At 40.7% G+C, this 72,089-nt stretch overlaps 3 protein-coding genes and 1 long non-coding RNA gene across 8 annotated transcripts in view; all 4 read right to left on the bottom strand.

Annotated features, from left to right (window-relative positions):
• Positions 1-4,975, bottom strand: part of PLPBP (pyridoxal phosphate binding protein) — a 12,240-nt gene extending 7,265 nt beyond the window's left edge. The window contains exons 1-2 of one of the 2 annotated variants that reach the window (XM_075207479.1): positions 4,849-4,975; positions 855-962 (exon numbers count right to left, since the gene is read on the bottom strand). In XM_075207479.1, the coding sequence (XP_075063580.1) occupies positions 855-962; positions 4,849-4,938 (198 nt within the window). In that variant the 5' untranslated portion in view covers positions 4,939-4,975. Of the gene's footprint in view, positions 1-854; positions 963-4,843 lie in introns of both variants that reach the window. The other variant, XM_075207481.1, reaches the window with a different exon arrangement.
• Positions 4,976-8,403: 3,428 nt separating this feature from the next.
• On the bottom strand, positions 8,404-10,203 carry LOC142150716 (speriolin-like protein). The gene is made up of 4 exons (XM_075205912.1): positions 9,987-10,203; positions 9,622-9,657; positions 9,023-9,165; positions 8,404-8,858 (listed from the first exon to the last, which is right to left on the bottom strand). The coding sequence occupies exons 1-4, from the start codon at positions 10,201-10,203 to the stop codon at positions 8,517-8,519; spliced, it is 738 nt and encodes a 245-aa protein (XP_075062013.1). The 3' UTR covers positions 8,404-8,516.
• Positions 10,204-21,967: 11,764 nt separating this feature from the next.
• Positions 21,968-41,248, bottom strand: ERLIN2 (ER lipid raft associated 2). 4 transcript variants are annotated; one of them, XM_075207476.1, is made up of 12 exons: positions 41,154-41,248; positions 39,092-39,208; positions 37,625-37,706; positions 34,493-34,539; positions 32,686-32,747; positions 32,230-32,355; positions 31,498-31,571; positions 30,638-30,696; positions 27,579-27,670; positions 26,201-26,290; positions 25,857-25,936; positions 21,968-25,531 (listed from the first exon to the last, which is right to left on the bottom strand). In XM_075207476.1, the coding sequence occupies exons 2-12, from the start codon at positions 39,196-39,198 to the stop codon at positions 25,337-25,339; spliced, it is 1,014 nt and encodes a 337-aa protein (XP_075063577.1). In that variant the 5' UTR covers positions 39,199-39,208; positions 41,154-41,248; the 3' UTR covers positions 21,968-25,336. The 4 variants fall into 4 exon arrangements, with proteins under 4 accessions (XP_075063577.1, XP_075063579.1, XP_075063576.1 ...); XM_075207478.1 differs by having other exon boundaries at positions 41,186-41,223; XM_075207475.1 differs by having other exon boundaries at positions 41,074-41,179.
• A 1,789-nt stretch (positions 41,249-43,037) lies between these two features.
• Positions 43,038-57,174, bottom strand: LOC142149896 (uncharacterized). Its single transcript, XR_012690909.1, has 3 exons — positions 56,879-57,174; positions 43,693-43,770; positions 43,038-43,116 (listed from the first exon to the last, which is right to left on the bottom strand). It is a non-coding gene; the product is annotated as an uncharacterized LOC142149896 (long non-coding RNA).
• Between the last annotated feature and the right edge of the window lie 14,915 nt (positions 57,175-72,089).

Genomic DNA, 72,089 nt, shown 5'->3' with positions numbered 1-72,089 from the left:
TGAAGGAAAAGGACATTAGCCATATGCGTTTTATGTGCTTTTCTACAATGACTTCATATATTTTAAGCAGAGTTGGTATTTTCATTACTCTTGGATACAACACAAAACTACTCTGTGGATACAACTGAAGCCAAACAACAAACTGAGCTGTGCAATATCCAAGGGCTACACATACTCAATTTTACCTTGATGTCAGAAAAAATGTTGTTGAAAAACAAAATAAACTAGAAAAATAAGGGAATGCATAAAGTATAAACTGTAACTGATATATTAAAGCGATCTTAAGGAGACAAAATCCTTCAACATTAGCAGACTGTTAATGAAGGGGTTTAATAGGGAAATAGATACTCTACACAGGTCCATCATACTAATAAGGGCTCTTCACATGGGCTTAGTGTGTAACATGGAGCATCATAACACACTAAGGGTAGATTTATCAAAAAAAAGAAAAAAAAGAAAAGAAAAGAGATGTTAGCAACCAATCAGATTCTAGCTATTATTTATCTAGTACATTAGAGAAAATAATAGCTAGAATCTGATTGGTTGATATGGGCAACACATCTAATTTTCCTTTTTAGAAGATTTGATCAATCTACCACTAAATGTAATCTAAAGTAAGTTGTTGTTAAGAAATAGAATCACAAAACATGTAAATGCAATGAAATTATATTATAATGAGTTCTTGGAACCTTTGCCTTCTCTCACACTGCCCCAGATAGGAAAAAGATGTGTATCCCCCAGGAACGACCCCCAATTGAAGCCAAAATGAGGGGCAGTAGGAGGGGGATAACATATCTTACAGTACTGTTGCAAGATCTAACCAATAAGCAAAACTGCAGACTTGTAAAACTTACATAGTTCTCCCCAAAATACCGCTGACCATGGCTGTAGGCCTCAATCACCATATCTACTGGTTTTGTTTTACTAACAGCCACCAGTCTGGGCTGAACAGCAGGGAGATTCTGAAAAGACAATCATGATAACAGAGCATTATAATGTGTGCAAACAATCACAAATAGAAAAGATCTCTGGAATATGGTGGTAAATGACAAATGATAAAGAATCATCGCACCAAAAACAAGGTTGTTTTGAGGATCTACTGGACCCATTGAGCTTAGCTCACATTGTTGTTTCTCTGTTCAGCTGCTAGGCCCACTGAGCTCAAGTGTCAGTATGTCAGACCTCGAGTCCAAGAGGCAGAGGTTGCCTAAACCATTATCCCAGATAGGGAAAGGAGCCGTCACCGTTTCCACGGTCTTGGACTATCTGGCTCAATTGTTTCTCCCCCCAACTACTAATCAACAACCTTCACATTGCTACACCAAACACCTACTGAATTTACATTCTCTATTTCTCCACACTTATCTATAAACTCTTCCTCTTCCTCCTTCTTCACCATTATATTTCACCTCATTACTTTTCTCCTCACTTGTCTGCACCAATAAAATGTTCTGCTCCCTGCATCCAACGCTACTCACAACCTACCTAAGCAGATACAAACACAAATCATCCCCCATGCCCTGTTTCTCGCCCTGCTCCTTCACATGGCTACTGGTACAATTCCTCCAACCATATCCATATCGTTCCACCACCCTACTGCCCCTTTTCTGTATACTCTGTAAGATGCGGTGGATTCAAGTTTGTAACAAACTTGAATCCACCCTTGACCTACTCATTTCAAAATCCTTTTCCACTGCAGAAATCCAGTTTACCTCTTCTGACACTACTGGCTATATTTACTAAACTGAAAAAGTGGAGATGTTGCCTATAGCAACCAATCAGATTCTAGCTGTCATTTTGTAGAATGTACTAAATAAATGATAGCCAGAATCTGATTGGTTGCTATAGGCAACATCTCCACTTTTTCAAACCTGCAGTTTAGTAACTATACCCCTATGTCCCCAACAGCTCTCTCCTGATTCTCCCTCAGCCACACTGCCATACCCAGAGACAGACAATGTGGTGCTGTAGGTACTTCATGCACGCTGTCCCCCCCACACTGTCCCCTGGTGCCCTCTGGCTCCTTCTCTTTGAGTTACACACCATCCATTTTCCCTGCTTCACCTTCATGGTGCTGGCCCCAGTCCAATTTTCTTATTCCTTTACATTTTTACAGCATGGCTCATTTATTTACGATCATTTGACCTACTTATTCTCATACTAGGTCATTTCAACATTCCCACTGATAATCCCACTACTTCTGCAATCACAAAACATATTTTGCTGGCTACCTCCTTTCGGCTCTTCCAGTGGTCTTCATCTCCCACCCACTGTGATAGACATTACCTTGACCTCAACTTTGTCTGCTTCTGCTCCATCTCTAGTTTCTCCATCATGGCCTTCGTACTCTCTGAAAATAATCTCCTTTCCTTCAGCCTCACCTTACCTCATGAGTTCCCCCTACATCCAAATCTATGCGCACATAGTGACATTTAAAATTCTCTTGACACTCTATACACTTCTACTCCTCTCTCCTATAACTACTCTGTCCTGCCCTAATATGGCTGTGTCTTTCTATAACAGCAACTCATTTCAGCCCTAGAAAACGAAGCTCCAGCCACCACATACATCTCTTCCGGCATTCGAAACCTAAACCATGGCAAACCAAACAGACCAGCTACCTTCCGAAGTACTCCCGCACTGCTGAGCTCCACTGAAGGGAAATCTAGTCGCAATACCGCCTTGCTTCACAATATATTATTTTTTGCTTCTTACAAAACTGACCATGACTTTGCCGTTCAACAAGATACCCTCATATTAGACCCTGCATGCCCCCACTAACCTTCTCCTACATTCCACAATCCACCCTTAGCTCATTCTCCCTTGTACCTGAATACAAAGTCCCTGCACTCATCTCATTAAATCACTCTACAACCTGCCCTATTAAACCTATTCCCTCTAACACCTTTCCACTCACTCTCCTCCACTATATGCCTGTCTCTAGCTCAGCTATTTAATCTGTATCTCTTCACTGGTACATTCCTAACCTCCCTTAAATATGTGTTCATCTCAAGTACCTCCCTATTTCTTTCCTCCCCACTGCCTCCAAACTATTTGAGCAACTTGTGTACAACGGCCAACCTCGCCTTCTCGCCTCTTAATCCATTCTCCCCTCTCTGCAATCAGCTTTCTGCCCAAACATTCCACTGAGACTGTTCTCGCATAAGTGTTCAACAACTTACAGCAAAGTCTAAGGGCTAGATTTACTAAGCTGCAGTTTTTAAAAAGTGGAGATGTTGCCTATAGCAACCAATCAGATTCTTGCTGTCATTTATTTAGTACATTCTACAAAATGACAGCTAGAATCTGATAGGTTGCTATAGGCAACATCTCCACTTTTTCAAACCCACAGTTTAGTAAATACACCCCTAAGGGTCACTTCTCTACATTCATCCTCCTGGACCATTCTGTTGTTTGTACACAGTTGATCACCAACATTACCTAAAGTTCAACATATCCAAAACAGAGCTCTCCACTCAAATCCCATCGACAACAGCAAAACAATTTCCTGCTACCTTGGTGTCAACCTTTGACTCCACCCTCTGCGTTACTTATTACAACTACTCTCTCTCACAGTCCTGTCACCATCACTTTGCTAGAATACATCCTTTTCTTCCACAAGATGCAACCAAAGCGCTTATCGTTTCTCTAACTATATCCTGTCTTAACTACTGCAACCTCCTCCTATCTGGCATCCCTCTCGCCCATCTGGGTCCACTTCAATCCATCCTAAATGCTGTAGCAAGACTGACCTTCCTATCACACTGCTGCACAATCGCCGAACCACTCTGCACTGGCTCTCCATATCCTCCAGAGTCCAATTCAAATGAATCATCCTCAGCTACAGAATCCGCAACAAAACCACCACTTCATACATCTCAAAACGCTCTCCTTTATGCCATGTTAGACCTCTTATCTGCAAACCACCTCTAACTCATGCCAACAAGACTTCAACCACACCCTTGTCTCAGCTTTGTCCCTTTTCCCACTAGACTGTAACCTACTTTTTTTTTTCCGTCTTTTGAGGTGGCCCTGATCTGGCAGAAACCATTACTTTCAATAAGATGTCTTTTGCATCAACCAGGGAGATATGATAAAATAAAGTGCATTGTATCTTTGCATTTCCTTCTAGTTCATATATTATCTCCATAGATTCGAATAGGCAACCTGATACACTTAAGAGGCTGCATGGGTGGCCCTACCTTTCGGAAGGGCCACATATCAATTGTAATCTCAGTAATATATTTAAACAATAAATTGAATCAAAGAAAGAAAGAGACTGAACAAGCTATAACAACCATCTGACAACAAAGCAGGAAGAAGCTGGGGTCGGCAGTGTGGGCTCCAAGAGCCACCTGTTGCCCATCACTGCCATAGACCTGCTCAGAAATAAGAGATAAATAGAAGGAACTATTAACATTATCTAGTAAAACTATTTGTCCTCACAGCTTGTTATTCCCATAGTCGACTAGCAAGTCCTAAATGTATAATCTATATTTAATATAGACAATAAAGAGCTGAAGTAGGACTAGCACAGTGGGTCATATTTATCATCTGAAAATTAGTGTATTCGTTTGTAGTACGTTTGCAAGAAAGGCTCATGGAGATAGATAAGTGACCCACATTTTAGCTCAAGATCCTAAATTAACAACCCTAATGTATACAAAAGGAGATATCAGTCATAGACTAAATGATAAAACCATCATGCTACTATGGCACTGCAGCCCTATATGTAAGGGGCATGACACGAAGGAAGGGATAGGACGTCCATAACACTAAAATATATATATATATATATATATATATACTGTGCACATCTTGAGCTGCTATCACCCGGGCTCACCTCACCTTGGGTCTCCTGGCCGCAGCATGTTCCACTTTCTCCCGCACTGACAGAAGAGCTTTCCCTATCTCCTCTGACATGCCTGCCCTCCACATTACGCTCCCTGACTTCAGTTTTGCTATTGCCACAGCGCAGCACCCAGCGTGCAACCAATCAGGTAAGGAGCCTTCAATCTTCAGCCAATCAGAGCTTTCGAGTGGGGAGAGAGGAGGCGGGAATATAATGACAGCTGGAGGTGGCAAGCGGCCATGTTGAGAAGGTCAGAGAACACACAGCACTGTCATACATACATACACAAGGCGAATAATAACAAACAGTTGCATCGTGACTGTTTCTGCGTCTCTGCAGGAATTACTTTAGGATACAGAATAGAGTCTATATTGTCTGTACAATTCGTGTTAGATCTTTCAATTGCTAAATTCCCTCAAAACAGATATTAGAGATACATTTGCTGGCATTCTCTTAGAGATCTCTTGACACATAGAGCTGACTAAAGTTTTTGTTTTTTCAATATGCAAAAATAGCAACATTTCATTGGATATTCCCATCTGCCCTCTTTCCTTTCAAGCTGAATTGTTATTATATAAATTGCAGTGTTTCTGGTTGATGTCAAAGTTGTCTACTCATCTTCTTTCTCCTATATTGTATCTCAACGTGTTTAGGCAGTCCTGATTTAGAGTTGAACACAAAAATGTGCCTGCACTTTTGTTTCCATGTCTGTATTTTGAGTTACATTCATTTTAAGATAAATGCAACCTTCAAATGTAGCATTTAGATGCTTTAAGAGCAAATATAACACAATCATTAACTTGCAGCTGGTTTATGTAGGTGCAAATATTACATCTTCTTATTAACATATTTCCAGATCTATGCAAATCAAAATAATATACAACTTAAAGACGTGCTTAATTTGCATCTTTAAGTCGTGCTATACTGCACATATTTCTGAATGCCTTAAATAGCACAGAGGTCCGGATATGCATGATATGGGCAACTCTTAATGTGGATGCAAGCATACTTTTCTACTCTCCTAGAATGTCCAGGAGACTCCTGAAATTCGGGTAGTTCTCCCATTGCCTGGGAATACAGTCCTTTCTCATGGATTTCGTTCCCATCCTAGTTAAGTGGGTTTTATGGGAGTCTCGAAGATGCAATTTGTCACAAAACCCCAAATTTTTGCTCCGTTGTGTTATGGCACAAACGTGGCCTTTTGTTGTGGTGGTGGGGCCAAAATTATTGGATTTGAGGCACCACGACCTCCTGCACTCCACTTGACCTCCCCTCCAGGATCTCATGGAGGGGAGATTCTTAAAATTGGGAAGTAAGGGTGTAAGTTGTGCATCTGTGCAGTGCACCAATTTTGCGCCAACAGGCATTTTTGCTTTGCACAAATGCCTTTACATGCAACTCTAAATCAGCCTCTTAGAGAAAACTCTCCTTTCCTTAAATCAATCCTGTTATTAAAGGACCACTTAACTCTAAATAGGCTCCTGTAATTTACCTACCTTTGCCCTGCTGAAGTAACCTGACTACTTGATAGGAAGAGGGATTTGAGGCTGTTTTAGGCCTATGTGGCAGTGGGGAAGCGAAAGATTCCTGTCTCTGGTGCAAATCTGGAGCAGGGCCCACCAGACATGGGAATACACCAGTACAGCCTGGTACCTATACACTGGAGACATTCTCCCAAGTTAGAAAGACTTCTATAATTGCTAAAAAGGCTGTGCTGGTATTCCCTCAAGTGTAGAGAGAAAGAATGAACAATCCTGGAGTCCACATAGCATATTAAAATCACAACAGGGCTCCCAGAACCCTAGGTCTCATTATGGTTGCAACTCTTATTGCTATTGTGACAATTATGAGTTATAATAACACCTGCATGCAGTAGTGATATAACACAGTTATCTGAACTATGTATACTGTATATAATTTATGTTCTCAGTAACTGTGGCTCTAGTTGTTGCCTGAATGAAACAATGTCCAGCCATGCCAAGAGGGTGGCACATATTTTCCTTTTGGTCATCCTTGTCTGCTGGACACCATACTGTAGCTTTTTTATGGACTGCCAGAGTTAGAATTACTTCCTTGAACATTGATAATCTAGAGAAACTTAGTCTTGAACCCTATGGGCTAGATTTACTAAGCTGTGGGTTTGAAAAAGGTGAGATGTTGCCTATAGCAACCAATCAGATTCTAGCTTTCATTTATTTAGTACCTTCTACAAAATGATAGCTAGAATCTGATTGGTTGCTATAGGCAACATCCCCACTTTTTCAAACCCGCAGCTTAGTAAATATAGCCCATAATCTTGCTCCATAAACCAAACTTCTAATATAGGCTTTGCAATCCAATGTGCAGGTGGTGTATCAATGAGGAACAGAAGAAAATACTTTGTAAACTAGTTAATTCCTTGACACCCTTACAACAGTTTCTTGAAATTAAAGAGTATTATGCTTCTCAAGATGGCTTTAAAAACTTACATCTTGGGTTAAAGCTTGATGGGAAGGGGGGCCAGATTTAGGTCATTGGCTAATGTTTTTTTTCATTTGACATAAGATATCTTAGGGTCACTTTTTGAAATAGGGGCTTCATAAGTTTAAAATAAAGGTCTTTATCTTCTTAGGACACCAGGGAGTGATATAGACATCTGTTATACAAGATCTCTTACTAGGAATTTGAATGGGGGATCTCATTTTCTGGTTGGCCCAGAGAAGCCGTTTAGGACCTCTCCTACCCAAGCTCTCTAAGAATGCTGCTGGTAGACTCCATTTCTGGTGTGCGAAGGCCAAATAGCTTTGATGCCCCTTTTTAAACTGAAATAATGTCTGTTATAAAGGTAATATATGCTCAAGAAATATGCATGTTTTTAATTATTCAATTGTCATCCCATAAATAGGATTCTGTGTATCCAAGTAACAGTTTTCTGGCCTTGTATCTTTTTAAAATGCAGTCCTGATGGGTGGAAAACAGCATGTAGTGATGTCAGTGCTCTTGAGCAGGAGGTCCCTCATTAAGCTGACAGTTTCCATTTACAACCACTGCTTCAGATCTATCTCTCCTGCTCCGGAGAGGCCTGAGATGAGCGTCAACAGTTCTTGCCATATAGAACAGCTGGAATCCTGCACAATGGTTTTCATTGCTGCCTCACAGCACTGGGATCATGGGTACAATTCTGACCAGAGCCGTACCTGTGCAGAGTTTTTAAGTACTCACCGTGTGTGCATGTGTTTCCTCTGGGTGCTCCAGTTTCCTCCTACAATATTTAATGGGGCAGGGACTGATGTGAATGACTACTCTCTGTACAGCGATGCTGTTTGGCGCTATATAAATATACAATAAGACAACAAAGGGTAGAACCCCACCAAAGTACTGTTCTAGGTAATAATTTTATGTAAGTATTCATTTATGCTGCTAAATAAACATGCTGGTAGCAACACAACTCTTAGCAGATTTAAGGGGAAAACAAAATATATATAATGAACACTCCGTACTTAAGGAAAGTGGAACAACACAGGTACATATTGTATAATCAGAATGGTCTTTATTATTTCTGTAAATTACGTTGGAAACTTGACCAAGTACATAGAAATGATTGCAATTTGTGTATTATGGGGTAATTCATGTCATTCTTTGGAAGGGGGTGATATTTGGAGAGGTGGGGCAACAGAGCCCCCCTCTACCAGTTCAGTATAGGCTTTCCGTCCTCCTCGGCCATAGTAACAAGACAGGTCAGGAGGATGTAGACATCATTCAGTGCGTCATTAGGAATAGCCTCAGCCACCATCTTGCGCAACATCTTGGGATCACAGTAACAGGTACATTCACCGCTGTTACCGTTGCCAGATGCAGGGCGGTCTTTCATGATTCCATATGTGTTGACAAGGTATTCCGAGAAGATGGGATGCACACGTTGGTTATAATTCATTTTCTTGAGCTTACTCATGATTTCTGCATAGCGCCGGTTCATCTCATATCTTAATTTCTCATCAGCCTTGTTGGATAGTGGGCAAGTAGTCACCTATAGGGAAGGGAGGGGAGAGTGAGAATGGGCATACAAATACTGTCAGAGGTGTTTAGAGTGCTCATATATACATAGGGCATCTAACAATAGATTGTAAGTATATATATATATATATATATATATATATATATATATATATATATATGGAACCCTCGCTTTACCTGCAAAATCTTCTCCTCTACGTTGGACACTCTGAAACCATAAAGCCGACTCTGATCCTGGAAGATGTATGCGAGAATTCTGCGGTCCAGCTGGAATGCAATTTCACCAGCCAGGCGTCGGCAGTGTTGGAGATGTTTGGGATCTATGTAAAAAAAAAAAAATTGTTAGAACTGGGCAACAGTTGAGGATGTAAGTGCTCATTGTGTTATGTATTTGGTGTTCTGTCTCAGCTCACTATGAAAGGATCTCGATATGTGAAACTAAAGAGAGTGGAATAGGCCTTTAACTTTAATTAAGTGGTTGCATATATCAGTGATGAAGTTGATGACCTCATAGAGGTTACTTTTGCGAACGCATTTTGCTATCTTGAATCTAGTCTTGGCATCCGAATTTTCTTACATGAGATCTAAAGAGCTGTATTAAAAGTCTACTGTAACAAGTCCTACTTTTAGCTCTGTCATGTCTTGTTTATTCAACTTAGAAGCAATGATGTACTATGTGACCTTTACCTGTTAGGTCTAGTACATCACTGTTTGTTTTCAATAGATTACCAATATATGTGAACAATTACAAAGGGAGTTAGAAAGAGATCTCTTACCACGGCAAATGGGTGCTGGAACATCCTCTGTCTTATCTTCAATATTTAACATATGGAGAAGAAAAAGTAGTAAATTAGAACAATCACCATTCTGTACAGTATGTAACACTACCTAAAGCCATCCCACCTCCCAGGTTTAATTAATACAATGGGCAGTTTTTTGTGCCACCTCCCTGTTAGTGGAGGTCATCTTAATAGATACGGATATGGTAAAGAACTTTTGACTGGTTAGTAATATATCAGCCAATTATTTGCATCTGGTTTATACATAGACATCATGCCAAAATTTATGCCAAACATTATTTCCCCACCCTCAAATGCTACTTGCTCTACTTAATTATCCCAAGCATATATTTAATTCTTACATGTAACGTCCTTGCATGCTTTTCCTGGAGGCGAAAGACTGCGCACATGAGTCTCGTGGTCCCTGAGAGTGCATCTCAGCTCCAGGTTTTCCTGCATCAATCCGACCATCTTTCTCAGCTCAGCATTCTCAGTGAGTAGACGGACATTCTCTGTCTTCAGAGGCTCCACTTCATGACTCCGAAGTATATTCCTGGAGCGGTATCCAGGAAACTCCATTTACACCTTAATCACTTATTTTTCTACCTGTCAAATAACCTGCAGAGCTAAGGAAATCTTCTGCTACACCTTTGCTTTCTAACCTCCAACTGATCCTGGCTCTGGTAAGCCTCAGTGACCTATCTGCTAGCCTTCTATGATCTCATCTACTGATTGTGACATGTCGATGTATCAGAGAGCTAGAGGCTCATGGGAAAGGACACAGGAAGCAGTAAGGATGATGATGATGATGATGATGATGAAGGATATCTGAATGCCTCTGAACTAAATGTTTGTCATAGTGTCAAAATGATAATGGGAAAATGAGTACAAGTAGTTAACACTAAGCAAGAACCATAAGTGTTAATTAATATAGCCACAAATCCTTTCTAAACAAAATAAAATGTATTATTTCAAATCAACTATACTTAGGCTTCCTCATTTATAAACAGCAAACCTCTGTTTTAGGTTAATATGGTTACAGTTGACGGTTAGGGGAAGGTCAGTTTTCTTTCTTGTCCCGGACGCTAACCTTTCTAGTTATGGCCCTACTAGGATGTTATTGTGAGATGACACACTAAGTATCCAAACACTAACACTTATTTAGATTATAAACTCATTTTGGGCTGGGCCGTCTTTACTTTCTGTTTCATGGTACTAATAATGTAATTTATGTCATGATCCCATCAGTGTACAGTGATGCATACTATGCCAACGCTTTTAAATAAACTATAACAATAATGCTTGCTATGATGTGTGAAATTAACTATTATTTACCTTTGCAGCAGTTTTTATTATATTTAATTAATTAAAATTCAATGTTTCTATTTCATTTTAATCTTTTAAAAATACAATAATCAATACAAGGACAGGATAAACAGAGTCCCTATCAGTCTCAAGCGAGCACAAAGTAAGTCTGAGGAATAAAAGAAACAGGATTAAGAAATAGGGGTGTGAGTGTATTGGTCAGGTTATGACTAAACCAAAGCGCACATTCATGGAACCCTTAATTGCAAGAAGTAGATGAGGTAGTATGGATAGGTTGTTCAAATAAAAATATCTTTTTTAAAATGTTTTTTCTTCCTTCTCTACATTTAAGCACAATAGACAGATTTTTTTTTTCATGAGCCATTGTCCATTATGGAGACGGCAATGTTCCCTCCACCGTAACTGCCTGCACTAAAGTGGCCAACAATTTCCTAGTGGCTAAATCAAAAGGATAGTTCTCCCTTCTCATAAATTGTTACGTCTCTACTGCCTTTGACACCCTTGGCCTCTGCAGCACTGTTCTCTCCTGGATTATATCCTACCTCTCCTCCACTTCCTCTCTCTGTTAGGGTTCCTCGAGTCTCTATTCTTTTCTCTATACCAATTCTGTCGGCGAACTCATTCGCTTCTTCGGTCTCAACTAACTGCTCTACGCAGGTGATACTCAAATATACTTTACATCCCTTGATCTCTCTCCCTCTCTGCAATCACCTCCTGGATGTCCCACTGCTATCTCAAACTCAAAGGGGAGATTCAATTCATTACAGTTACTATGGTAATTGATGCACTTTATTGCTGTTAGTACGGTAATTGCAATGTTGATTTTTGCTCGCAGCTCCCTGAGGCGCGAGCAAAAATCTGCGTTAAAATTACCATACTAACGGTATTGACAACATGGAAAATTGAATCTACCCCAACATGTCTAAACCAGAACTCATCTTTCCGTTCCCAGCGTCTCCTCCACTCCTTCCATCTTTCACACGGCGGACAACTTGACTATCTTTCCTGTTTCCCAGACACCCTGCCTTGAAGTCATCTTCGACTCTCAGCTTCACTCCCCTTATTCGGCCCTTCATGCAATCCTGTCATCTCAACCTTCGTAACATTGCTTGCATACACTCCTTTCTCACTCAAGACATTACTAATCATTTCCCGTATTGACTACTGCAATCTCCTACTAACTGGCCAGCCCGTTTCATCCATTCTAAATGCTGTAGCTAAATTTCTCTTCCTTTCCCATTGCACCATTCACAAAGGCTGCCCATTTTTTCTAGAATCCACTCCAAAGCACTTCAGAATCTCATCGTCAAAGCCCTCATGGATGCTTCTCCTCCATACCTTTCTGACCTAGTAACGAGATACAATCCTGCCCTTGCCCTTCGTTCTGCCTCAGGCCTGCGCTATCCCCCAATCTCCAATCTTATAAGCACTCCCTGAAAACCCATGTATTCATCTAAGCATATGCCCCCCTCACCTGAGACCTACTTACGTACTCTCAGCTTCCGCCTCCCTCTAGACTCTAAGTTCTCACAAGCAGAGCCCTCGATTCTGTCTCATGTCACATCGACTTTTTCTACCTTTTATTGGGCTTATGTCATGCTCTTTTTATGCTTAAGCTAATTTTGTATCATCTCTCTGTAATATTTTCCTTTTTGCTTATGTTTTACCTTTACCGATATCATGTTTGCTTATTTTTATTTTACGCTTACGTTTTACGAGGTATCATCTCTGTGTATTTTTTTTTTATTCTCATGTTTTAATTTGTATGTTCTATAATGCTGTCTGTCCAAGGATGTTGAACTCAACCATTATGATGGTGGGGATGTCAGAGGATAAGAGGGAGCCATGCAGAGAAGTGTTCATGAAAGTGTTTGTGTGGTCCAGGGGGGCGATAGATTACAGCAACACGCATAGAGAACGGGTTAAAAATCCTAACAGCATGTACTTCAAAAGATGTCAATGTGAGTGGTGGGACATTTGGTAGAACTGTGAACGTGCACTGTGGGGAGAGAAGTAGTCCAACCCCACCTCCCTGTCTGCCCCCAGATCTGGGGGTGTGGGTGAAATGGAGACCACCATGTGAAAGGGCTGTAGGCAGGGCCAGATTAAGGGGGGGGGGCACAGGGGGCATGTGCCCCGGGCCTCCCTCTCTCTGAGGGCCACCCGCCATCGCCGGCCGCACGCTGATCGGATCACCTGTCAGTTGGTGATCCGATTCTTCTGCTTGTGCGCGCGGCTGTGGGGCCCCCCTGACGTAGGCGCACCCCCCCCTCTTCCCCCTCTTCCCCCTCACAAAATGTGTCAGCTGGCCTGATGTACAAGCAGCACTGCGGCTGCTGTACATTCTAAGAGGCCGAAATGGAGCTGCTGCGCATGTGCAGCAGCAGCAGCTCCTAATCCCGGGACAGCTTCACAGATCAGAGAGCCGGCGGTGCCCCAGGGGCTGATCAAGGCGGCATGAAGAGTGGCCAGCTTAACCTGCCAGCCAGAGGCCTGACCAAAGGTGACTGAACATGGGGGGTCTGTGGGTGACAGGAGAGGGTCTGTGTGTCTGTGGGTGACAGGAGAGGGTCTGAGTGTCTGGGTGACAGGAGAGGGTCTGAGTGTCTGTGGGTGACAGGAGAGGGTCTGTGTGTGACAGGAGAGGGTCTGAGTGTCTGGGTGACAGGAGAGGGTCTGAGTGTCTGTGGGTGACAGGAGAGGGTCTGAGTGTCTGGGTGACAGGAGAGGGTCTGAGTGTCTGTGGGTGACAGGAGAGGGTCTGTGTGTGACAGGAGAGGGTCTGTGTGTCTGTGGGTGACAGGAGAGGGTCTGAGTGTCTGGGTGACAGGAGAGGGTCTGTGTGTCTGTGGGTGACAGGAGAGGGTCTGAGTGTCTGGGTGACAGGAGAGGGTCTGAGTGTCTGTGGGTGACAGGAGAGGGTCTGAGTGTCTGTGGGTGACAGAAGAGGGTTTGAGTGTCTGTGGGTGACAGGAGAATGTCTGAGTGTCTGTGGGTGACAGGAGAGGGTCTGTGGGTGACAGGGGAGGGTCTGAGTGTCTGTGGGTGACAGGAGAGGGTCTGAGTGTCTGTGGGTGACAGGAGAGGGTTTGAGTGTCTGTGGGTGACAGGAGAATGTCTGAGTGTCTGGGTGACAGGAGAGGGTCTGTGGGTGACAGGGGAGGGTCTGAGTGTCTGTGGGTGACAGGGGAGGGTCTGAGTGTCTGTGGGTGACAGGGGAGGGTCTGAGTGTCTGTGGGTGACAGGAGAGGGTCTGAGTGTCTGTGGGTGACAGGAGAGGGTCTGTGGGTGACAGGAGAGGGTCTGAGTGTCTGGGTGACAGGAGAGGGTCTGAGTGTCTGTGGGTGACAGGAGAGGGTCTGAGTGTCTGTGGGTGACAGGAGAGGGTCTGAGTGTCTGTGGGTGACAGGAGAGGGTTTGAGTGTCTGTGGGTGACAGGAGAATGTCTGAGTGTCTGGGTGACAGGAGAGGGTCTGTGGGTGACAGGGGAGGGTCTGAGTGTCTGTGGGTGACAGGGGAGGGTCTGAGTGTCTGTGGGTGACAGGGGAGGGTCTGAGTGTCTGTGGGTGACAGGAGAGGGTCTGAGTGTCTGTGGGTGACAGGAGAGGGTCTGTGGGTGACAGGAGAGGGTCTGAGTGTCTGGGTGACAGGAGAGGGTCTGAGTGTCTGTGGGTGACAGGAGAGGGTCTGAGTGTCTGTGGGTGACAGGAGAGGGTCTGAGTGTCTGTGGGTGACAGGAGAGGGTTTGAGTGTCTGTGGGTGACAGGAGAATGTCTGAGTGTCTGTGGGTGACAGGAGAGGGTCTGTGGGTGACAGGGGAGGGTCTGAGTGTCTGTGGGTGACAGGAGTGGGTCTGACTTTTTGTAGGTAATAGGAGTGGGTCTGAGTGTGACTGGGTGTCTGTGGGTGACAGGAGTGGGTCTGGGTCATAATCATTAATCATCTAATCATTATTAGAGAATATATATATATATATACACACATACATACACACACACACACTCGCATATATAGCAATGATACCGCACATTAAAAAGAAAGAAACCTTGATAACATGACACCAATTTTGATATATATATATATATATATATATATATATATATATATATATATATATGTCAAAACTGATGTAATTTTATCAGTGCTTCTTTTTTTTAATGTGCAGTATCAATGCTAATTTCAGGGACGGGCTGGGACAGAGAGCTGGGGGGCATATGCCCGCTGGGCCGGACAGAAAAAAAGAGACTATTTTGGGCAGGTCCCTGCACTGGCCCAAGTCTCTATTAATTCTATCATTGGCCGCGGATCCTTACGATCCGTTCCCCCCCTTACCCTATGTGTGGCTGCTATTGGTGTCACATGGGACGTGCACCACATGACAGGTGCCGTCCCATGTGTGAAGAGAACAAGGCCATACAGTGCATGAATAGAACAAAGTTTGTGGGTGTAGTATGTAAATATAATGTGTGTGTGAGGGGGGGTAGTATGTAAATAAAATGTGTGAGGGAGAAGGGGTAGTATGTTAATAAAATGTGTGAGGGAGGGTAGTATGTTAATAAAATGTGTGAGGGAGAGGGGGTAGTATGTTAATAAAATGTATGAGGGAAGGGGGGGTTCTTAATATATTGTGGGAGGTAGGTTATTAATTTAATCTTGGATTGCAGGTGGATGCTAATTATTTAATGGGTGCTATTTTATTGTGGGGTGATGGTGGGGCAATTTAATTTAATAGTGGGGTCTATCAATTTAAGATGGGGTGATTGGACCTTAAAAGTTAATGCTAGGGTGGTTTGGAAGTTCAAAAGTGAATGTGGGTCTGTTTTGGGGAAAAGTAGGTCTTTTTATTAAATGTGGATATGAATAATTTAATGCCGTGGATGTGGGAAATGGTTATATTTTTTTTAAACGCCATTTAATTTATTGCTGAGGCTGTTTGGAGGGAGGGAAATTTGTTTATATATTAAATAGGAATACTATTGTGGTAATAATGCTGGGGCTGGTTGGAATTTTCTAAAATTTCATGTACCCATTTTTTTTTCCATAAAGGGCCTCCAACATTCCAGAATCCAGACAAGCAGCAACTGAGCTAAAGACACCAGCAGCCACAGGTGGGGTCAGTGATAAGAACAGGTAAGAGAGCAGGACAGTCTGCCAACTGTCCTGAATCTGGTTGGGCAGTCCTGAATTTGGGTGACTGTCTCGTGTAGTCAGGATTGGGTCCGACTACAAGGACAGTTAGGAGGTATGTCCCGCTTCACACTGTACTGCTGGTGAAGGCAGAGCTGTGTGCAATTAACAGTACTGCACACTGTATTGCCTGTGCATTTGTATAAAATGATAACCATGTTACATCATAGGGGCCCCCCTGTCTAAAGTGCCCTGGGCCCCCCAGAGCCTTAATCCAGCTCTGGCTGTAGGTGAGGCAGTGTCTGATTGCGTGAGTCATGTTTCTGTTATTGCTAGAAGGTTGAGGTTGTTGGAGAGGAAGCAATAGTGTACGGAGGTAAGTTTGTTACAAACAGTGTGCATTCCAAAGGGCACATTCAAAGGACTTTGGAAGATAAGGGAGACAGGTGATGCGTTTGTGGTTTGCCGGATTGCTGTAGCGTTCAGATATATGTGTGTGGGAGAAGTGTGGGGGACCTGGATTAGGTGATATATCACCAGCTAATAGAAGCAGGGAGGAAGAAAGGTAGGAAAGATGATAGTAAGATGCGTGTCCTTTTAGATGCCTTCTCATTAATATCATGCAAATCAACATGATTGTAATTAGTATCCTACCAGAACCTGCTTGAGAGAACCATTCCTTGTTGTCTTTTCTTGTGCTCCAGGTTCTTACTTAGTTTATAAATAAATCAGGGACAAATTGAAATGTATCTCCTAGGAACTCAGTGGCTAAAGAAATTCACAGTTCCACAGAGGGCAAGAAAGTCCAGCCAATCTCAGCCTAGTAGAACAGGAGCCAGTAAACAATGACAATTCCCCACCTTCAACTTAGCAGTCTTCACTTTAATGGTTAAAGAGACCAAAGTGGTTGGTAAACCCAAATGTTCCCATGGACACAACAAATATAGATAGAAAAAAGGAGAAACAAAGAACTGAACGGCCGATAAGAACCACTTGGCTCATCTAGTCTGGCCATTTTTTAACCTATGGCAACCTCAAACACTATTTAATCCTTAGTTCTTTTGTCAGGATATTCTTATGTCTAGCCGAAGCATGTTTAAATTGTTCTACTGTATTAGCCTCTACCACCTCTGATGGGAGGCTATTTCACTTTTCCACTCCCCTTTATGTGGAGTAATTTTTCCTCTAATTTCCTCTGAACCTACTTAATCCAGTTACAGTGCATGTCCTCATGTTCTAATATCTAATACTTCTTTCCTTGAAGAATGTTTCGCTCCTGTACCTTGTTAAAACCCTTGATATATTTGAAAGTTTCTATCATGCCCCCCTTTTCTGCTTCTATATATATACATATTAAGATATTTTAAACTTTCCAGATAAGTTGTGGGCTGTAGGCCATGCACCATTTTAGTCACCCATCTTTGTAGTTTCTAATGTATTTATATCCTTCTGGATATATGGCCTCTAGAACTGAACACAGTATTCTAGATAAAGTCATACCAATGACCTATACGGTGGCATTATTACTTCTTTCTTATACAGATTCCTTTCCCTATGCAACCAAGCACCTGCCTTTAAGCCACCTGAAATAGTGACTGCTAGATCCCTTTCCTTTCCTCCTCAGAAGTTTCCATTATAGTGCCATTAATACTATATTTATGTTGTGCAATTCTCTCTGGCGATAGTAAGTCCTGCTGTATTAAGGAGTTACTGAGTCCACTATGCCCGTAACCACCTCACTCTCAACCTGTATCACCAGCGAACCTATAGGAATAGTTGGTGCGCACCTCTGAAAAAGAACCCTCCATCTGCAGGCAAATGGCTTCGTTACGCCTGTGGCGTCCACGTAATGAAAAAACTGGAACGAAACGCTTGGGATCATACGGAATCGCTGTGGCAAGACTATTCCCTGGTGATTTGGACTTTGGTTGAAAGTAAGCCTGATGTGCATCTAAATGAGAAGTGATGGGGCTTACCCTGGGCCATTCCTTGATGCCTTCTGCTCCCATTGTCGGCTTTCACTGGTAGGGTAGGTGAGGACTCTCTGAGCTGGCCACCAACGACAAGGGTTCCATACCTTTGTCCACCATCAAGGCATATCCAAAAACTGAACAGCCAATCTAAAGTTCTCCATCCTATAACTGTACACCCACTGAGCTGGCTTTGGGGAAAAAGACTGGTGAACTGCTCCAAGACCACGGTCTCCCTCAGCTTACTGGACATATGATGTCCTGGTGCAGCCACTTAACTTCAAAGTCAGCCAATTTCTGCCTAAAGGCCAGATCATAGTGCTCTATCCAGAACTACTGTCAGTAGGCATCTGGATTAAGAGCAAACCAGCATCACCAGCTGAGAGAGCCACATACCCTGGCTGATCCTCCTCTATTAGCGGAGGGGCAACTCAAATAGCTCAACAGTCTCTGGGCTAAACTGTGCAGTGGGCATTCACTTAAAGGTGGTCAGGAAACATCAACATTGTCACCAGCCACAATTTTAGGAATTATATGAATCATTAACAAATGAGAGGGAACTTCTACTGCATCTCTCAGCCACCTGCCCTCCTCCCAGTGAGCAATCTTCTCCTCCTGGAAGAGCATGAGTAAGTTTTATGTTTGTTCTGCTCCATTCAGGACTGTTGGAGCGGCTGTACTCCTTGTTCTTTCAGCTTCTTTAAGTCTTCTACGTAGTACCCCGACTTGATCTCACTTGTCAGACCAACTTGTAGTAGGTTAATATGAAGTCAGCAGCCAAAGTCTTGCATCAGGATCCACAGCAACACACGTGAACAGCAATCCAGAGCTAGCCACAAAGTTCAAGGTATATTGGCTCCTTCAGTGGAGAATTGTGAGACTTCCACCCTCCCTAGACACCAGCCAAGACGAAGGTGAATTTGAGCCCTTAAAATAGGTGCAAACTCCTCCCCTATGAGGAATGGGTGGGACTTCCCTTTTCTCAGATGTGGCAGTGTCGGACCCTGCCACGGTTAGATACGTTTACTTTAATGTTAAACCTAAGTCAATAGGGCTCATTTATACTGCATTTGGGTACAAACTTTGCACAAAACCACAGAAACACAAAACTTTCTTTTATTGTCTAGCTTTCAATACAGATAAATGACAATTACTTGCTGTGGTTCAGTGGAATTTTTGTAAAAGAAGTCCTAATCAGTAAATGAAACGTACATTTTTTCCTATAAACATCTGTTCGTTTGTCTCTTGGGAAAATAAATACTGTATCTTGTTTGTGTACGTTTCGATCAGAATATTTCCCTTTTATCTGCATGTAAACAATAGCACAGATAAAGTAAGGCTAATTTACAAAGCTGTAAAAATCCATCCCCAAGGCACCAATGTAATTTTTTTACATCATACCTCTTTATTTGCATGAATGTGCCCATTTTGATGGGATCACACATGGCACAGCGTGTCATGATGGCAGGGGACTGCAGAACTTCAAGATTGTGTTCCTTCAGCTGGACATCTTCACTCCGTGGAAGCAAGGCCGGATTAAGGTAAGGGAGGCCCCCGGGCTAAGGGTATTGTGAGGCCCCCCCCAGCCATGAACCCCCTCCCCCCTCTGTGAACTTACCTCCTTCCGTTGTTTCACTCCCTGTAGCACTTATGCGGCACGCAGTAATCTCCTTACTGAGGAGATCTCCTCAGTAAGGAGATTACTGTGCGCCGCGTAAGTCCTACAGTGACAGCTAACAGCATAACATTTGCTGTTAGCTGCCTGCCATTCTCCTTCAACAGGTGACAGTCGGAGCCGGGGGCGTCATGCCGGCAGGCCCCCCAGCTGCCAGAGGCCCCTGGGCTGTAGCCCCTTTAGCCCTATTGTTAATCCGGCTCTGCGTGGAAGACATCTCACTTTGTGCTCACATGCAAAATTAGACTTTTAAATTAGTTTTATGGGGTTGCATTCCTTGTGCTATTTCTGTAAGTAGATTAGATTGAGTCTGTGTTGAGCACAGCAAATTCCGCTTGTGAACTCTTAAGTCTTGTATTTTGCCACCATCCAAGATATTTCCTTGCGGTTTTTGTAAGTCTGACTGATTTGGATTTCAACCCCACTGATTATGTCCTGGTGAAGACTTTGCATATGCCAGCTTGCCCAATGAAGAATACCTATGATGGATGAAAACATTCCTAATTAGACTGTTTCACCTTTTTCTGAAGTTGAAGTGCTGGTTATTGAACTTTTCAAAGTCTTTCTTCTGACAGAGGGGCCTATTTATCAAAGGTTTCCCCCCTGTAAAATCCCCGAGGATTAAATGCTAAATTGCTATTTATGATTGTAGCATCGCAGCAGATATCATGCTGCTTTGCATCTCTTATCGTTTTACTGCTACATAACAGTGTATGGGGAGTGCTCAGTGACGCTATTTAACAATAAACTAAATTAACTTTTCAATCATGAAGCTGGCGTACATTATCATAATTGAAAAGTTGCAGTGCTATCAGCTCTGCTCTGAAGAGCTGAGCTGCACAGCACATGTGGAGGGATCATGTGATCCCTCCGTCACTCACCGCTCTCTCTCTCTGCAACTATAATTGCCGAGACAGAGCAGAGATGTTTTGCGGAAATTAATTGACTGGGCACTTTCAGAATTATGAATGCTCGTAAACATTCCGATGCTTTCTTTACCAGAAAACACTTGGCATAGAAGTCAGTGCCTTTCTGGTTCACAGAAGCAGGAGAAATTAGCAATGTCTGTATACTGTTTCGTAGGGAATTCAGTTCCACTAATGAGTAATGGTGCTTGGATTACTCAAATAAATTCTTTTGAGGAAGAGTGTCTCTCAATCTTCTACCCTCTGTAAACATTGCAAGCCCAGCACGAGTGTCGAGTATCAGCAAGTGTTGGCGATGTTGTCAGGATTCATGCTTTGACACGGAGACTAATGTATGCATATGCACTGATCAGGGAAACTATTTTGACTAAGGAGTTACATCCTCACCAATGATGTGCAGGCCTTAGCCACTATATTAACCCATCATTCTGCCTGTAACATGGCCAGATTATTGTGTCCGTGTAGTGTAGTATAGCATTACCTGCGGCACCCCAGACATCTTACTAGTGTACCAAACGTTTGCCTTTTACTCCGCTACTGTTATTTCCTTGGCATCACCTCCGACCTTGGCCACTGAACACTCTTTGGAAATGCTATATAGTCTCTTACATTTACTTTGATTATAAATTACCAGTGACCTTGCTCTCAGGTCATTCCCTTATGTACAGAACTATTGCTCATGTCACCAACCACAGGCACTGACTATTACTCCGATACCAGCCATTGTTGAGCATGAGAAAACGGCAAGTTGCAGATGCCATTAAAGCAACCCTAAAATGTACCTGGAACAGCTGCTCTTTGGAGGTGGGTTCAGGCTCCATAATGTATAATTTCTGCTGTAATGCAGTTTCTAATGAGAGTACAGTACAATATTGCTCACTGGCAGTCAGCACACAGCATAACCCAGAGAAGATGTCATACAGGTACCTCCTGGGACGTTTGTTGTAGTAAAGGAGGGCTGAATCTCCAACCATGCATTTGCTACTCAGAAGTAGCAAGACAGCTGAATTGTGTAGCCAGATAGCATCTGTACTCACTGGGAACAGGTCCCATGGGTAGAAAATTACAAACAAAAAAAACAACACTCTACACTAAGATACACACACTCACCTTATATACCTTCTGGGTTGTTTATTCTTCCTGTCTCTACTGGAGTTATGAAAAGAAATTAGCACATTTTATTAATGGGGATGGGACTCCAGCCTTATTATTGGATCTTTACACAACATCAATGGCAGCTGACTGCACTTTCAACAGGAAGTCTTTTGCACCAAGCAGGTGCACGGCCTAAGTAAGTGAACAAATACAAACACGAAAAAAACAAACCACAAGACATTTAATAAAACGTACAATTGTGACATATGTAATAAAGTCCTTTATCAATGTTACAACATTAAAACATTTTTCATTCCTGTTTTATTGATTTGAAATCACTGTGGGTTTCCATGAGCGCAATTTTATATGTCTTGTGTGTCCATTACTTCCAGAACCTGCCCCAGGCTACTAAGGTTATAGACAACACTATCCACTAATTGGTGGTAACATTAAGCATCTATTGCAGCATAGTGAAATGTGGCAGGCGCTGGAGCCTAAAGGGGAAACACAACAGAAAATGAACAGCTGCCTTGAAAATCAGTAAAACTGTAAAAATATAGACAACATATTATCCAAACAAAATAGCAAATAGCGTTTTCTAATGATTATGTTACTACATAAATATAAACATACATTTAAACTATAACGACGGCAGTGTCTACTAACACTGAAGTGGTACTTTCTAAAATGTTTGACAAAAAAAAATAAATATATAGTGTCAGATGCTACTGTATGTGTTAACAAATAGAGAAAGTAATAATATTTTTTTTTTTAAAAAGTGTATTTCCTTATATAGCCATCTGGTTGTCTGCATACAACTACATGGTACATATACTGGGCATTATTTAGAGTGCAACGCATTTTGCAGTCCAAATATACTCTAAGGTTTTGTTACAAAAAACAAACTTTACGTGTGTATGTTAAGTCTAAAGATATGTCCAATTCAAAACAAGCAGCATTTCCGCATCAGGCGTACAAGGATGTTTGCTTACGTCTAATGATAGTGACAGTATTATTAATGAATACAGAACTGGCATTTTTCCATATAAAATGTAATGAAATACAAAACATTCTGTTGTTTACCACTTTAAAAAGCCAATGGGATTCTTCTTTCCTGCAGTCGTCCAAACGGAAATGACACATAAGTAATTCAAATAGACAGCTTGATATAAAATAGCTGCAATGTTAGTGAATAAAGTGCTGCCGTTATCAGTGTATCTTTGTACCAGGCCTTCTACAAAGTATATATTATATGCCTCCTACAAAGCATATCTGAGGGTCAGGCCACATCTAATTTGGGTATCACGCTCCCTGGAGATGCGACCCAACATGTACACGCCCTTAATACTTCTCTAGCTTACCCGCCCCGTTCGCCTCTTCAGGCATAAAGGGCCACAAGCCTAAGATACACACAAAGAGATACAACGCATTGTGGTGCTCATGGACTATACAGAAATGTCTATATATTACGCCACAAAAATTGATGTAAGCCCAACTTTAAATCAGGCCCATTGTTCACAGTTTCTAAAAGCCCAATGCCACAATACAAAACTTGGGCTTTATTAGAGTTTTTGTTCAGCAGATGCATTCAAAACTTGATTCATACTAAAGCTATGTATATGCCAACTGTTATAAATAACACATTTAAGGGTCAAATTAACCAACATTCCTTAAATCAACAATTTTTTCATTTTAGGTCTCCTTCAGATGGGAACATTGATTAAACAATTCACATTGACAAAATGGGGGCTTATTTTAAAATATGGGGCAAGAGATCTCATGAACCATAATCCACAGCACCCAACCATAGCAGCATTTAGCAGGTTAGTGTTGTCAGATTAATGAAAGCTAATATGCGATTGCTTACTAGAGGTTACAGCAAGGTTTCTGCTTGCACTTTTTTTTTTTTTTTATTAAGTAAGCCCGTCACACACATTGTAGTCCATTGTAAAGTATTAAATGTATGATATTAATTTCAAAATCAAGTGCAACATAATAAAAGATCAATGTGGCAGCAACTTAGATAACCACATGACCTCCTTCCGCACAACGCAGGGAGGTCACGCAGCGAGTTCAGATGAGGAGGGACGTGCAGACTGCAGCACATCGTTCCTGTCCACTTCATTAAAGCTAGGCTAAGAGCCTTTCGTGTAGTCTGAGGGACATTGTCAATTTAAGGGGTAAGTGATAGATGTTTTTTTTTTTCTTCCTTTCTTCTTCTAGGGCAAATGGGAGGTAAGAGAGGTATATGGTGTAAATAGGGTTCTAAAGGGCATATGGGGTGTTTTCGCGAGGGTGGAAATCTGATGGATGTTTTGGGGCGCACGTGGTATCTCTAACTAACTTTTGTTTTAAACTTATTACTGAAATTAAGTGTTGGCCTCCTGAAGGTTAGAGGGCCACACATGTGGACCTGAAGTGTACCAAGGCTGTCCATCATTTCGGTTGGTCGACACCGGTACAGTCAAACATCTAAAGTAACATTAGTGGCTGTGAGCGTGGACTCACCTCAGAAAATGACATATCACATCCAGGCATGGGAAAAGTACTTCACACTGAGAAGTAAAGTGGGGTAACAAAAGCTTGTAATTACTGAGAACACTCGCTAAATGACACGATCACCGACTATAGCAAGCCCTATAAATACCAAGCATTACTTCCATATAGAACACCTCCCAACACTAGAAGACCTCTGTTGGTCCACTGACCCAAACAGGCCATCGAACACCAGGTATTCATGGAATCGCAAGGTTTGCTAAATACTTTCAGTCAAATAAGCAAAAGGATCACAGGCAAAAGTTCACGTTTGTAGTGCTGCATAACCCAGGATTTAGAGGAGTCAGTAAGAGGTAAAGATATGACAGACTTTGGAGAGCATTCCCCAATGCTGACTATACATGCTGCAATACCTACAGCGGTATCAGGCAATTGGCCAATGTCACATTGGGTGGTTCTAAACAGACCTTCATTTCTGATAATGGGAACACTATGGAACACTATGGAATTACTACTGGACATGCTGGTAAATGCAGTTGTTAGAGGACTGTACAGACAGGCCAGTAAAGGTCATCTCTGGCTATCCTCCGGCAGCACCAATAGGTTCCTGTGACACCAGAAGACACCCGGCTGCTGTAGTGATGTCTAGAAAACTTAGGACTCTGCGACTGTTGTGGATATAAAAGTCTTTGAACAGAACACTAGTACTGATAGTACCACAAAAGCCACAGAGCGACGAATTATGTAGTCCAATGTGTGGCTTACACAAGCAAACACAAAAATTGGTCCCTAGTTAAAGTATTTATCTCACAAACTCATACAATTACAGCTATCAGTATACTGCTTCATTTTCTAGGAGAATAGAAACTGCATCAATCAAGAAAAATTAAACATTTCAGTCAGTTTACCAAGAAAAACAAAAGAAAAAAAAAAAAAAAAAAAAAAAATGGAAAAAAAACCTACATTTATCTACTTCCAGGGCAATTCGTTGAGGTTGCTGATTTATAGAAAAAAAAAAATCTTTGTTTGATTTTGCCTTTTTTTAATATATATTTCAATTATTTTCTTGGTAAAATTTAAAATTCTTTTTCATGTCCTCATGATTTTGGCTCATCTGCTTCGATTGTGTCTTTAAATTTAAAAGGGTCTACCACAGGTATGTCCTTTTTGGCAAGGGCACCAGATGTGCTGTCCACAAACATGTCCGGGATGTCTTTTCCAAAATATATCTTACTGTTTGAAGCGATGGCTTGGTACTTGATGAGTTGCAGGTATTCAGGGGTCAATTTCAACTGCAGCAAGGGAATAAACAAGAAGCAGCAGCAAATGAATATACAAGAAGGGTAACATTGGATAGTACAGCAGAAGAATGTAGATTGAGTGCGTAGAGTGGAATAATATGGGAGAGTAAAACAACAGACACTATGTAAATAAGTGTGCAGAAAGAAATAACATGGGAGAGTAAAATAAGTGTGTAGATAGAGTGCGCAGAGAGGAATAACATGCGAGAGTAAAATAAGTGTGTGGATAGAGTGCGCAGAGAGGAATAATATGGGAGAGTAAAATAATAGACATTGTGTGGATGGAGTTTGCAGAAAGAGATATTTATGACGTTACCCTATTAGCTTCTGTTAATTTCTGTGCTGTGTAAAACTCAGCATCAGCTCTTGCCTTCTCCCGAGCCAGAAACGCAAAGTCTGCAGAACAAAATCATCTTACAAACCTTAGAGAATGGTAGCAAATCGGTAATACTTGCTTTGACTATTACAAGCTTTCTAGAGCCTCAATGTCTCAGGTGAAATGGTTAGACATCTACCTTGCTACAAAGTACTGTGCCCTTCAGCACGCTTACAGACAGGACTCGCCTGATTTCCATTAGAGAAATGTAAAGTACATGGACAAAGGCAGATGTGGCTCTTTATAGGCAAACCAACATTAGAGCATAATACGACACCACACACCTTCAATCTCAGATATCCTCTTCTCAGTTTCCTTCTCCATAACCTTCTGACCAAATTTGATCTCTGCAACTTGGGCCACTTTTTCTGCCTCTGTGTTTGGAGAGAAGAAATGAATACATTAGTGTATAGACAATATAGCTTCTGCAAGGTAATCTTCCTAGAAACATCATTCCATTGTCCACAAGTTGGCTGCCTCACCATTTTCTGTCAAAGTCTTAGACCTTCCTGGAAGCTGCCCACATCAATTAACCATAAGAGGAAGCTACTAAGTCTCTGAAAGATTTATCATTCATTTAGAGACTCCTCCTGCGTTACCCACTAAAGTGGGTGGGTGTGTGTGTATGTGTGTGTGTGTATGTATGTATGTGTATATATATATATATATACACACACACATACACAGTTATATAATATATAAACATATATTTCTCCTCTCTTCCAGTCACATCAAACTGATCTCTATGTAATGTCTGCTGTTCAAGCCCGTTGACTGTAGTGCTTAGTCCTGATCTCCTACTAGGAGCGTCTTGGGGGCTCTCCATGAGGAAACACTGTAGACAAAATAGAGAACATTTTGTACATGACATTCACTAAATAACAAGTCCCTAAAAACACCAGGCATAACTTTGAAATACAAGACTTTAGAAGACCTCCAATGCCCCATAAAGGCCATCAAACACCAGGTATTAATGGCAAAGAAAAGTTTGGCAAATACAGATCATAATCTTTCAGTCAAAAACAAAGGATGACAAGAAATGTTGAGGTTTGCTGCGTGACCAGTGTTTAGGTGCGTCAGTAAGTGGAAGAGATATGCTGCAGCATTAGAATGCTGGACACACACTATACATTATCTGCAGTGGTATCTGGCACTGACCCAATACCATCAGGCCTAAGCCAACCCCCATGTCCAATAATCTCATTGGAATGGATTGGATTAATATCGAACATGTTGGTAAATGCAATCAGGAGAAGACGCAGAGGCCATCAGTGTACTGCTCTCAATGAGGAAGCGCTAGAGGCCAAACAGCGATTCTTTACAAGGAACATGGCAAAACTATGTTGACGGAAAGTCCAAAAATTAGGCAGTAATATAATGCTGCCAAAACGTGAGGCAGAAATGTTTTTTTTATTGCCCTTGGATACAACAGCAGCTCTCCTTTATAAATGGCTATCCAATACACACACCTAAGCTTATCTATTGTCATATCCAAGGGCAAGTCATAAAATGCCTAGACGACAAGGTGAAGGAATACAAAGCTCCCTTATATTCTCAATAATTGAAAACAAGGCAAGAAATGGTATTGTGTCACAATATCACCATCACTATGACAGAGTATTAGCCTTGAGGCGGTTTACTGCTGTGGTTTAGGTGACCCACCAATCAAAGCCTTCTTCCTCTCTGTCTCCGCCTCCTTCTCCACCACCTTCTGCTTCTGGGCAGCAATGAGCAGCTTGGTCTTCTCACTCTCCCTGAAAATCAGACATGTACAACACATGGACATCAGCAGGCCATAGATTTCAGAAGCAATTCTGCTATAAAATGACAGAGCCTGTGTAACTCTTCATATCCCAACCACAGAAACAAGCACTGCTACTGTCATGTCTGGCTTTTACCAGAGCTCAGAGATACTGCACATCTTTCTCCTAGCCAGCAGGTGGCAGTATTTTTACCTTAGTTTTTTTGTAGTATTATAAAGTCAAGCATATCCACTTTGTGGCATCAAAGTAAATTCCAAATTATGGAAAAAAGCAAAATACCTCAAAACAGACACCATTATAAAGGAAGGGAAGTTTGATGAACGAAAAGAAAAAACACCTTGCACAATCTATGCCAGGTTTTGACAGATTGTTTATGGCTGATGAAGATTAACAAGTTATCTATCCTTCCCATTTTATTTACTGTTTGTTTATTATCAAGATAGTCCTGTGTTTACATACATTCATTCCTGCTTATTACAAAAAGGAACTCCACCCCCAACATTTTGTCAAAAAAAATATCATCCCCAATAGTGCATTGCAGTGGAACATAAACATATATTATGGGAGGATCTGACCATCTTTTTTCAAGAGAGTTTGATTAGACCGTAGTCCGAGCATTCTCCTCTTATCATGTTCACCTCATTCACTCCAAACGACCTTGGCACAATGCAAGGTCATAATGCCAAATACCATTACAGTCTTCAGACACCTGTTATACATATCGTGAACCCCTTTACAGAGACCAGGTACTGATAGTAACTTTATTGATTATACTTAACTAACTAGTAATTACAGGACTGATAGTGATGTTAGCAAACTCTGAAAACAACCTGGCTCCAAATTCTCAGCAAACACAGAAACCTTTTTTTGCAGGCTGGCAGACCGGTGTCTCCAGGGGGCTCTCCTGGCTTAATTATAATTTCCAATATACACAGATGATTATAATACTTGTCTTCATATTAGAAAACATGGCACATTCTATTGAAGCAGGGAGGCCTGTGAAAACATGGATCTGCCGACCTGTGAAACAGTTACTATTCCTGCACGGAGTCTGAAGCCAGGCTGTATTCATACCATGTCCATGCAGTGGTCACTGCAGGGTGTCTGGATACATATGATTAAAGGAGGCAGAAACCTCCTTAAAGCCGTAGAGATACTTTGAGCTTATTGTTTATAAATAAGGCAGCACTAAATAAATTTGCAAAGAATATAATCATTGGGGACATGAGACTTAGGGGTAAATGTATCAATGACCAGATTCTTCAACTCCGGCGAGATCAGCGTCTTCAGCGCTTAAATTTAAAGCGGCGCTGCCTTGTAAAGGGAAACTTCCCTTTACAAGGCAGCGCCGCTTTAAATTTAAGCGCTGAAGACGCTGATTTCGCCGGAGTTGAAGAATCCAGTCATTGATACATTTACCCCTTAGTGTGTTATTAACCTGACCAGCTTTGGTCTAGGGAGTCTCTTACTTAATTCAAATGATAAATTGACATTTTTTGTGAATGTTTATTCTCTATTTCTATGTACATGGGACATATCTGTTCTGCACGTTTTAAAAATTAAATACATATATAGAAACGTGTGACATGCCTACATCAGCTGGAAGTTTTCAGGTCTCTTTTGGTAAACCTGTTTCACAATTTGGGTTTAGTGTGCGTCACCTTGTGGTGAAAGGTGTTCATGCCGTCATTCTGTTTTAGTAAGACTACTAACATACGTAAATAGCAATGCACATTGATATATATATTTTGTTAATGCAACATCTTGCATTGCAGATATGGTTGGATAGTTAGAAAACTGGAAATTAAAAATAAAAAAAATCTGATGAGACAATAATGAGTACCCTGAAGTTATACATTATCTAATAATTAAAATGTATTCATTTAGGGTTCCCCTCATCAGGGTCACTTTAAGAATTCAATGGATATAGGGCAAAAAAAAAAAAATAAAAAAAAAAATTCACATTAGTGGGTCCACAATTCTCTTGTAAAAAGGGAAACTTGTAATGGAATGTACCAAATTTCTTCTATTTAAGAGTTTATAATATTATTTGAATTTTGTGGATCGAGATCAGAGATCTCTGAGGGCTCAGGATAGTTTAATAAGGTGGTAAAAATTTAGGATATATTTTTGTTTACTTTACATTTCCCTTGGAAGAGAAGACTCTACTCGTGTTTTAATAGTACACCAGGGGCTGAGATAGAGCCTCCCCAATCCAGACACTATGGGGGAGATTCAATTGCTGACAAATTGCCGCGTGAACATCACTTCGATGTCCAGCTGCGCACATTGCAGGCCATTACGGTAGGAATCCCTGCTCATTTTTCTGCACACTTCTATGGGGTGAAAGGAAAAAAATTGCGGAAATTCCTCCCATAACAACGGCAAAATGTGTCTCCGTGGACGTTCCAAGACACATTGTACTGAACTGTATCTCCAACTAATACCAGGAGATGAAAAAGTGGATCTAAGGTAATTGCTCCTTTTGTCATTTTATTAAATCTGCTGTCCTGCCTTTATCCCTAATGTACTGTACTTTTTCCTTATATAGTATTTTAAAAAAATGCTAGTAATTTATTTTTTTTGCTCAACGGTGCAATTTCTACAGCCTACCTGGCCTAATTTATGTTACATATTTCTCTACAACAATTCAAACACCCTTTTGTGTCTCTTACTGTATGTAATAATATGAAAAGAATACATACACTTGCGCTTCCTTTTTTGCACACTAAGATGATCATCTTACTGTATGTACTCTTCTGGATATTTGTGTCAATTTGTTATTACGACACAGGTTATGTGATGTTTTTCTTGTCTTTCAATTTGTATTTTCTGTTGTTACAAATAAAAAAAATGGTAGCACTAGTATCGGTATGAAAATGAAATGCATATGTGGCCTAATTCACCAGCCCCAAAAACGCTAACTTTCATTTCTCGAAGTGTGAAGCCGGATCTTACATGAGCTCGTAGTTTCTGCGGATTGTTTCTGGGATATTCGGTTTTGTAACTCTGACAGCCTGGAAAGAGGGAGAAAAGAAAGGAAAAGTCAATCAAAAGACAATGCTATAATAAAACAGCTACCTAGAAAGATTAAGAGGCAGAAAGATTTAGTTTCATAGTTTATTGAATTGAAAACCTTAAAGTTGACCTGTATGTGACAGGTTCTATTGTGTTAAAATACACTATTCAAGTCTGCCCCACAATTATCTTTTTTTAAATAAATCCAACCCCTTTGTTCACCTGGGAGAGGTCCCCTAACTCAGCTGGTTAATATGCAAATCAATTTGGTTAACATGCTACACAATCCGGCCAGCATGCTACCATGGGTACTGCCCCTTACCTGCTCCATGTCAACACTCTAGAATAGCAAGTTGCCAGTTCAGGGACAGAGCACTGATCAGTATGCCATTAGCACACTACCTATCCCTCTCAGAGGGAATTACTTGTCCCCATGATAGAATACAGCTCATTTTTAGCCTTAAAATGTGACTGTAGACAGCAACAAGCACCAGTGTGCCATGAAAACACAAAATTATATAAAACATGCCAGATGGAATCCAAAAAGTTCTCTTGATTATAGGGGCAAGAGATATATATATATATATATATATATATATACACACATACATACATACATGGCTTAGATTCCTAGTAAATTGCTCGCTGGCTATATTGTGATAAACAGTGATTTAACCTCCACTGTGTCAAGGCAACAGGTGCACTTTTCCACACATTTTTACAAGCGATAAAAATAAATACAAATAAAATGATAACCCATTCTCTTCTTCCATCACTGCCATAAGGCTAGCTGTCCATACCTGAATAATTAATCCAGGAGCCATAGAGTTGAGGTCTTGCTGGAGGGCCAATTTCAGGTTCTCATCTATCTGATCTGTAGAGAGGACAACACAATCAAGTCAGTAAATCACTGTGACAATAATTTATCTTGTTAGAAGGTGATATTTCTACCATATTCTTTGCATCATGAGACACAATTAAGAAAGCTGCCTCTGCAGTTTCTATAGGAGTCACTCTACTTCCTTCATCACCGCCCTGCGCTACTAAATTAGTTCCTCAGTAATTGGGGAGACAGGAGAGGGGTGAACCTAGCGGCGGAAGGAAGCAGAGTTGCTTTGATAGGAATTATAAAGCAAAAGTGTGATCTGAACGCATACGGTAAAACAAACATGAAAAAGAAAGACACAAAGGGAGAGAGACAGAGAAAAAGACCAGACACAGGCAAAAGAAAATATGAATGTGTCTTATGAGCTGCAAAACATGGCCATTATTAAATACACAGGGAGTTGCATTTTCCTTCAGAATTATAAAGAAGTCATGATTTATTGCATGTACAAAGATGGGCACTGGATGCAGATGTGCAGTTAGAAATATGAATAATATATTGTTGGGTGTGGCCCATATGAGCCGAGAGCATAAAAGCTCTAAAAGGACAGGTATATCAATGCGGGATTCGGAACGTTATGATCATACTAACTTCAATGGGAAACATTTCACCCATACTATACTAAGGAATATGCTGAATTACTTACCAAAGAGTTCTATGTACACTTCCTGCAGGGTGTGGACACTGCAGAACTGGTTCAGCTCATGGTGGATCTTGTTAAAGATTAATGCTTTATCATAATCTGCAGTGTAGTTCTTCACTATATCATACACTAGGAGCGTAGAAAAGTAGAGAAAGTGAACGGTTATAAAATACGAAGGCACAAATTGAACAGATAAATGACTACAGAGGAATGGTTAATACCAGTCCTTCCAATGCTTAGGGTAGATAGAAAGGAGCATAAAGCTTTGTCACTTCCCAGCACCCCCTGCCCCCAAGTATCAGAACACCTTTACAATTCACCTCTTTGGACTTTAGTGTAATTCCAATCTGTCCGTTACTGTCAGCCTGACATCACACAAACCTAAAAGCACGGTCTGATGACTGGTAAGAGGCTGGGGAAAGGAACAATGACTATAGGCTTCTTCTGAAAACTACTCACCTGCACCAGATATAAGGAAGTTCACCACTTCTATCCGGTCAAAATATATCATGACACCACCACTAGGAGAAAGAGACACAGTGTTATAGGAAACACTTGGCTAGTAAACAACAGAAACTACACAAAGACAAAACACAACACATTAGTGTATATGAAATATTGCTCGAACAATAAGTGAACTTCATACAAAATTGAAATGAATATGTCACCAAGTTCTGCATTGTGCTGTGTGCACAGAGTAAAAGCCAAGGTTCTTCCATGCCCCAGTTCATGTGGGGGAATGCTAAACTAAATACTAAATTAAATTACATCAGTTGATCATGTTTATAACATTTGAGTTAAGAGACAATTGAAATTTTCAAACCTGTTTTGGCAAAATATTATTATTCTTATTCTGCAATTGTCCAAAAAATTTTGCACATTTTTTTAAAATTGGTCCTTTTGTGATCCCAATCCTACTCCAAACACACCGCTCTTTAGAAAGGACACCAGAGCTTACACTGACTGCTATGTGCAGGCAAATATATAGGGCCTGAGTCATTAAGGAAAGGAAGGCAAAAAAAATGAGTAAATGTTCTCTAGGACAAACCATGTTACCATGCTACCATGCAAGGGGTACAAACTAGTTTATTATTTTGCACATAACATAAATACTGGCTGTTTTTTCATGTGACGCACAAATACTTGATAGCTTTATTTTTACACTGAAATATAAAGTTGATCTAGAACATGCCCTATTCCAACTATAAATCTGTCCCAACATTTTAAATTTACCTCCCCTCCAACGTAACATAGTTTTGCCCAGGTGCAAAATTACTCCTTTTTTACACTTTGCTCTCCTTAATGACTCAGGCCCATAGCGGACATGCTGAGTACACTATATTATGTGACTGCAAAAATAACTTGTGTGAAACTAGCTTAAAGGCCAACTAAACCAAAACATTTCCATGTTTACATATGAAATTAAAACACAGGTGTTTACTTTGTAACAAACCGGACGTGAAAGTCAAGGTAAAGCTGAAGTGTGATGATTACTTCCTAACGGTCATATCATATAGAGCCCATAAATCTTATACAATGCAATAAAGTATCCAGATATAGGACAGATAGCTCCAATAAACCACATCCTGTCAGTTATTCCTATGCAAACCTCCGGTCCCATCAGTGGCTATGAATGAATTCACACATCTGTCCAGAACAGTCCTGTAACCCAGAAAGCTGCATGCCATTCACTCACACTCAGGATACACACTCACACTTATTGTGGAGTGACGCACGAGGAAGATGCATCACACTGGCAGATTTAGAGTCATCCTTTCAAATAACGGCTGCAACATTATACTATTCGTCGCAGAAGAAGGAAATAGGGGTAGGGGTCTCACTGGTTCACCTGCCCACGTCAAGCCATGCCCTACCCACCTTTAAAATAAATCCCAGGGACAATACAGAGTCACAACCTGTTCGAGTGAAACACCTTGGTTTATGACTTTGCTGCTCTGTTGTACAAGGGCTTTTCTGTATATCAATGTACAGTAATAGGTTTACATGTCTTCCAGCAGAATTTGTTTTACCTTTTACAATACAGTCAGGTACTACTCCACAAAAGGAATTATGCTATGGGTCATTTGTTATATAACACAACTAAGACACTCATGCCCCACTTACTGTGATTAAGTCACCTATGCTCACGTAGGGATACTATTAAATGCTGGTACTCAGGAGCCAGAGCATTGTAGCACTGGAGAATACCAACATAAGCAGGAATCTAGGAATGTCATTATTAGTGACAAGATCAAGAGACACTTACCTTGTACCACACGGAACATTCTTCACCTCATCGGTCTGTAGTGTGCTCTGTAGAACAGATGGATCATTATTGTAAGTCAATGTTTCATTTAGCAATGTAAGTATCCAGTTATCAATGTTTACACAATTATCAACAAGCTGTTAAAACAATGTAATATAAATCACACTGGCCATATAACAAGGGGGAGATTCAATTTGGCGCAAGATGTCTCCGTAACGTCCACGGAGACACATTGTGCAGATGTTATGACAGGAATCTCTGCTCATTTTTTCTCTCACCCCATAGAGGTTTGCAGAAAAATGAGCAGAGATTCCCACCATCATGGCGGGCAATCAGGGCCGGATTAACCTGAGGTCTAACTGGGCTATAGCCCAGGAGCCTCGGGCATCCAGGGGGCCCTTCAAAGTCTTCAGCAGCATTATTGATCGGTCTGGGGGTGGAGGCGCCCCCAGCCCGATCAATGCTGCTGAGCACGGTCAGTGCAGTCCTCCGTTCCCGGAGCCGCTCAGTAATCTGCTTACTGAGGGGATCTTGGCGAGAGTTCGTGAACTCTCGCGAGATCTCCTCAGTAAGGAGCTTACAGCGCGTCTCGGAAGGAGGACTGCACTGACAGGTAAGTGCTTGGACGGGGGAGGCGGCTCACATTGGTGGCCTCACGGGGGAACGGAGGCCCCCTTAGCCCAGGGGCCTCCATTCCCTTAATCCGGCCCTGCAGGCAATAGGTGCATCAGAATATCGAGGTGATGTTCAGCAGCACATTTAGAGTCTATTAAAGTGGATATCATCTAGACACTATATGTCTCATTCCTCTGTGATGTCACTAGTTTGTAGTAACTTGATAGGCTGTAAGTAGATGAAGGGTACACTTTTAGCTGGAAAAAAAAAAAAAAAAAAAAAGAAAGCACTATTGCTGTGTGGCTGAGACAAAGGATAGGAACTAGCAATGTTTTTCATCACAGCCAAACAAGGCGCTCTTAAGAGTCACAGACAATGGTTTTAAGATTTCGCTTTCATTTTCTATGCCTTTGCCATACACACAGACCATACATTCTACTGGTTTGTGCTCAATCTCTTTGCTGCAAACACTATATTATTTCAGCATCACAAACTAAATACAGAACAATGATCCTTGCCGAGTGCTCACGTGGGCAACTCGAAAACACTTTACAATGATATGTTGCTGACAAAGATGACTTTGTAACTTTAACAGTTCATGACAAAGCCCTAGCTTGTCTGACTTCTGGCCTTCAAGATATCTCAACGTGCAGATCAAGTTCAACATTTTATCAGCTGTTGATTTGTATTTGCTTAAAAATTTAAATTGACTATAACTTTAATCAAAAAAAATTGGGCACAGATGCTTAAAATTGACATCTAAGCAGTTAAGCCGAGGACAATGCCATATTCCACATCCTCTTTAATTAATAAATGTTTTGACCTTTTTTCTTTTAAATCCTCAAGCAGACCCAAAGGTATTAATGCAATCCCCTGTGCTAGTAACCCCCCCAAAAATTGCTATTCATGCTGGGTATTGGAGAGTCTCTCACATTGAGCCGATGATACTTCAGGGGGAGGCCTTTGGTATGAGATGCACAAATAGATTTTAAATCTAAATACAGCAGCACCTCCAATTTCTAATAAACCATGAGATATATTCTACTAAAGAGTGCATCTAATCACATATAGCAGCTCCAGCAACATTGATATGTGCCACTGGTATCCAGGGTGTGTTTAAACAATAAATAAATCACATTTACATAATATGCAATTATATACAGAATTGTCTACTGTAAATTATATAGCTATAGAAGAAACCGACGAATTCTGCGACCACATACAAATCTGTAGGCCAAGTTTCTTTATAGAGGTCACAAAAATTGGAAGAGACTTATAAAATAGGTTTTTCTAATGTACACTATAGTGATGACAATGCCTATACAGATATTACAAGTTTATAAATCTATTAACATTACTTCGGTGTCACATACACGATACTTTATTTCCAAGCAATATATAGCCCCATCGGGTACTGCGACGGAGGTGGTGCTCCACATTCAAATACTTTTCCAAACCAAATGAATAATCTTGCTGCAGACACAAGGTTCCAAATGGCATTGCTGGCCCTACTCCTGTGTATGAATACACACTGCATTTCTAAGAGCAAGACCATCAAGTTGTCAGTCAAACTTTGCCTGCTCAGTTAGAGTATAACCTCCCTCCTAATATGACAGTTTGCCGAAGAGTGAAGGAGAACCTGATGGATATATTTAGTTAAGCATACACCCTTAGTTTATTTAAATGTATATTATCAAGCTTATTAATACACCATCATTATATATACACCTATATATCTAAATTCCCTATACAGCCAATTAACCTACCAGTATATTTTTGGATGGTGGGAGGAAACCGAAGTGCCTGGAGGAAGCCTACGCAACCATGGGGAGAACATACCAACTCCACACAGTTAGAGTCCTGGTCATAATCGAACATATAATCCCGGTGTTGTGAGACAGCATTGCTAGCCACCGTGCCACCGTGCATTAAACGCTGCTCGGCTCTCTCCATAGCTGGGCATATCCAATAACAACAACTTAAGTAATTAAAACCGCTTAGCGATGTGGAGTTGGAAATCCACCTAATTATTTTTCCCCGATAAAGCCATGCACAACTTGCATAATCAGAGTTTCCATACCTGTAACCCACCTCAGTTCCCTAGACACTAAACTGCACCTGCCCGTAATGGTGAGCTCTGCAATGCTCAAATATGCAATAACAGTAGCTATTCAATATCAATACATCACATCTTACTTAGCAGTAAAAGGGGCAAAATGGTTATAATGTTAACAGTCTATTGAGAAAGTTCATGGTTTTGCCCTTGTGAAACAGATTCTATTCCAGCACTAGTACATACATTTATAAGTATAAATAGACTAATAATACTTGTGCTGTGAAATTAAACTATGTTTGTTGTTGCTCATTTGCATGGAAAAGGACAAAGTATAAATAGAGCATATGATTTTATCCCTTCTAAAATATTTTAACATGTATTTACATATAAAACAAACAAATGCTTAGTGTGCAGTGTGGAAGATGAAAAATAACGTGGCGTTGGACTATTACTTTACATACCTGTACAGATTTGAAAGATGTTATAAATGGGATCATTAAATGGAAACCTGGGCCACTTGTTGAAGTCAGCAATGCTCCTCCCCTTAAGAGAAACAAAGATTAGTGTCGCCCTCTGTTTGTTCATGGGCACATGCAAATTCTGATAACGAGAGGAGGAAGTAAAGCATGGACGCTAGGTGGATAGCAGATCTATTAAATCGAGTAAAATAGTGTTATTACACTCAAGTTGGTAGATCGTAGGACTAATAGCCGTATATGAGATGGCATGAAAAGACTATATTGATCTTTTGTACCAATTGGCACGGTCACATGTAGAATATAACTGATCGGAAATGCCTGATAAAGTCATGATGATTGGACTTGACTGTGTGGGACTTTAACTCCGGTTGGCTGACGACTAAACCGTCAATTGTGTGGGGTTTACTGGTAACCAACCCTTGTTGTGCTCATTCGGCATGACCAACCAAAACTTGATCTGTGCCATCTTGGTCTGCCCTTTTTCCGGTAGACTAATTTGGCCACAAATCTGTTAGTATGGCAATCATGCAGAAAAGCATGTGAGCAGCTTTTAAAGACATAAAAATTCCAGTTTTCTCTCAAGTATCTTTCATTCTGATAGGCTACAGATATTCTTTCACATATGTCTGTGAATATTACTCTTATATATTTCTATATAAAAGAAAGTTTTTATTTCGGTTTAGTGGTTAACAAAACAGTTGCTACATTTTTCATTTAGTTTGGCTACATCCCTTTTAAATCTAACAATTATGTTCATTCTCTAGTGAATGTAGGTCAAGTAATTAAGAACACCATCTACAGGTTTCACGTACCGTCTTCACTACACTGCAGGCTCTGTGACGACACTGTGTATTTTAGTTTTGTTTGAGGACATGTAAATGAGGGCAAATAATTATAGCATTTTATTGAACGTGTTGCATGTTCTGCCAGACAGAAAGAAAGATCTGAGCCAATATCCTGCCGGATCTAGGCAATAAATCTATTCTTTTCACTGTTTATGACATGTGACTGTTGTAGAAGAATAATGTTAACCATTTCAAGTAAAAGTAGGGAGTAATAAAAAAATTATTATATATGTACATGCTCTTCTGCAACATTTACAAAAGAATCATTATGTTATCACCAAAGCGTAGTTCTTTACTTTATTTCTGGCCTTGACACAAAACGGCTTTTAGTACAATTGTATTCAAATGTACAGAGCATAATAGAACCCAGGCAATGACAAATGGAATAAAGAGCCTGGCCTGGGTGACAATGACATTTTTGAAAAAAAAAAACCAAATAGAAGAAAAAATAAGAAAATAATAATGTTTTTAGCAAAAATCACAGGAGGATATGCGTAAACAAAGTCAACTGTGGGTGAACAGCCCTTTAATAGAAACTGGCAGCAATTATACTTTATTAGCTGGAACCTATAACCATATGTGCCTTCATGTTAGTGTGTCTTACCTATAATAGACTCCAATATGTCCCTCTTCTATCTTGTGTATGGCTGAAAACAGAGAAGTAGCAGTAAATGCAACCGCGAGGGCAGCTATTGCTCCAATGTGGGACATCCTCAAGGTCCTGTGAGAAAGAGACAATTGATAAAACCACTTCCCCCGTAAAGGGTTAAGCTGCACGCCCTTGCGTGCTGCACAAGACACTGCAAAATTATCTTCTCTGTTATATTTGCATGCACATTTAAGATGTATACTCTCCTGAATTCCATTAATACATAAATGTGATAACATAATTAAAGACTGGGCAGTCTGCCACCAATGCAATTCTGATGTGGTCTTTCCACAAGTCCAAGCCTGTTTAAGGCCAATCAATGGCTTTGTAAGAGAAAGCACTCTGAGGATATACACTATTCCCATGTCTTTGATACCATACATATACAGGTCTCCATAGATGCAAGAGGGACTTTTGTCTATGCTGGAAATAAGTGTAGTGTCATGTAATATGTTAGAAGAGAAAGAGGCAGAAGATAAAAGGGTAGGAGTAATTTTATTGAATTACTTATTGGATAGCTAAAAAAATAACAAAACAGCAAGCGTCCTGTCATCAGGTGTACCTTTCACGAATGACAGATATATTACACAATTCAAAAGGGAAAATGCACAGGTGAAGCTGTTATTTATAAACCAGAAGGCTCCAAATGATGGATAAAAACACTGGTGTTCTGGATAGTGTCCTACATAAGGAGTGTGCAAGTATTCGGCCTTTTAATTGTAACTTGATTCAGAAACTGAATCAGCAGATCTGTTCAGCCAATATCGGCTATTTGCAAATGTTCCCAAACATGATCAGTGTGCCTGGAGAATTGTGCAATTGAAATCGATCAAATTATTTTCGAGACTACCCAAAAATCCATCCGGCAGAGAACTGCGGTCAGCTTGTGTGTACTGAAATTTGTGACTGCACTAACAAAACTCCTTATGATCCAGCCGCTTAGCTCAGTGAATGCGCCACATGACTGCGTCTATCCAATTTGGCCACCCATGTGGGAATGGGTGGCCAATTTGCAAACAGATACCGTCGTTGGGCACCACACCAAGAGGCAGGATCAGCATGTTGACGCTATAAGAACCACAAAAGCAAATATCATGAAGTTTAATGGTGTAAAATCTGCATCAGTTGTTTTGTGCCACTATCCGGGCTATACCTGTTTACCCCCTCCACCAAATGCTCCTAAACTGAACAACAACTGCCAGATTTAGTTTAAAGCCCTAGTTCACAGTTCAAACAAAGGTTATAATAAACTATAAAATATTGTCTGTTTGAGCTTAAATTGCTACGTTTATAGGATGTTTAACATTTCTTTTTTTTAGCAGCAAACATTACTGTGTTCAAGTTCACATGGAAAACCATTACAATCACTATACAATGTAGACGTTTAAGATCCAACGAGCTCAAACCTGTTCACCTTTCTCTAACGTAACTTGCATTTTTAAGTCTGCATTAAATTGTAGAATTATTCACAAATTTTCAACCTTTAGAGCAGATTCGGAGAACAAATTGTTACATCTCTGGTCAGAACTGTCTCAAAATCACTGAAGGTGTGAGAGATGGGGGGGCAAAGGGAACAAAGAGTGTCAGCTGTGTGGAGACAGAAGAGGGAACATTATGGGCTAGCGGAGTACAAGAGATCGGGGTTAAATAATCCATGAGGGGGGGAGGTGGGGGGTTAAATAATCCATGAGGGGGGGGGGGGGGGTTACAGTGGCAGTTTAACCCGCGGCCGGCAGCAGCTGTCAAGTGAGGGGGGTAGGAGTGTTATCATGAAGTGCAGAGCCGTCAAATGCATAATTTACGACACTAACCTTAATGATTACCCATCTGTCCCAGTCATATCAGCTATTTATAGCCCTAAAGCCCTCGCTGCTCATCTCCATATGGGCTTCCCGTGCTGACACACACTGTCCCAGGAGGACACACACAGCCCTTACCCCTCACTTTACCGCACCCTAAGCAATGAGACCACGACCAGGTAATCCCTCGCTCCCAGCACCGCTAAGTGACTGCTGACCTGTGCTCCTCCTAATCTTTCTTCTCTCCCACCTGCTTCAGCTGCTTCCTGGTGTCGCCCGTCCTCCACGTCATCAGCGTGCGCCTCAGCAGAGGCAGCAGACATATTTGTTGTGGGCACGCACTGGATGGGATAGTGTAACTCTTCCCAGTCACCAGCAGGCGGCGCCACAGGCTGTATTTTGAACTGTGATTTTCCGTGAAAAGACTTTAGACTCTCAGGTATTATTTGTATAACTATGTACCATTACAAAATGAAGTCATATTCATAATGTTGATAGAAGAAAACACACAGAATATAAACTAGTTAATACAGCATGGTGTCTGTCAGTTAATAATGTGTTAGAAATGCTCCATAAGTATAGGTAGAGGTTATATTATCTCGATCTTTCTTTCAATAGATGCACTGGGAATTATTTTTTTTGCAATTTATATATTGCATAAATATAGCCAAATTATCACGAATGATAGTATTTTAGTTTTGAGATGTATTAAAACCTCAAACATGACAACCTCTTGTGTTCACAAACCTGATTACAGAACAAGATTTTTTTTTTTCAATTTAACAGCATTTAAAAAATAAGTTATACAATATTGCGCATCTTAAGTAATGGTGTTCACTAAATTAGCCAAAAAACTATAAAAGTGCCTACTGGCAGGATAAAGGCTCTAAAGAAAGAAGGATGCAGTACAATTACTTGTGATACTTTGTGGGATTCACTATTATTGCTATACTTTGCTCCTATGTATATGCTTTATATGCTTTAAGTCTTCTTTTATTAGAGGGTGAAAGCCATATCTCCAGCGAAAACAGGTGTTGCCCTGTCTATTAAAACGTAGTGCTCAGCTGCGGGACAGAGAACAAGATGCTGGTACCAAATTGTAATGGTCCCTCGCAGTGGGAAAGTATTTTCCGAGGAACTAGGCTGCTAGGCAATTTTTTTATGAGCCAGGGTGTACTTTTAGCAAGACATAGGCTATTGCAATTTAGTAAAATTTTGGCCCTTCGCTTTTGGCCCTGGCTCCTAACTTTCGGATAAATCTGTTCAGTCATGCTTTAAATCTAAGCTTGCGAGCAGGGCCCTTTTACCTCTCTGTATGTATTACCCAGTATTGTTTTTTTTACTGTTTGCTTCCAATTGTAAAGCGCTACGGAATCTGCTGGTGCTATATAAATGATGATATCTGAACATGCAGCATATAACTAAACATATATTATTTTTGCTGTACATTCTCCTGTATAGTTTCCTTTACATTCACTTTTCCAGATGCTTGCAGGACATTGTTCATCTGGTTCAAAAAGAACTCCACCCAAAATTTGAATGGAGTTCATTAAAATATGAAAAGAAATAAAAGTTATAGTTGCTTGCAATGTGGGGTCCTGTTATTCAGTAGGTCCAGGGGCTGGCTGGCAAAATTTCGCCCACCCGGTGAGACTCGGCTCAGCAGCCTATTAATAGCATTTTAAAGGAGAAAAAAAAAGCAGCCCAGTGACCCAGCCCAAGGTAGCCCACTACGTATCCGGCCCGGGGGCCGTATGCCCCCCAGCCTAGCCAGCCCATGTTAAATCTAAGGTTGATCTGTCAATGCCCTACCCTTGAACATTACATTTGCATGGTATGGCAATGGGCCATTGACAACACTACTGCAAGCCTGAAATAAGCAATCAGTACTAGGAAGTTTGGAACCTTTTAAGTGAATTCTGCACCAAATGTAAGTGTAACTATATTTATTTATTCATTTCTGAATGGACTTCACCCAAAACAAAATGTAAGCTTTCAGTGGAGTACTTTAGTGAGAAGTACTAGCAGGATCCTCATCGTTGTCCTTTGACACTTTCTGTGATATCATTAAGCCAATGGAAATCTGCCAGTTTTCAACGCTGCTTCCTGTTGGCTCAAGGAACTCACATAAGATTAGTGTCATAAAATCTTCAGCCCACACATCAGGTATAATTAAAGGATCTACCAGAGAAAGAGGGCAGGGCACGGTTTTACAGCTTATTTTATCGAGAATGATGTATAATAATAATTGTACATTGCAATTAGGCTTTATTCAGACCATACTATTGATATTAGATTTTTCAAAACTGTATGACAGGTCCCCTTTAAAGTGTTAGTTATCCTGGGTACATGCTAGCAGGAATGAAGCTTCTAAAGGAAATGCTTTGTATATATTGAGTTGCCTTAGTTTTAAACTACTAAATATCAGTAAGTTAGTGGTTTAAATAAAAGCAAGGACTACATCCTAAATTTATTTACGTATTAGATGCTCACATATATATTTATATATGGTTCTCAGCGGCTCTAACAGTTCACAGTCTGTAAATGACTTTGCCAAGTTACTCTGTGATCCCTGCCTCCTTTTCATTGACTTCAGGGTATTATAAATCCCAGGGTGATTGGTTTGGTGGGAGTTTGACCTCTGCAGTGTTGGGTGAATGATGCAGCTACTTGGCCTGAGCCATTGACAGACTGCGTACAGGTATATCTCCAAGAGGTACAGACAGAGTTAATGATATTTAGAAGAACAGCACTCACCTGCCATCACCCCATGGGAACAATGCAGGATTCTCTTCATCTAGACCTTGCTGTTCTTATCATCAAAATATGCTCCATCTGTAGTGTAACGTGAAAGTAGGAGACAAGTAGGGTATGTATTAGGGAACATGCAGGTTGAGATGTCTAATAAATGTACACCTAGAGGAAAGGTGATATTTGGCTCTGTTAAAAAGTTTGATAGTCATTGTTCTAGGCTAGGCTTGGCTAAACTGTGGCACTCCAGGTGTTGTGAAACTACAAGCCCCAGCATGCTTTGTCAATATATAGCAGCTTATTGCTGGAAGGGTATGCTGGGACTTGTAGTTTCACAACACCTGGAGTCCCACAGGTTAGCCAAGCTTGTTTTAGGCTATGACAACATAGCTTTCACATACATGTCATTCAGGTTAGAAAAACCTAAGTTTCCCATTTCCCAAATTGAATCATATTCCCATTGAGTTCTCACTGGCCTCTGTGCTTGCCCTCGATTGTTTCAACTGTTGCGCTCTGCTTTGTAGTTGCTGCGCTTCGCTTTGTAGTTGCTGCTGAACTGCAGTTGGATGTGACTGCTGCTGCACTCTGTTTTCTTGTAGCTGCTACATTCCGGATGGATGTGTCCGCTCTGCTTTGTAGTTGTTGCTGTGCTCTGCTTTGTAGTTGCTGCTACACTGGGGTTGAACGTGGCTGTTGCCTCTCTCTTGTTGTATGTGCTGCACTCCAGCTGGATGTGTCTACTTTGTTCTGTCGTAGCTGCTGCGCTTCGGATGGATATGGCCAGTGGCGCGCTCTATTATCTTGTATTTGCTGTATTCCGGATGGATATGGCCAGTGGCGCGCTCTATTATCTTGTATTTGCTGTATTCCGGATGGATATGGCCAGTGGCGCGCTCTATTATCTTGTATTTGCTGTATTCCGGATGGATATGGCCAGTGGCGCGCTCTATTATCTTGTATTTGCTGTATTCTGGATGGATATGGCCAGTGGCGCGCTCTATTATCTTGTATTTGCTGTAATCCGGATGGATATGGCCAGTGGCGCGCTCTATTATCTTGTATTTGCTGTAATCCGGATGGATATGGCCAGTGGCGCGCTCTATTATCTTGTATTTGCTGTATTCCGGATGGATATGGCCAGTGGCGCGCTCTATTATCTTGTATTTGCTGTATTCCGGATTGATATGGCCAGTGGCGCGCTCTATTATCTTGTATTTGCTGTAATCCGGATGGATATGGCCAGTGGCGCGCTCTATTATCTTGTATTTGCTGTATTCCGGATGGATATGGCCAGTGGCGCGCTCTATTATCTTGTATTTGCTGTATTTCGGATGGATATGGCCAGTGGCGCGCTCTATTATCTTGTATTTGCTGTATTCCGGATGGATATGGCCAGTGGCGCGCTCTATTATCTTGTATTTGCTGTAATCCGGATGGATATGGCCAGTGGCGCGCTCTATTATCTTGTATTTGCTGTAATCCGGATGGATATGGCCAGTGGGGCGCTCTATTATTTTGTATTTGCTGTATTCCGGATGGATATGGCCAGTGGCGCGCTCTATTATCTTGTATTTGCTGTAATCCGGATGGATATGGCCAGTGGCGCGTTCTATTATCTTGTATTTGCTGTAATCCGGATGGATATGGCCAGTGGGGCGCTCTATTATTTTGTATTTGCTGTATTCCGGATGGATATGGCCAGTGGCACGCTCTGTTTTCTTGTAATTGCTGCATTCCGGATGGATGTGTCCGCTGGCGCGCTCTGTTTTGTTGTATCTGCTTCACTGATGGATATAAGTCCTTCCCACTGGAACAATTGATGGGGAATAGTTAAAGATGTTTTTATTTCTTTTCTCCAACAAATCAAGAAAAATACTTTCTCTTTAGCACATTTATGGTATCAGTCACAATGTTATGATATTAACTGGTGAACTCTATGGTTGATAACTATATACACACACATATAAATAATGTTGGCCACTTTTGTTATACGTTGGACACTGATATACAGTGTTCATTGCTGGATATTATGTGTTATGTGCTGCTTGCATATGCTAGGCAGTGTTGGTATAATTTTGATCAATAATGGGTATGATATGCTGGTCATTTGTACAGTATGATAATATCATGTAAAGGAAATACAGATATATATACCCCATGCCCATTTATTTGCTTAGCCAAACCCCCTAAAAAAGTTACGCTACTTAAGATTTTTTTTTCTGCAAGCGTGCTGGCTCCATTGAGACATATTTGGCTAGGCCTGGCCTAATTGCAATGTACAGTTATAAAGACACATAGTGCATAAGCCGTAGCATTGTTTCCCCTCCTTCTCTGTCTTAAGTTTTATGCTATAATGCCTTGGGCATTATGTAAATTGTCTGTAGATGTAGATCCAGTGACACTTTTCTCATGTGATTATCCAGAGCCAATCAGGTGTATATGTTGGAAACCTACAGACTTCCTGCAGTTTGATGATGTCCCAGAAAGATTGTGGAGAGCACCACATACCTCCCCTGTCCTGATTTAAGCTAGGTACACACTACAGAATTTTCCACCAACTTTTTATGCCGATCGATTTTTACATGCGATCGATGGTCCGATTGCTCAGTCCATGGACTGCATACACACTAGCCTTGTTTTAGAAGATAAAGAGAAGAGCGGACGTCCCTTTAGCGACTTTTTACAGCCATGTTGTCTTGAGCAGTGAGCAATCGGTCGGAAGTTTATACACACTACACAATGGAAACGAGATTGGAACGAAAATATTTAACGGTACGACCAACCAAATGAAGCGACAATCGTCCATTTGGGCAGACTTTCGACCATTGTGTCACTACACACACTGACCCGACTTTTGAACGAGCGGTCGTATGTCGGCTGGTTGAGCCGATTATTGGACAAAATAATGTATCTAGCTTTAGGCGGGGCTGTACCAATTTGAGGGGGCTGTCCTGTCCGTGGTCCCTCAGAACGGATAGTTGGGAAGTACATTCTTCTTCACACTGCTCTGCTGCGGTAAACGGCCACCTCTTCCATACGCACGGCATTGGAGGGGTGTTTGGGGCGGGGAACTTGGGGTGTTTGCTACCATTGGGCTGGGCAGGCTACCAGTGTGATGTGGTATGCCCCCTTTTTCCGCACACGATGCTCATACCTTGTCCCGGCTCCACATTAACAAATGTTGGGAGGTGTGGCACAGTAAACCTGGGATGTTCACTGTCGGATTAATACTCCTCAGTATTTATAACTTCATGTAAGGCATGTAAAATGTTGCCTATTTAGATATAGGTTCAATGTGCAGCCCTGTGTAGGTGACAGTTACTTATTATTAGTGTTCCCAGCCTTTATCACTGCTGCACTACTAAATATAGCGGGAATTCATAACTTACAGACAGAGACTAATGGTCTTTTCAGAAAATAGATTAGAAGACCCGTTGAAAGACCCGTCTCATTTAAAATAAAAATGTCAGCCTGTACTTACAAACTGTCTCTCAGCACAGCCACCAAAACCAGAAGAAGTAATTAGTAACGTGAGGTGACTGAAGGCACTGACGTCTTAAAGCCGAACTAATATGACACACTGGGAGTGATATAGATGATTAGCACAGGCAAAGGCATGTTGGGTCTCCTCTGTTGTTGGATACGGCATAGATAAGAGCATATGAATGTAGACAAATTGGTATCCATTACATCCTCTGTGTGATATATTAGTAGCAAGTCAAGAATCTCTTGCAGAGTTCTGTTTGGCATAACTAGAAACAAAGTTGAACTATTTTTTGCATTTTCTTGTGTGGAAAATATTTGTCCTGGAAAAAAAAAATCCAGATGGATAGTTTTTACTGTAGTATTAAAATAGTGGTGATATTCCAGTCTCTGGGGAACTTTCTGGGGTTTAGATAGCAGATTTATTTATTGTTACCACAGAAAGGGCCATATTGCAGAAAGGAAGCTGCCCAGTACTGTCTCTTTCACTCTCTTCAATTCTGGAGCATCCTGCCAGGCAACACCAAATCATTTGGCACTTAAACCCCTTCATTGTCCATCATTTGGAACATTTTTGTTGCCTTCAGACAAAATGAAGTTATTGGCTTGTACATGTTTTATCAGACGCTCTTCTGTGTTTTTCACCAAGACCTATAAATCATCAGGAGTTGATTTATGCAATGCACAGACCAGAGCTGAGCTATATCATATCCAAGTGCAGTGAAAATGAACAACTAGCTACTGAATGTAAAGGCCTTGATCAAAATTGTTTGATAGGAAAAATTTTCAACTAACTGGACAAGACATTGCAGTGAGGACACCTTGTTGTACTGTTTCTATCGCTGGGAGGTTATCGTGTAGATATTATTTTCAGATTGAGTCCTCCTCTATCCGTAGATTAGGTGTTGGGGTTTTCAAGCTGACAGCTTCAAGTGTACTGAAACACTGGGAGGGGGGCTTTCTTACGGCATCTCCCATGGAGATTTGGGACAGTTCCATAAACTCCCATCCCCTCCACCTCGCTAATTGCATCCTATGTTGCAGTAGAAAAGTGGTCTGTAATCCAGCACAGTCCATATACTAGTTTTCTTTTTGGTACATAGGGTTTGGGTAACATAATCAGCCACAGAGGGTTTTAGTAAGTTTGTTTTTAAAGTACAGTTTTTGTCCCAAAATACCATGACAACTACATAGTTGCAAAGCTGTTAACATCAGTTTAGATACCATAGAATGTGTACTTTGGATGCACAAGAATTTTCATTTTAGGATTTTTTTTCATTATGGGTTTTGTTAATATTGTACATGTAATCACTTTTGTGTTTGGGGGGCTGTGCTAGCCATACGTGTTATGATAGCTACACATATGTGATATCAATATATCCAGAAGAGTCTAGCCCTATAAAACGCATGCAACGCGTTACCACATGACTTGATATGTTATGTGTATTAAGAAATATTAATTTATTTTTTAAAATGATTGTCTTTATTTATAACATCATAACATAAGACAACATAGACAATTCAGAGATACAATTGTATTCATCACAGTAACGTGTCACAATATATGAGCGACATAAATAGTAACAAAGGAAGCTCTCCTTCTCAGTCCAGTCTATATAGAATGGGTGCATGTGCCATGAAAGAGCCCTGTAAATGCTGTGTTATATATAAAAGGAGAAACACAACGGCGCAACCAGAAAGCTTGAAAATCGTTCCCACTTTATTCACTGAACCGTACTAAAATGTCCCAGTGGGTAAAATTCCTTGAGTGATTCAGAAACATTCCGGCCGTGTCGCCGTGTTCTTCCTTCTATGTAAAGACAGGTCCGTCACAGCACCAAATAGTATCCTTACCATAGAACACTTTCACTGCCAACAATGTGTGCAATTCACAATAATATAAATAATGATAAATATAATATCCAGCTCACAGACAAAAGATTTTCTGTACTGTGTTAAGCACATAGCAGCTCTGAGCAAGCCCAGTCCTTAAATGAGACTTCATCTTTATAGTGAAAAGGAACCAAGGGATTATCATAATTTTTAAAAACATACAATCAAAGCGAGTTATTATGTGGTATACTGGTAATAAATCTATTATTATTATTATTATTATTATTAATATTACTTTTATTTATAAATCACAAAAGGTCCACAGTGCTGTAGATGATATTTACAATACTATACAATACACAGACCGCAAAGCTCCATAGCACTTTACATAATACATTATAAATAAATAAAAAAATCTAAACTATATCTTTACACTGTCATTTAATTTAAATGTAGCAAACTACGCAAATTAATGAACAGGCCGAGATTTGTGTTTAAAGTCCGCTGTTAGGAAATTAGGATGGCACTAATAAGATTTGCAGTGCATTGTATTTACAGCCAGGTATTATATGTTATGGGTGTTAAGACCAGTTATAACAGAACCTTGACACATCCAGCTGTTGTTTGTGGAGTAACACAGACTTAATAATGCAAACATATTACTCAGCAATGTATCATTATTATATAAGGGATTTACTGACACACAGCCCAGCCAACCTTCTGTGTTTTAGCCTGGATGGCTTTGAAAAGTATAACTGATTTGCCTGATAAAAATGTGTCACTCATCCTATTATTTAATGGTGTTTTGATATGTATTGTTCGGCCTTTAAGTTGGCCCTTCTGTCTGTATATTGCGGTGACATCCGTGGCAACTGTTGGACCTTGTCACCGATTCCACTTAACAGCACAGAATTCCTAACTAATGATGTTTTTTTTCCTCCCTGACATGAGAAACAGCATCAGTAATGCACATGTATAAACAGACACACATGTAACCCTAAACTGAGCAGAGGCTCCATGCCCCCGTCAAGCTTGTCATGAAAATGATTAATGGCCAAAAGGCTCCAAATTACCTTCATTGTCAGCTTTGTATTGTTAGTTCTGACAACTAATGAGGTCCGACAGCCTTTCCTTTCTCACACAGCACTTAAAGAGCGTGTGATTTCTCTCTCCGACCTTTAACTCGTGTGCAGCCAAAAAGTCAATGCTCGCCTTCACCACGAATAACAAAATGTGCTGTGCCCTGGCATTGATGAGTGGAATGCCCACAGCTAGGATGGCACATAGTGTTGTGCATTTTCTTTACAATAACTAAAAGGTAATGGTACAACAGCACACACAGGGTTGGTGGTGTGCATTTTTAAAGGAGCACATGGCCAGCCTCAGTAACATAAAGTAAGTGTACTAGACATGAAGACAAATACAAAAAAAAGTTCATCCACAGTGGAAAAAGGTTTGTAAGGTTACATAGACTTACTAAAGTGGACACTAAGTAATCTCTGTGTGGGTACCTGATCCCACTGGCACAGATGTGACAGTCTAATGTAAGTATTTGCGTCTCTCTTCCACTCTCATCACATCCTCCCATGCTCGGTTACAGGAATTTTTTCGGGCTGCACCCACTTTGTGGAATTCCCTCCCTCGCACAGTAAGACTTTCCTCTAGTCTCCAAACCTTCAAGCGTTCACTGAAAATCCATCTCTTCAGACAAGCTTATGATATTCCTCAACCACCATCTTAATCTCCCCTATTACCACCCTCTACACAGCTAACACAAGACAACAACCCTCTGACCAACATTGGTACACAGTGGTTCCAGTGTGCAATATGATGTAGCACATGCACTTGTGTTTCAAACTCCCATTGTCCCATAGATTTTAAGCTTGCGAGCAGGGTTCTCTTACCTCTCTGTCTGTATGTATTGCCCAGTATTGTTTTATTAATGTTTGCTCCCAATTGTAAAGTGCTACGGAATTTGCTGGCGCTATATAAATAAATGATGATGATTAAGTATAAACGGGAGAATGCAATCTTGTTATAGTATACTACCTGTTTTCTATGATGTTGCTGGTAAGTCTTGCAGAGCTCACCATTTAGTACAGTTTGATGGTTTGCTTTCTCTTGCTCAGAATCCTCTCCTAATGCAGTATTTGGAAGCCTAATGGTAAGTGATATGTGAGGCATAATTGGCGTGGCAGAGTATGGAAAGGTCCGAAAATATGAAGCAAAGAGGTCACAGACACAACTTCAGGGGAGAGGGATTCAATTATGAGGTCCAAGGGAAAATGAGCGGAAATTTCTACCGTAATTGATGGCAATGTGCGCGGCGCATTTTCCAGGCGGCACATCACCGGATTTTGAATCCCCCTTATGTTTGCTCATAGTCTGTTCAGAGGGATATTATAAAACTATGCCTAGTATTTATATTCAGTGTGCCAGGCAAATAGTGTGAGGCTAGATATGATTTATTATTCTAAATATAATGTATGTCAATCATTCCTAAATTGATGCCAGTAGAATATTCCACAATTTCACAACAATGTCAGTTAAATGGGAGAATTATATTCTGGATAGTGAGTTGAGGCATAGAAATATGAGTAAGGTGAAAAAGAGGAGATGCAGAAAAAGGCCATCTCCTTGTTATTTATTATTAGTGGTACAGGGCTGACATATTCCATAGCGCTGTACAATTAGGGAGACAAATTGAACATATCCTACAAATCTATTTAAAATATAAATTTAGATTCTCTGGTACATGTTCAGAAAAGGATTCCCTTCAAGGAGTTCATCTGTTTCCTGATCTCTTTTATGCCATGTTGACCTGCTCCTGTTCATTTAGAGGCAATTAAATCAATCTTGTTCTAGCTGGAGAGGAGCGATGCAACTAATTCTTTTAATTGACAGCTGCTGTTGATTGGATGGCCACCGCACTCATCCAATCAGAAGCAGGCTGTTGTTTCCGTCAGTGTGAAGGAACTCACCCTGTCCTCGGATCTCCTCATTGCTCCTGCAGCAGTTCTCCAGCAGAGGTCCGCAGTACGAGTATGGAGGTAATCTGCGTTTACGCAACTGCTGAGGGTCCTAGAGGAGGAACCCCATTAATGTACTAGTGAGGGGGCAGTCGGGATGTTCCACAAAGTTGTATAAGCTTGTTTATCTGAAGGGAATACTGATAGTCAATGTAGGTTCCAATTCCCTGTAGTGCACTGTGGTATGGTGGCCTTTTAGCACTGGGGCCTTAGAAATGATTGTAACTAGGGCATTATTTGTAGTTTGTATATTCTTCTCATGTTTGTATGAGTTTCCTCTTGGTACCTCTCACAGTCAAAATGTAGGTTAATTGGCTTCTGACTAAATTAGCCCTACTGCACATGTGCGTTGGAATTTAGATTATCAGCACAACAGTGTAATATATTTCTACTATATAAATAGAGAATCATCGTCATTTAATTATATAGCGCCACTAATTCCGCAGCGCTGTACAGAGAACTCACATTAGTCCCTGCCCCATTGGGACTTACAGTCTAAATCCCCTAAAACACACACACACACAGACTAGGGTCAATTTGTTAGCAGCCAGTTAATGTACCAGTATGTTTTTTGGAGTGTGGGAGGAAACTGGAGCACCCAGAGAGAACATACAAACTCCTCACAGATAAGGCCATGGTTGGGAATTGAACTCATGACCCCAGTGCTGTAAGGCAGAGGTGCTAACCACTTAGCCACCTTGCTACCCCAAATAATAAGATCTGCTTTATCAGAATGATGTGGTGTGGTGACCAGTGACAGCACACCTGTGATTTATGTGTGGATGTTTGTTTTTTCTGTTCAGGAAAGTTTGCTAAAGACTTGTGTGGCACAATGAGAGATGCCACTTTCTGATGTAACAGTCCTGCAGCTCTTAGAGTCAGTATCTTTTGTAATCTCCTATCTGGCTACATCCCCCCATCCCCAAGTTAATTTAGCAGCAAGGAACATCTGTCAAATATCTGAAAGGGCATGCAGACAATTAAGTGCCAGGTGTATGAGCAGCTAGCAAATGGGATATATTTGGGGTATGTGCATACAACCCATTTGTTTAGTTAATGGATGGCAATCATTCTTGTCTTCTGTCAGGCAGAGGAAGTGGTTGGGAAAGAGACCCTATGGATCCTGCCTTATCTACCATGGGAAAGGAAGTCAGGGTTATTGTTATCATTGTGTATCTCTGTGCCATTCAGTGTGCATGCAGCAAATCATAGTGTACACACATCTCATGAATAACATGGACACGGGGAACAGACACAGCTAGAAAGCAGATTGCCAGACCTGCATCTGGCAGTGATTATACCAAGGTAATTGTTTTGTCTGACAGTAGTTTGGTTGATATCAAAGAGAAAGATTTATGTTATCCCTTAGGCCTTGATTATGAGATATGAATAATATGAATTGGCACATGATTATATAGCAACAAAACAGGCGTATATAAATTGAGATCTCTTACCAAGATCACTGTAGTTCAAGAATAAAAAGCTTTTTAGAAAACTAGTGATTATGACTAAGACATTCATACACACACAGTATGCCTATGTTTAAAGAAATAAATGCAACCACGAAGCAAACCCCTAATACTGTAAGATGAAAAGCACACGTGTGCCACTTCAGTGGTGCAAAGAGCGCGGGCAATGGAGGAAGGTGATATGGTCAGATGTGTCACCCTGCACCATGTGCACAGACAAATGCACATATAGGGCCTGATTCACTAAGGTGTGCAAAATGATCGCAATGTGTGTTGTTTTTAAAAACGCGCCTGAAATGGACCATCATACGCACGTCTGTATTCATCAAGGAGCGGATGTGAAGATACGTGTGGTGATGAGTCCGGGTCTAGGTCTGCTCTGCTCTACTAGACAGGACACTGCAGGATACGTCCAATACATATGTGGAATATAAACTCACAAAAGAACGCACAGGGAAAAAAAACTATTCAATTAACGTCACCTGTTAATATAGGTATTAATGACAACATTAATTAAGTTTGTTTTTTATTTATTTTTTTCTCATGAAATACATTTATTGTGATGTAATTAATGTCTACTGTACATAAAATACATTTATACAGTGACTCCTGATTGCAAACACATCTTCTAGCATACATAGTAATCAGCACTGAGACGAGCCTTATAGCTGGAGCAAGAGATAAGGCTGAAAATCACATACCTTAGAGATGACTTTAGGATGCCCTCACTGTACATTGCCTGCGTCCATCCGCCCCGTTCCCTCCCTGAAGCTGCCATAAGTGCCCTTTGCGCTTGCAGGTGAATCAGACACTGCTGCATTCTGTGGCGTATGGTCTAGTTCTGGGCATGCGCATAGTAATTGTGTACAATATACACACACATCCTCAGATACACTCTTTAATGAATCAGGCCCATAGTGCCAACCTAAATAAATCTACAGCCCTGGCTGCTTGTTTCCAACAGTGCCGGGTTCTTTAATTTGGGATCATATAGGAAAACAAAGAGAAAACTCACTCTGCAAAAGTTAATATAATGTATAGGTGACACGGTGGCTTAGTGGTTAGCACTTCTGCCTCACAGTACTGGGGTCATGAGTTCGATTCCCGACCATGGCCTTATCTGTGTGGAGTTTGTATGTTCTCCCCGTGTTTGCGTGGGTTTCCTCCCACACTCCAAAAACATACTAGTAGGTTAATTGGCTGCTATTAAATTGCTCTTAGTTTCTCTTGGTCTGTGTGTGTGTATGTTGGGGGATTTAGATTGTAAACTCGACTGGGACTGATGTGAATGAGTGCTGTGGAATTAGTGGCGCTATATAATTAAATAGATGATGATGATTATGCATTGTCATTCATATATATCTAATATATAAATGCTTAGTGGCGTCTGTGTGTGGAAAAAAAAAACCAAGTAGCTCGCCACCTGCTGGGCAGAGTTATACACTGACCTACTAAATTCTTAGTGTGTGTGGTAAAAAAAATTCAAAAAGGGCTGAAATTTGGTAGGGCTCAAACTCATTTTCGTGAGGTAATTTTACCTCATGAACACACGTGTAGAGGCGTGCGTTAGTGTGTGTGTGTGTGTGTGTGTGTGTGTGTGTGTAAAAAACTATTTTCTCAGAAAGGGCTCATCCAATTGACCTGAAATTTGGTATACTGACATTATTTGACAAAAAAATTAGAATAGTCAAGTCAGTTAACTTCCATCATCCCCCCTTCCCCCGTGGGAGGGGTAGTAAAGGCTAAATTTACGAGTTGAGGGGTCAAACTCATTTTCGTGAGGTAATTTTACCTCATGAACACACATTAAAAAGGGCGCTTACGTCGGGAAGTAACGATCTTCCCCTGAGGAGGCCTGGGCTAGGCCCAAATGCATGACAAGAACCTTTTTAAGACCTTAAGTATCTTGATTTGACTACAGTGCATGAGTATCATGCACGGGTTAACTTGTGTGTATATATATATATATATATATATATATATATATATATATATATATATATATATATAGTTTATTATTGTTTGATCATATTTTTTCACTATATAAAACTGCTGTTAAAAGAAACTGGGAAGGAATATTCATGTCTTGCACCTTTGACACATATATAATTGTGATAGACAGAGTGCACTATGTACATTTGTAAAGTGAAGATTTACTATTTGCAATTCAGTCAGAATGTGTCATTACCTAGGGAAAGCTGAACACAATCATCACTCCTGTGCATGGATGTACTGTTTACAGGAATATGTGTCATGTTCACATCCCAAGGAAAACCTATTTTAACCCGGTGAATTAAAAGGTAGAGATATTGTTTAAAAAACAAAACAAAGACTTCCTTCCACCATATGCAGGTGAGCAGCTATACCTATATGTTATTGTCACTTATCACAGTTGCAATAGGACTGTCTCTTCCTTTTTCTATATGGTCCCAAACCCAAGAAATCCTATAGACCACAGTAAGAGGCTCTCATTCCATCTAGAAATAGGCGAGTGTGAATTTTATACTTTTATTAAGAATTACATACAATCTACAGGATACTATATGGGGTCTATTTATCAAGACCCGTCTAGCTGCAATAGACATTCTCTCAACCGAATTTATCAATGTCACCCACAATGTACCTGTACCACCGCTGCACTGTACATGACACCTAGACGTGACAAATAAGCTTTGCGTGGGGAAGGTTTTCCGCAGGCTTTACAACTATCGCTATTTAAATACTATTTATTGGTAGGGATATCCAAAGTCCCTTCCAGGTTACCTGTACCTCTCAGGTGTTTCAGTGAGATCAACCAGTTGCCATTTAAGCTCTCTGTACAGATATACTTAGTTTTCTGCTTAACAATCCACTATACGTAAATCTATTATGTTATTACAAATGTGTGAATATAACAATTATTTTGCATGAAAGTTGGCAAAACCTCACTATTTTATCAAAACAGTTGAATGAGTCACAAGTGATCCAATTAACTAGATGGCAAACAACGCATTCACACATATCCATATAACAAAACATTCTTCATGTGAGTAATACACTGTTTCAAAAATGTTTAGAACTATAACAAATTCACAGAACCACGCTGATATGAAGAACCACAGATTTCACTATTGTATTTGCTAAGGAGTAGTAGTAATACACTTCATTTAATAAGAATCACAGCTCTGAAGAGAAGTTAATTAAAGAATCACCGTCCATCAGTTTTCATTAAAAATTTGTTTCAAAAGTATATACTATTGTAACTATTATATTTATGCTACTACAATTTGTTAAGCAGAACTACTGAATGAAGTAATCAAGTATTGGCATTCTGCGATGGATGATACCATAGGTGTGCAGCAGGAGGTCTCATAGATAAAGAATCACCTCAGGAGTTACCTTATATTCAGACAGAACGAGTCTTGAGATGTATATCTTCTTTATATAGTACTAAGTACCAGGATCAGTATAACAACAGCTTTCAGTAATAGCTTCTTAACATAACATATCAGTAACATGAGCTGCTCAGCTCACCTCCTTTCCCGGAGAGTCTCTTCTAGAACACAGAGAGTTGAGACAGGAAAAATACAAACAAGTACATGCATATACAGCAGACAAACAATACACCTCTGTATGAATACAGCGCCATCTGCTGACCCTCCATGGTAACTACATGCATATAAACAAACCCATAGTCTGTTGTACATATTTCAACATCAAGGCATGAATGACATAGCAAGTCACTGTTTCATATACCGCTATCTGTCGTTTCCATGAAGAATGTATGTGAATTCTGTTGCCAGATTCCAATAGTGAAACAGTGTGAAATGGAAAACAAACTTAAATATTAAGACTAGTGCACGCTTCTCTGCTTATTTAACTATCTAAAAGTAAAGTGTATAACTCTTTATTTTTATATAACAAAATAGGCCTTTCTTTAGGAGCAGCTGCTACGGTCACAGGTTGCCCTGTATTGATTTGATTAGATAGATCAGTGCATTGCTTTAAATATAAATCAACAAAAGGTATTCAATTTTTAACTCTACTTCAGCTGTAAATCAGCCGGTTGTATGATATTCTAGGCAGTTTATGATAAAAAATAAAAAAATGAAAGGTAAATTAAATGAATAAGAACCAGGCTTATCAGTAATATACACTGTCTGTCCTTATATAGAACGTCTGCGTGTTTCAATGCTATAACCTCCTTCCTCAGGGCAAATTGTCTATCATTATTTGTATGTTAGATATTAGAAAAAGGTTTCTTATGGATAATAGGTGTTTCATGATTTTTGTATGGACATTCTGCATTTTTATTAAAACACATTTTTTTATTATTGACCGCTATTTGTGTAAACAGCCAATATAAAAATGATCCTTCCATAGGAGGTGAGCGCACTTCATACTCTCTATTGTGTTTATTTATTAAATATAATTAATATGTATTATTAATTTTGTCTTTTGCTTGGCAGCACTGTACAGAGCATGAACCAGCAATGCTGACCACAATACATTTATTATATTCTTAGCTGACTCACAAGCAAGGAATGATGAGCCACAGCTTTAAAAAAGTAACAGTGACTCATTCCCCAATTGGATCCGTTAGAGCACTTACATTTTTGGAATACTATACAGGGATATGAGCCCTGATTGACATTCTACAATCACCTGGAATTATACCTGTCATTCTTGACTGGATAAAAAGTCTGGATAATGGTGCTGCAGGCACTTTTAGTTATTTTAATACTCTTGGATGTATACCATATGGACCTGTTGACATATCCACTTTTTCAAGTTCAAGTAGCACCTCTTTTGTAGTACATATATTTGTGTCTACAGTACAGAAAGGTATAACTTTTCGAAGGCCAAACCATCAAAAACAGCCCCAGACCATTATTCCTCCACCAAATTTTATAGTTGGCAGAGGCTTGTTTGCAGCTGTCCAGCCATGGTAACCCAATCCATGAAGCTCCTGATGTCCTTGTGTTCATGTCACTTTCTGAAGAGGTTTGTAACTCTTTAGTGATTGTTGCAACTGATTACAGACAATTTTTACACGCTACATACTTCAGTACCTGGTTGTAGCTTGTATGGCCTACCACCCCGCGGCAGAGCTGCTTTTGTTCCTGGATGTGTCCATGTCACAATAACAGCATTTACAGTTGACCTTGGCAGCTCTAGCAGGGCAAAAATTGGATGAGCTGACTTCTTGGATAGGTGGCATCCTATGACAGTGCCACATTGAAAGTCGCTGAGCTTGTCAGTATGACCCATATTGCTGCTAATGTGTGACTATGGAGATTACATGCCAGTGCGTTTCATTTTATGCAACTTTTTGCAATAGGTGTGGCTGAAATGGTCAACACACTAATTTGAAGCAGTGGCCACATACTTTTGACCATACAGTATATGTCCCTGCCATGGCTACTATTGTACCGTGGCTCAGAAATATTTACAATACCTAAACTATTCCTTGACATGATTTAAATCAGTTCAGGAAGCTTATTACTGCAAGCATTTGTACATTTTTTTACCTTATAGTGTCCCCATTAATTAATTTAAAGAACCAAGTATAAGACTTCTGACCTACTCACTAACCTCTGACCCCCAAGTATCAGGATGCAAGCAGACTCTTTTGAACAATATCTTATACTTATTTCTATGTACAATCTTTACCACGTGCCTCCTATCTCTGTGAGCAGTACAGTCACCTAACCTCTCCATTTCCTTCATGACTGACTCCCAGCTCAATTCCTCTTACAATAGAATCTCTTATGACAAGCTTCCTACATTCCATGGGATCTTACTGTGGGACATCACTGGGACAACTGTTGGGATAGCTGCTGGGACATGTCTACAATCCACAGTCTCATAAAATGTAATCTCTGCCCAGTGAATGTAGCAAATGGCCCCAAATATGGGGTCCTGTTTAAAAAGATGCAATATTTAAGTTCTGCAGTGTTTCTCAGGAAGTTCGGTTAGTGCCACCTTCACTTATTTATAGACCTTTGTTGGAGTTCTTTTTGCCACAAATGGACAGTGAAATCAATTAGAGAATAACAATTCTCCTATTTATAAAACAGCAGAGTGCTATTAATGCTGAATATTATGCTGTTGTTTTTTCCGTCTTAGACAAGTTGTTATCCATTAATTTCTACGGGGAAAATACTATGACTGAAGTTATTGGTGCAGGGGAAATAATTTGCATTCACAAAGTTCTTTTATTCTTTACAGTTGTATTTATTTATTTATTTGACAATGCAATATTTTTTATTCATAAGATATATTTTTCTATGTCAATAATCACTTGTCCCTTCTCGTTTTCCCTTTACTGTTGTGTTTTGGTTGGTTTAAGCCAGTGATGGGCAACAGGCGGCGCATGCGACCCTCTGACCTGTACATGTGGCCCCCAGCTCCTTCCTAGGTTAGACAGATGTTTGTTATAGCTTGTAACACTTGTGTAATATGCCTGCTGCTATATTGCAGATAGTGTGTCGTTCTTGGATTAAATGTATTGTTTTAACTTGTTACTGAGATTACTGGTAATGTGCGGCAATTTGAAGGTTAGAGGGCTGCACCACGAGGTCACCAAAGTGTGTCAGGTCTGCCACAAATATTGTAAATTAGTAAGTGGAACGTGGCATTTTAGAATCAAAGACACAGAGAATTATTTACATTTTTGAATGCTGCAAATCTGCACTAAAATCATAGCAATCTAGCAGCAGGTCACTATATCTAGTACAGGTTGCACAATGGAAGCAAATGCTATAGTCCTAGATAAAGGCTTTGGACCGTCTGCACTTGTGATTGGTGGGTTTTACATGATAGTTGCTGCCTGTCGGAAGATTTCAGGAGTTCCAGTCCTGCAACTCCGCTCCCTGTTTTCTCTCTATAGAACACAGCCACAGACCCCTCTTCTGGAAACCAATGCTATAGTTTAGTGAACAAGTTCTGTGCACCTTTGAGCAATTAGTTAAGAGACCTCATGTTTTCAAGCCAACAGGCCCTAAATTGTAGAAAAATATTTTGGAGAGTTAGTTATGTCATATATATTTTATTATTGACTTACTAAAACAAGCTCCAATTTCTGCAAGGTGCATTTGTTAGGAACTCCCAAGCCAGTACAGTGAAACTCGGGGACTACTCTGAAAGCCCGGTGTTCGCTGGAGCCCCTAGTGGTGGGGACAGACTTGGCTGCGGGCCGACCGAGGGTCGAATAACGTATACTGACTTAAAGGAGCACCCAGGAGTGGAGTGATTGGCGGGCTGTAGTGAAGAGGGGATCCAAGGTCAAAGGTCACAAGCACAGGTACAAAATCCGGGGACAAGCGAAAGGTCAGACACACAGGCAAAAGAAGCAAAATCCGGAATCCAGGCAAAAAGGTCAGGGTCAGAAGCGAAGGTTCAATGGTCCAGGAACAAGCAAAGGTCAAAACACGGGTAGTCAATCCAAGGTAATAATAACCAACAGAGAGAACAAGCAGGCAGCAGAACTGAGGACAGAAAGCTATAACCGGCAGTGAGGCTGCAGACCTCACTGCCTTAAATACCAGTACCAGCCAATCAGAGCTTAGCTCTGATATCACATGGGCAGGCTCAAACCTACAACATTAATTAGCCCACAGGCTTGTGGGCGCTTCTGCGCATGCGCCCGGCTGTCCCCGGCTGCCGGGACGCAGCGCCACTGTAGTTAGTGTCCCGTTGCCCTGGCAACGGTCGGGTGAATACAGGAAGTGACGTCCCGGTCGCCATAGTGATGACCGGGACGCCTACAGGAAACAGGTGAGAGTCGCTAACAGCATTATATAGATATTATGCACCAACCTGTGACAATTTATTTAATGTACTAGTTTACAGCAACATTATCACTTTTCATTGACCTGCTGCACCTCCATGGTGAAGCCTAAGGACACGCTAAACGGTATCTTACTGGGCTCCCCAGTTTCTAGTATACAGAATACTTATTCACTTTGCTAGATACACACAGATAAAGACAAGAGTTGACAACAACTGCCTTTTTGTTATGTATACTTATAGGGCATTTATATTGATATGCAGCTGGTACCATGTATAATATGGGATTAACTAAGGGCCACTAATCCGAGCAGCCGTGGAGGCTTTTTCCTCCCTGATATCCAGAACTCAAAATTGTGGGGGCTGGAGAGGGTGTAAAAGTGGTTTCCAGTGATCCTAGAAGAGGGATCTTTGACAGGACTGGTTGGGAGATACGGTTCCCGCTGGACTAACTGGAAATATAAACTGCAAAGGCTAGATCAGACACACGGTAGGATCCTTACTGAATCTGGTACATCTCTCCTGATCTCTGCCCTTGTGGGGGCCTGCAGGGTGACATTTGGGCTTGCTGGCAGAGAGAGAGCAGGCGACTGTGACGGATAACCGGTGCCTGAATGCAGGGCGGCTTGCTAAGGTTGCTTTTTGTAAAGTGTGTTGTTTTCCCTTTCTTGTGATAATATAATGTGTAGTATAATATGATTTATTAATCAAAGTGCTGTTACCATTTTGGTGATTCTCTAATAAAAAGTCTTCATTTATAGTAGAGTAAGATATCTGCCTTGGTGTGAACCTTTGTACCCATAGTAGCAGTGGCAGTAAATGGAATAAGGCTAGCACATAACTGTGATAGTGCTGTATGGATGGAATGACTTCTGGTGAAGTCTAGGTGCACCGGGTGGTACAAGTATTATTGTATAATATATACAATGATATATTATACCTTTATTGTATAATATTTGCAGACTAGATGTATCAAGCAGATATTATGCTGAAATGTGTAGGTGTTTTATTCAATAGTGTGTGCTAGCTTCCTGTGGACTATAGATGTCAGCTGTAAACGTTTTCTTTCTATAAAGCACTTTTAGACATTTTTTACATGAAAGTATTTTTTTTTCTTATAATCAAATCAATTTATAGGGCACTTTGTTATTTACAGGACAACTGGGCAGACTAACTTGTTTATCAGACTTTTTTTTTTGTTAGCTAAATCTTAAATAATCTCTTTTTTCCTTATGTACTTGTTGATAAAAAAAAAAGTTTTTTAGTAAAACATTTTGCCCTGGTGAGTCCTGATTAGGTTTCATTATCTGTATTTCTAACATCCCAGGGTCAGATGTGTTTTTTGTTTTGAGTAGTAGCAGAAGAACCTTTGAATTTTTGCCCATAATCTTCTTTTTATAAATTCAGGATTTCCTCTCGATTATAAAAGCAAATGGCCAAATTCTTAAGAATGAATCTTCTAACACATTTGTCAGCAACTTAGGAAGACATGAAGCAAAAATAATGGTTAAAATACACTGTATGAAAAAAAAAGTATTTAAAGGATGAGTTTTAACTCTTGAAACCTTTGGCCCTTTCATAAAAAAATGTAATTGTGTTTTCACTCGGCAGACAGGTGATATGGGCTGGAAAATGAGAATTTGAATTGAAGTGCTCAATCTTGTAAAGAAATGTCCTTAGGACACATGTATATATCGTTATCTATATCCTTTTCACTGATTGTCTTTAAACAAAAAACATACATTTAGACATAGCAATGCACTGCTGTTTTTTTTTTTTTTTGGGGGGGGGGGGGGGGGGGTGTTAACATAGTTTTAACCTTTGACCCTAATGTATCATAAATTTTTGAACAGCTTGGAAAAAAGAAACGATTGTTGCAATCCTCATGGATACAGAGAGCTGTGGTTTGGCCATCCCAGTTTTCCAATTTGTACTTTCATTTTTCCAGGTGAAATAAAGGTTCAGCTTAGTGACTATTTTTTTCTTTTTTAGACACACGATACACAAAAGGAATTAGCCATAAGAATTGTGGTGGTTACAAATGTTAATGGATGATAGAGAAAATTCTTTAGAAAGTCGAGACCTCGGGGCTGGAAATAAATTCTGACCCAAGTTCAATACAATTACTGCACCTGACTACGCTACTTAATGATTCTTTCTTAAAAGGGATTCTAGGTACACACTTTGAACCTGCACTCCATAGAAATCCATCTACTTGTCCACAGGAATTTCCATCTGAAACGGAATATAAAAACCGGTCAGTGTTTTTAAACAGCTAATTAATCAGGATGATTATACTCCTCTTGTAGAAGCTGTTCGTATATCTGTCTTGAACTGATTACAACCATATGTTTCTTGATATTATAAAGCAATCCTACTGTACTATCTGCAAAGCAATATAAAAAAGAAATATGTTCTGTGACAGCAGAGATACCTTATGACATGTTGTAAATATCCCAGCCTCATGTGACTTTCTATATACTGTACTTCACAGTCTGTATATATGTGAACAATGCATGTGTGTGTATGTGTATATATATATATATATTTATATATAGATATAGATATATATATATATATATATATATATATATATATATATATATATATATATATATATATATATATCAAATACACACACTGGTCAAGGTGCACTATAAGTAAATGCAATTTGATAGTTTTATAGGCAGTAGGAGAAGTGACGGTGTGTCATATGTGTGTGTGTATATATATATATATATATATATATATATATATATATATATATATATATATATATATATATATATATATATATATGAGAGAGAGAGACAGAGACCGAGAGAGAACGACACATAGGGCTCAACAACTCATCAATTATGGAGTCTCAAATTCATTTGCAGCTGAAAAAAAGGACATGGGAGCCACGTGGGTAGTGTAAAAAGAAGGGTCAACCTATACAATAAGCCCTTAAATGTATACATTTATAAAACAATAGTATTTCAGAATAACACACCAATGTCTATAGAATCTTTAGCTTTATTGTTTTCCAGCCAGCGGTGGATTTAGGCTTTACCCTTAGGGTGCTTGGTTTAGCAGAGACTCCAAATCTATTGGGGGATGGAGGGGGCTCTCTGATTGGTGGATAGTTCCAGCCATTCACATTTCAGAGTGTGGAGAACTCCCACTACTCTGGTTGGAGAATGTCCTGTGCCATCCACCAATAAGTGTACTACTGGGTATGACAATGTAACTGCAGCTGCACACAGCGTAGCTTGTGGGGAACGACCTATGTTTTAATGAATTTTAACTCCAACAAAATGGCCACCGTTATTGTTCATACGTTATATTTTGGCTCTAGTGTATGATTCTTATGTTTTGGCTCTAGTGTTTCTGTGACTTTAGGAAAAAGAAAATGCAGTAAAAATAAGTTACTTGTGCTCTTCTGCAGTTTCTTGGCTGCTGACGTTGATGTGAGTAACACTAATTGTATTTTTTTTTTATTTAATTGGATGTAGGGGGGATTATTATTCATTGTGGAGTTGTATTAATTTACAAAATATTTTATTAATGTTGTAAGATTATAACGATGGATTTATTTACATGATATTAAGATTAATTGTTTTTTAATTTACTTACTTTTTGCCTCATTCTTTTTTGCTTTGTTTGGAAACCAAGCATTTAAATACCTCCCTCTAGAAATCCTATATTTGCCCCTGGAGAGGTTATGCTGGGTTAGGCTAGAGGTAGAATTGGCAAGTGCAGATGGTAGGAAGGCAGAGGATGTATTATAGCTAAGGGAAGGTGGAGTTTATGGCTTTTATTATGTATTAGGAGTCTTTGCCAGCAGCATAACAATAGGGGTATTTAGCAGTGGTAGCAACCACTCTAGAGCCCTACAGGCCCTTCTGCGAACCCAGTATCCTTCACGGTCTTAGGGGTGACTGTTTCTTTTCCGGTCTTTGAGACTGGTGAAGTGCCATCCTGTTTCGGAGGCTTTCAGAATCAGAAATAGAGCCTTGAATGCCCACTATATCTTCTAAACAGGCCATGCTTATGTAACCAAATGTCTATAAAGAGGTCTTTAGCTGGGCAACTGGTGCTTGCTGCTCCCACCTACCCTACATATGGAGAACATTTCATTCAGACATAAGGTACATCTCATCATACGGTACAGGGGGGGGAAGTATATCCCCTCACTCTCATGATTCCTTTAGGCCTTGCATGAGGTTCTACTGAGCAGTAGCTGAAAAATAGAAATGCTTATTTATTGTATAGGAGGTTGGACTATGATGTGACATATAAGGTTTTGCACAGTGCGTTTCTTCAGATTTCACCCCTTTCTCCACACACCTAGGTGCACTTATAGGTTTGCTGAGGCATCTCCTCAGAGCGGAGGTTAGGTATTCATATGAAAGGCATTGTGCCGTGCATGTTGGGAAACTTCATATTTCTCAATTGCTCAAACTCAATATGCTCCTTCCAATTATGCAGTACATGTACTATGCTGAATGTAGTGTAGCTCTTGCACGCATTACCCTCTGATACCACAGTATATTACAGTGATGTTACTCTTAAGTCAGTTATTTGTTATTATGTATTGCTGAAAAGTATTACTCCAGTTTATCACTGTTTACACTAGAGATGAGCGCACTCGGATTTATGAAATCCGAGCCCACCCGAACGTTGCCGTTCCGAGTCAGATCCGATACAGATCCGGGTATTGGCGCCAAATTCAAATCTGAAACTGAGGCTCTGACTCATAATCCCGTTGTCGGATCTCGCGATACTCGGATCCTATAAATTCCCCGCTAGTCGCCGCCATCTTCACTCGGGTATTGATCAGGGTAGAGGGAAGGTGTGTTAGGTGGTCCTCTGTCCTGCTATATCTCGTGCTGTTCAGTTCAGTTCAGTGCTCTGCTGTGCTGTGCTGTGCTCAGTCCAGTGGTGCTGTGTCCTGTGCTCTGTCCTTCTGAGGTCAGTGGTGCTGCTGGGTCCTGTGCTGTGTCCTGTTCAGTCCAGTGGTGCTGTGTCCTGTGCTCTGTGCTTCTAAGGGCATAGTTATTTCCCCAATATTCCCCTGTGTTTAAAAAAATACCAAAAACTAATTTAATTTTTTTTTAATTACCACAAAATTTGCACAACCAATCCTGCAGTATAAGCCCATTGGTACTGCAATATTACAAAGTTCACACATTCTGCAGTATCAGTCCAGTGGTGCTGTGTCCTGTGCTCTGTCCTGCTGAGTTCCGTAGTGCTGCTGGGTCCTGTGCTGTGTCCTGTTCAGTCCAGTGGTGCTGTGTCCTGTGCTCTGTGCTTCTAAGGGCATAGTTATTTCCCCATTATTCCCAAGTTTTTAAAAAATAAAAAAAAAGTTATAAAAAATATTAAAATAATTTTTTTTTAAAAAAAAGTAATTATAACCAAATTTGCAAAACCAATCCAGCAGTATAAGTCCATTGGTACTGCAATATTACCAAGTTCACACATTCTGCAGTATCTTGTGCTACATATAATGGAGACCAAAAATTTGGAGGATAAAGTAGGGAAAGATCAAGTCCCACTTCCTCCTAATGCTGAAGCTGCTGCCACTAGTCATGACATAGACGATGAAATGCCATCAACGTCGTCTTCCAAGCCCGATGCCCAATCTCGTAGTACCGGGCATGTAAAATCCAAAAAGCCCAAGTTAAGAAAAAGTAGCAAAAAGAGAAACTTAAAATCATCTGAGGAGAAACGTAAAGTTGCCAATATGCCATTTACGACACGGAGTGGCAAGGAACGGCTTAGGCCCTGGCCCGTGTTCATGACTAGTGGTTTAGCTTCACCCACGGATCTTATCCCTCCTCCTCCTCCCCCCCCCTACAAAAAATTGAAGAGAGTTATGCTGTCAGCAACAAAACAGCAAACAACTCTGCCTTCTAAAGAGAAATTATCACAAATCCTCAAGGCGAGTCCAAGGGTGTTAGTGGTTGTCAAGCCTGACCTTCCCATCACTGTACGGGAAGAGGTGGCTCGGGAGGAGCCTATTGATGATGTAGCTGGCGCTGTGGAGGAACTTGATGATGAGGATGGTGATGTGGTTATTGTAAATGAGGCACCAGGGGGGGAAACAGCTGATGTCCATGGGATGAAAAAGCCCATCGTCATGCCTGGTCAGAAGACCAAAAAATGCACCTCTTCGGTCTGGAGTTATTTTTATCCAAATCCAGACAACCAATGTATGGCCATATGTAGCTTATGTAAAGCTCAAATAAGCAGGGGTAAGGATCTTGCCCACCTAGGAACATCCTCCCTTATACGTCACCTGAATAACCTTCATAGTTCAGTGGTTAGTTCAGGAACTGGGGCTAGGACCCTCATCGGTACAGGGACACCTAAATCCCGTGGTCCAGTTGGATACACACCAGCAACACCCTTCTCGTCAACTTCCTCCACAATCTCCATCAGATTCAGTCCTGCAGCCCAAGTCAACAGCCAGACTGAGTCCTCCTCAATACGGGATTCATCCGAGGAATCCTGCAGCGGTACGCCTACTACTGCCACTGCTGCTGTTGCTGCTGTAAGTCGGTCATCTTCCCAGAGGGGAAGTCGTAAGACCGCTAAGTCTTTCACAAAACAATTGACCGTCCAACAGTCGTTTGCCATGACCACAAAATACGATAGTAGTCACCCTATTGCAAAGCGTATAACTGCGGCTGTAACTGCAATGTTGGTGTTAGACGTGCGCCCGGTGTCCGCCATCAGTGGAGTGGGATTTAGAGGGTTGATGGAGGTATTGTGTCCCCGGTACCAAATCCCGTCGAGATTCCACTTCACTAGGCAGGCGATACCAAAAATGTACAGAGAAGTACGATCAAGTGTCCTCAGTGCTCTAAAAAATGCGGTTGTACCCACTGTCCACTTAACCACGGACATGTGGACAAGTGGTTCTGGGCAAACGAAGGATATGACTGTGACAGCCCACTGGGTAGATGCATCCCCTTCCGCAGCAACAGCAACAGCTGCATCAGTAGCAGCATCTACAAAATGGCTGCTCGTGCAAAGGCAGGCAACATTGTGTATTACAGGCTTTAATAAGAGGCACAACGCTGACAACATATTAGAGAAACTGAGGGAAATTATCTCCCAGTGGCTTACCCCACTTAGACTCTCATGGGGATTTGTGGTGTCAGACAATGCCAGTAACATTGTGTGGGCATTAAATATGGGCAATTTCCAGCACGTCCCATGTTTTGCCCACACCATTAATTTGGTGGTGCAGCATTACCTCAAGAGTGATAGGGGTGTGCAGGAGATGCTTGCGGTGGCGCGCAAAATTGCTGGACACTTTTGGCATTCAGCCAGTGCCTACCGCAGACTAGAGGCACATCAAAAAAGCATGAACCTGCCCTGCCATCCCCTCAAACAAGAGGTTGTGACGCGCTGGAACTCCACCCTCTATATGCTGCAGAGGATGGAGGAGCAGCAAAAGGCCATTCAGGCCTACACAGCCACCTACGACATAGGCAAAGGAGTGGGGATGCGCCTCAGTCAAGCTCAGTGGAGACTGATTTCCGTGTTGTGCAAGGTTCTGCAGCCATTTGAACTTGCCACACTAGAAGTCAGTTCCGACACTGCCAGCTTGAGTCAGGTCATTCCCCTGATCAGGCTGTTGCAGAAGCAGCTGGAGAAAGTGAGGGAGGAGCTGGTAAGCCATTGCGATTACACCAAGCATGTAGCTCTTGTGGATGTAGCCCTTCGTACGCTTTGCCAGGATCAGAGGGTGGTCACTCTTTTAAAGTCAGAGGAATACATTCTGGCCACCGTGCTCGATCCTCGGTTTAAAGCATATGTTGTTTCTCTGTTTCCGGCGGACACAAGTCTACAGCGGTGCAAAGACCTGCTGGTCAGGAGATTGTCCTCTGAAGAGGACCGTGACATGCCAACAGCTCCACCCTCATTTTCTTCCACATCTATGGCTGCGAGGAAAAAGCTCAGTTTTCCCAAAAGAGGCGCTGGCGGGGATGCTGATAACATCTGGTCCGGACTGAAGGACCTGCCAACCATTGCAGACATGTCTACTCTCGCTGCATTGGATGCTGTCACAATAGAAAAAATTGTGGATGATTACTTTGCTGACACCATCCAAGTAGACATGTCAGACAGTCCATATTGTTACTGGCAGGAAAAAAAGGCAGTTTGGAAGCCCCTGTACAAACTGGCTCTATTTTACCTGAGTTGTCCCCCCTCCAGTGTGTACTCGGAAAGAGTTTTTAGTGCAGCAGGGAACCTGGTCAGTGAGCGGCGAAGGAGGTTGCTTCCTCATAACGTTGAAAAAATGATGTTTATAAAAATGAATAATCAATTCCTCAATGAAGTACAGCACTGCCCTCCAGATAGTACAGAGGGACCTGTGGTTGTGGAGTCCAGCGGGGACGAATTGATAATGTGTGATGAGGAGGAAGTACACACTGTAGGGGGAGAGGAATCAGAGGTTGAGGATGAGGACGACATCTTGCCTCAGTAGAGCCTGTTTAGTCTGTACAGGGAGAGATGAATAGCTTTTTTGGTGTGGGGGCCCAAACAAACCAATCATTTCAGCCAAAGTTGTTTGGTAGGCCCTGTCGCTGAAATGATTGGTTTGTTAAAGTGTGCATGTCCTATTTCAACAACATAAGGGTGGGTGTGAGGGCCAAAGGACAATTCCATCTTGGAACTTTTTTTTTTGCATTATATGACCAATCAACAGTCGTTTGCCATGTTCAAAAAGTAAAACCAAATTTAAACAAATTCAAGAAATGAAACCAAAAGTAAAATGCCCTGTCATAATTTAAAACAAGAGGTATTGACGTGCTCTAAAACTACTGTATTGTTGTTTATATTTTATAAACACTACACTTGAAAGCTTGAGTCTTTCAATGAAAAGTAACTGTCCATTACACGAATATTTGCAACAGGGACAATTTTAGGGTTAGGAAAGTCAACTAATAACACTTCGACGCTGTCTGTCTTTATAAACACTACACTTGGAAGTTGGAGGAGGTATTGTGGCCCCGGAACCAAATTTACTACCGGGGCCACTCCACTGTGCAGTCCATATTTAGGTGTATCAGATATTAAACAACGGTGACAGTTGATGCCCAATTTTTTAATTATATTGTTGGCGCTGTAAAAAATTGTGTTCCGGGCACACCACACTACGCAGTCCATACCCTTTTTTGGTGGAATTCTGACCCATGGAGGGTTTTTTAATTATATTGTGGCCTCGGTACCAAATTGTGTACCGGGGCCACCACACTACGCAGTCAAGATAGATAGATGCGTATCATAGATAAAGTACATTCAGTGGTGTGGGGCAAATTGAAAAATATTCAAAATGCACTGACATTATCAAAAACAAGAGGTTTTCACATGCTGAATCTCCAACATGTATATGATGGAGAGGATGGAGGAGCAGCCGTATGTGCAGTGTAATGCAGACCTGTTGAAGGTTTTTTTATATATTTTATTGTGGTGCCCAGTGCCCACTACTCTACGCAGTCCAGATATAATTTTTGGGTGTAATTCTGACCTGTTGAAGGTTTTCTATATATTATATTGTGGTGGCCAGTGGCCAGTCCTCTATGCAGTCCAGATACTTGTTTGGTGGAATTCAGACCAGTTGAGGGTGTATTTATTTTATTGTGGCCCCGGTATCAAATTGGGTACCGGGGCCACCCCACTACGCAGTCCAGATACTTGTTTGGTGGAATTCAGACCAGTTGAGGGTTTTATTATTATATTGTGGGGACCACTCTATACCACACTACCACTCTATACCACTCTATTTAATACTTTAATTCTATTTAATACTTTAATTCTATTTCATACTTTAATTCTATTTAATACTTTAATTCTATTTCATACTTTAATTCTATTTAATACTTTAATTCTATTACTAATTCCCATAAAGAGGAACTGCCGCTTCTATTTAATACTTTAATTCTATTAGTAGTTACCATAAAGAGGAACAAAATAAACCAATTTTACCAAAAGTATAATATGACTTAGACTTACAAACACTACACTTGAAAGATGGTGCCTTTAAATGAAAAAGTCAGTCTTCATTGCACGACTATGTGCAACAGGGACAGTTTTTTGGTTTACAAAGTCAACCAATAACACTTCGACCCTGTCTGTCTTTAACATACTTGATGGGATCTCAATGACGAATGGTCTGTACCATGTTTGGAGGAGGTATTGTGGCCCCGGTACCAAATTGGGTACCGGGGCCACTCCACTATGCAGTCCAGATAGAGGTGTATCAGATATTAAACAACGTTGACTGTTGCTGCAAAAATTTTAAATAATATTGTGGGGAACACTACACTACGCAGTCCAGGTACATTATTGGAGCGAATCATACAAGTTCAGGGTTTTTAATTTATATTGTGGTGACCCACTCCTCTACGCAGTCCAGGTACATTATTGGTGCGAATCATACAAGTTGATGGTTTTCTTATTATATATATTGTGGTGACCCACTCCTCTACGCAGTCCAGGTACATTATTGGTGCGAATCATACAAGTTGATGGTTTTCTTATTATATGTATTGTGGTGACCCACTCCTCTACGCAGTCCAGGTACATTATTGGTGCGAATCATACAAGTTCAGGGTTTTTAATTTATATTGTGGTGACCCACTCCTCTATGCAGTCCAGGTACATTATTGGAGCGAATCATACAAGTTCAGGGTTTTTAATTTATATTGTGGTGACCCACTCCTCTACACAGTCCAGGTACATTATTGGTGCGAATCATACAAGTTGATGGTTTTCTTATTATATATATTGTGGTGACCCACTCCTCTACGCAGTC

Source organism: Mixophyes fleayi, chromosome 4, assembly GCF_038048845.1.
Source record: "Mixophyes fleayi isolate aMixFle1 chromosome 4, aMixFle1.hap1, whole genome shotgun sequence".
NCBI lineage: Eukaryota > Metazoa > Chordata > Amphibia > Anura > Limnodynastidae > Mixophyes > Mixophyes fleayi.
This window is presented reverse-complemented; position numbering and strand designations above follow the sequence as displayed.

Excerpts from the sequence above, each read along its gene's own strand:
- LOC142150716 (XM_075205912.1), bottom strand. The coding sequence starts at position 10,203 with ATGGAGTTTCCTGGATACCGCTCCAGGAATATACTTCGGAGTCATGAA. Across the intron at positions 9,166-9,621 it reads TCCAGCACCCATTTGCCGTG|ATCCCAAACATCTCCAACAC; the intron begins GTAAGAGATCTC and ends TTTTTTACATAG. Across the intron at positions 8,859-9,022 it reads TAGAGGAGAAGATTTTGCAG|GTGACTACTTGCCCACTATC; the intron begins GTAAAGCGAGGG and ends CCTTCCCTATAG.
- ERLIN2 (XM_075207476.1), bottom strand. The coding sequence starts at position 39,198 with ATGTCCCACATTGGAGCAATAGCTGCCCTCGCGGTTGCATTTACTGCT. Across the intron at positions 27,671-30,637 it reads CGCAGAAACTACGAGCTCAT|GGAGAGTGAGAAGACCAAGC; the intron begins GTAAGATCCGGC and ends TCTGATTTTCAG. Across the intron at positions 26,291-27,578 it reads GAGGAAGAAGGCTTTGATTG|AGGCAGAAAAAGTGGCCCAA; the intron begins GTGGGTCACCTA and ends CTCCAAACACAG.